Raw genomic sequence first — 72,089 nt, forward strand, 5'->3', positions numbered from 1 at the left:
ATAGATAGTTGATTATCTTACATATTCCTGTTGATATATGCGTTGTTGCACAACTTGTTGATTTTGAAAACTTGGGGATGTCGTTGTTTGACTATGGCTAGGACGTGGTTCTAATACGGGGGATAGTCCCTCTATATGGTCTAGTGCGCACATAGGGAGGTTACCCATGGGCTAGTAACCCTAAAGTAACTATGTTGTCGGTCTGATCCGGCGTGACATCCGAGTATCCACTTTGTTTGATTTCGCATTTCATTTTCAAGTTGATAACTAGATGATGTTGTAACTTGTTGTTTCTTATTTGTTGTTCCATTTTAAGTTACAGGATGTTAACTGTGCGAAATTGTGCTTTATGCTTTGTATTGGAAGTTCCAATGTTGGTTAAATTGCATCGATATTGAAAATCGTGTTTTGACGTTCTAATAAAGCTTAGGATTGATCCTATTGATTCATTTATAACATAGACGTTAGGTGGCATGAACCACTACTGTTATTTTGTGCTTTAGATTCTAAGTTGATGGCTTTGAGAACTTAAACCTTGTTGCATTGTATAACATGCTCTTTTGTTGTTGAATTGCATGGATAATGTGATTCTTGTTAACTTATATTCAAATATGCTTTTGTCATGTTGTATGGATTACTCTAGACCTAGTTTAATTGTATTGAAAATGTAATTCTTGTTAATCTATGCTCAAGCATTGTTCTTGTCGTGTTCTTTGGATTATCCCAACCATGATTCGTTTCATACACGTATGTATATCATGATTCTTGTTGCTTAGACTCTAAGGTAGCTTAGGATGCTCCCCGAGTCTCACTTGGATATAGACGTTAGGTGGCATGAGCCCCTTTAACATGTTTCACCTTAAGGTGATAAATTTGTAAAATACTAGGTCGATGCATGCTCATCTCCTACGAGTAGCTTTATGTTACTCACCCCTACGATACTGGGGCATATTTCAGGTACGAAGACTTGGTTCGTGAAGCCTAGCATTCCTTGGATGTCGTGTAACTTTCAAGTTTCCATTTCATGCAAATGTTAGCATGAAATGTCATTTTGTAGACTTATATGTCAAAATATGTATATTTGATTCCATGTATGTAATGTGTACTTAAGTACACTCCTTTCAATGTATTTGATATGTATGAGATGAGGCCGGAGGCCAATGACATGTATATTGTATTTTATGCAACTTTTTAACTTCATGAAATGTTATGAAAAATTTGAAAAATCGCAAGTCATTCCTTCACCACGGTTGCATCGGGTGTGGGAATTCCATTTTCATTCTTTTATAGGGTCTTATTAATCTTGTATGAAGTGTGGCCAAGGGCCAAACGGTCATTTGATCCCGTTTTGCATTTTTGGATTCCATGTTTTTCATTCCAAGTCCATTTTTGCCTTTTTGCCCGTTGGGGGGTCGGATTTTGCATCGGCTATATTTTTAAGCCATGGACCATTGTAGCGCGTCTAAATAGGTAAGTTACATTTGCATGCATCGTCATTTCCAGGCAAAACCTCATCGTTTGTGTTTTGAGCCTTTTGTGAATTCATTTCGCATTTTTTTTGCATATTCTGATCTAGGGGCATTATGGACCTTTCACCTCAGTTTTATTTTCTTCTTTCGACATAGTCTCTTAGAAAATGTGATTTTAGGGGGGGTTTCTTTTTTGTGTTTTTCCAGAAAAGGTCGTCTTGGTACCGGAAATCCCTCGTCAAGTTTCAGCTTCCAGTTTTCATTTAGCAGCTTTATGACCCTCTTGTTTAGTTCTGATCTAGGGGTATTTTGGGGATTTCACAGTGAGTTTTTTTCGATTCCGTCTGCGTTGCCGGGTAAAAAACTCGATTTTAGGGGGGGTTTCTTCTTCGTGTTTTTCCAGGAAAACTCGTCTTGACCTCCATTTCAAGCCTCAGTTCTAGGCAGATCAAAAAAAATGTAGCAGCAGCCAAGGGCTACCACCAGCCACGTCTTTGGGCGCCGGCATGCACGCAGGTGGGCTCGCGCATGGGCGCCATGTGCGCCATGGCCCCTCGTCGGGCTACCGCGACGTCAATTCTTCTTTTGGGCTTTTCTCCTTCGTCCAAACTCCGATTCAAGTGAATTTTTTTTTGAACTTGACTAATTTTTCGCTGTCTTTCCAACGGTGTGCTCGGTTGCACCCGGTTCTTCCTGGATAATTACCAGTTTACCCTTTTTGCTTTAAGTGCTCGTTTTTCTTCATCATGCCGTTTCTCCTTTGTTCGGACTCCGAATCATGCGATTCTTGAGTCCATCTTGATTAGCTTTTCGTTATCCTTCCAGCGGTGTGCTCGGTGGCACCCGAATCTATAGTTTTCAGAAATGACTATTTTGCCCCTAGGGGCTTAATTGTCATATTTTCGATCTTTTGCTTCCGCATCAGTTCTTGTTGAGTTCCACGACCTCATGGAAGGTCACTTTGACTTCTTAGAGTCTTGTTTTCTATTTTAGCTTTCGCATTCGGATCCATTATCGGATCATCCTTACGGTTCATCACAGGACACGCTGGCCTAAAAACCAGGGTCGTCACAGATTAGACCTATAAATAGGCCAATTTCATGTCTCTTAAAGAATCTGAGAAGAATAGTGAAGTCAGATCTCTGATATGACGGACGAATTTTTAATTATGCAAATTTGCGATTTTGCCACTAAACCCAATTTTGATCCCCGGTGAGGAAGGATTCATGCCTGAATTTTGAGGCTCTCGGACCTTCTGAGTTCATTGGTAAAGTTAATTTTTTTTTTATCAGACAGTTAGATTTTGAGACAATGCAATGTTATAATTTTGCCATTGTGCCCAACTTCAGTGTCCTAAGGTGGATTTGTTGGGGTTTTAACCTCTCGAGTGTAATGTTGAAGTGGGATTGAAGATACGGTGGTCAAATTATAGATCCAACGGTCAGGTTTTGAGAAATGGCAAAATTAAGGGTTTTTGCTATTTTCTTGTGGTTTGTCAATATGTTGCTTTATGGGTTCGTCTCTTGGTGAATATTGGGGTTTTGGGATATTCCGGACATCGAGGTGAAGTTATCGCCGATCTAACGCCTAGAATTTCCTAGGTGGTATTTGAAGGTGTAGGTCCCCTATTGATTTAACACGGAATAGAGGAAGGGCAAAATGGGATATCTATAGCAGTGGAGTTCAAAGAGAACTTAATTGGAACCGTATGGAAAGAGAGATGACTATGAGGACAATATCATATGGAAAATGCTATTTTTGATGACTAATTTTCACCCGACTAAAAACTGACAATACATGTCAATATTAGATTGGTCCATCTGGTGTACAATCCCCTTCTAGCTTTACTCTCTCATCCATCTCTTTCACCGGTGACTGCGCAATACCTCTTTGGTCTTACTGGTTGCACCCATTGGCCGTAGCCACCATTACCAAGCGACCACCCTTCGAGTCACTCACCACCGTCACCACCCCTTACCCCATCGGCAGGAAGAAGTGACACGGATAGAGAGACAACTCTGTAGCAGAGCTTTACTTATAAAAAAAAAACTCTGTAGCAGAGCTTTAGTTGAGTTATTTGCTAGGTTCTTGGAGGAAGGAGAGCATCTCGATACCCATCAATTGAGCAAGATGAACAGTCGGACCGGTTCCGAGAGCATGTAGTTTTGGTGAAACACCAGTTCCCTTCACATCTTAGAGTACTGATCCCTCACAGCACACTTGTTATATTTGGATTTCCTCTTTACTTTTGAGCTTAAATTTCAACCACTCTGACTTTTAAGGCCTATGTCCTCACCTTCGGTTTCCGCCTTTGGCTAAGTAGCCTCCTCTTTTATGTCCTACTCCACCACCATCAATGTTTTCTCTGTATCATGAATGTGACCTTGAAAACCAAATCAGAACCCAAAAGACCCATCAACAATGTTACCAAAACCCCTCTCTCTACTCACTATCTATCTACATGATAATATACACACATAACAAATCTCTATATTTTTTTTGGTAATTACAAATCCCTATATTGATATATATATATGCTTGCCTCAATGGGTTTGTTTTTGGTTGGTTTATTGAGGTGAGATTGAAGTGGAGGCCATGGAGGGTGATGGATTGAGCTCTTTGGATTTGTAGATGGAGATCGATTGCCCCCAATTTCATTAAGGATTTGAGAAACTAAATGGGTCTGAATATATATATATATATATATATATATATATATATATATATATATTCTGACAATGGAAATGGGTCTCACTGGCTTTTAGAGAGAGAGAGTTTACTAGAGAGAGAAAGATAGTTTTGACGGAGAAGATGGTTCACCGGTGGCCACGGAATGTTTGCCAGAAAGGTTCATCGCCGATTGTTAGAGAGAGAAAGAGAGGAGGGAGAGAGAAGGGTCATCCAGTTCAACCCAAAAAAAAAAAAAAAAAAAAAAACACGTGGACGGCCACATAGGACAGTCGGTGGGAGTCGTGTAAACAATGGTCGGGCAGTATAGCACTGCTCATATCATATTTAAAAGCCCAAATTGATATGAGAAATGTGGATAGGAACTTAAAGGTGGAGTCTTTGCCTATTGATGAGATTATCAATTGTGGGTATAGAACTTATACCAAGTAGCAGGACTAGGAACCATATAATTTCTAATTTGGAAGTTTTCATGTTAGGATTTATATTTTGTGCTATTGTGATGGTATTTGTGTGGTTACTTGATCGAATGTATTGGTAATGGAATAAAAATAGAACTACTTTTTTTTCTTATCTATCATGACACTGTGTAGGTAAGTATACTTCTCTACTATGAAATTGCTAACAATAAGACACTTTAACACACACACACATAGTATATATGCAAACTATTAAGAAAAATAAGTACATGAAACCACACTTTTAACACAGAGTATATTTCAGCATGCATGAAACTGTTAGGGAAATGGAGTTTTCCAAAAATTAGAAGAGGGTTTTTCATCATTGTATCTTTAATCATCTCTAGAAGCTAGTTTAATGCAAGAATAAAAAGATGCTTATCATACAAAGTAATAGGAAACTCACATAAAGGTTTAAGTAAACCTTACAACTCTCCATAAAAGTGAATGTTCTCACTTAAAGAAGCTTGATCTCTACTCCTTAAGACTCCTTATTCCTTATGTAGACTTGCCTTTAGGAATCACCAATATGCCTCCATGAAAGACCTTGGATGCATATCTTGTATGAGCTCCTTGAAGATGAGTACACTCAAACCCAAATTGTAGAGGGAATTATTTGATTTCACACTTTAATGGTGCCTAATGGCTTACTAATGATACATGTCATACATGTATACATGGACACGAGTGTAAATAATAATTCTCAATCTCTACAAATAAAAGTGATAACTCCAATCCTCATGGACTTCCAACATCAAGTTGGACTATTGGTGAGAATCATTTGGATTTATTATTCTCTTGGTTCTAATTAATAATTGTTAACCCGATCCAACAACCATGAACCCAATTCAATTAATTTCTACTCCACTAAAAGAAATTAATTGACTTTTAATCAAATAGTAAATAACTACTAAGTCAATGTTGAATTTTGACCCCTTTATGCATAATTGGTTCCTTGATTATTTCCTAACTTGATCACAATAAAATATTTATTTAACAAAAATAATAATTTAGTAAATAAATACATAAAAAAATATTTTGTTTAAAACACACGAAGTTATTCAAATTTATGTTGTGATCAACCATAATCAACACAAAATAAATACAAGTAGCAAATATTGAGAATATGACCATCTAACTATTAATTATATAAGCATCCAAAGTGCCGGTTAAATGATTTGGGAGGTTTCGCTGAACAAATCAAATTAATTATTTATTAATAAAAAGGTCTATACTTCTCTCGTGCTTGAAAGTCAAATGCCATGACGATGATAGGAAGTAATTACATATGATGGCTCTCGCAATATATCTCAACCCATCGCAAATCTGGTTCAAGTCTTCGTTAATTAAGAGTCATCCTTAATTACCGACTATTACCTATTTATGATCGTTATTAATATTCTTGGATTGATTACTATCGCATACATATAAATATCTCTTGTAATCAAGTGGACACATTTAATTCCATTATGAATTAAAACATAATACATTCGCATTCACCAACAGTATAAAGCTTAAATATCATTTCAGATTAACAAAAGGACCATATATATGTCTCTACTATCCAAGTAAGAATTCGTTATGCCAAGACACACAAATCTCAACAAAAGCATCCAATTGCAGCAAGCAGCAACCCAACTGCACCACTAAGATAATAGTAATTATATATAAAAAAAAAGTGCATGAAATCCCACTTTGGCTATTTTGATTTTGCAACAGCTACACCAACCTATCAACTTAACCAAACAAATGCAACAATATTAACACAAATTGAATAACAAACAAGGAAACATACAAATTATGAGGTTATATTGAACAATAACACATTGTCAAAACTGATATCACTTTAACAAAACAAAAAATGCGCTATCTATTAAAAAAAGACTAGTTCTTGTCATTGCACCATAAACAAGTTAAAAAAAAAATCATTGTACCATAAGAAGCTAAAAAGACCATTGCACTTACACTAGTTTTATAAAACAACATAATAAAAAGTAGTGCCAAAAAGTGTATGTTGCCATCTAATACCAAAAAAAAAAAAAAAAAAGGTGTTTCCTGCCAAAAAAAAAAAAATGCCATCTGCTGCATATTATATTCCTAGCGTTATTTACAGTTTTGGGTCCATTGTAGTGGGCATGCCATCAAAAGAATTAACAACATTAATTATGCAAGTCATTCAAATCAATTAAACATACCAACATTTTCATGAACAAATGTGACTTACTTTTTAAGAATTTTCATATATATTGATAATGATGATGCTTGACTAGTCCACAAGACATTCAAATCAATTAATGAAAACTGTGATAAACTATTCAACTGTAATCACCTATACAAGAAAAAGATAAATATTGCTAAGTTGATTATATTGTCATGAACTATGGAAATAAAATGTCATTTAAGTAGAGTTTACCTCCTGCAGTTGCCTTTCACTGTAAGCTACAACCCTTCCATTTCCTCTTCCTCTTGTAACCCTTCCATCTTCTATTCCTCTTGCAGCACTTTCATCACCTCTCCAAGCCCCAACTACACCTCTTCCTCTTGTAACCCCAAATTATCCTCTTCCTCGTGCAGTCCCACCAATGTTTAGTCCACCAGGTAGACCAGAAACAACAAGCAGGTGAGGTCTACCTCATTGACCTCTTACTTGACCTCTAGCCGTAAGTGTTGCCTCAGTTGCTTTGTAAGTTTGAGGGTTGTGGCCCATTTCTTCACACATGCTACATATAAGATGTTGCATTTTTTTGCTAGCTACACTAGATTTAGTGACCTCATCTGGTGCCTTTCTCCTTATCTTTTTAGGTCTGCCAGCTATAGATTTAATAATGGGGTATATGGAATCAATGCCAACTTCAAGTTGCAAGTGCCTAAGGGGGGCATAGGAAATATAATAGGGCTATATGTCCTCAAATATGTCTCCCCGTGAAAACAAATGTCAACATAATTCTCAGGATGCCCCCTTTCCGAAATTATACATGCAATGCATGGATGCATAGTATATTTCTTACATTTCATTCCCAACAACTACATGCTCTATTTTTCAAATTAACTCCCTCATTAACACCTTTGTAGTCAGGGGCGGAGCTACTAAAGGGCTAACCTGGGCTACAGCCCAGGTCCAAAAAAATAAATAAATTTAGTACTACTACCTGTGTTACCTGAACGTTGAGTTGATGCTTGTGAAGGATTAGAAGTTTTTTCACGTTTTATTTGTTAAATCAATTGCTATTCAAACTAATACAAAGCTCTCTAGCTAAAAAAATGGAGGTCAGGTTAGAAACCATCGTCCTTGAAAAAAAGGTTGAAGACGATTATGTGACACACTATTTTTGCACAATTATTTATTATTTATTATTTATTATTTATTCTTTATATCTGGTGTAGCGTGATTTCACGCAATTGATTAGTAAGGGCCCAGATGATGCCACCTTGCTGTGATGTGAATGGATGCAGACTTTTTGTGATACCCCTCGGATCCGAGACATAGGTTGATCAGGCCCAAGCCCAAGCCCAAACCCGAGGGAATATCAAACAATTAATATTTTAAAACAAACACAGAATATAAAAAGAATTAAGAATTTAAATAACCAAGCTGAAAGAATTATGAAATATAAAATCTTCCAAATAATACTGAATAATAAAACTCCAAATCTCCAAAACTGCCAAGAGTACAACTTGGGAATCCATTTAGTGGACCCCTAAACAAAAATCCCATCTGAACTAAATACTGAAAATAAAACAAACTAGAACATCGAGAGAAGCCCTACGTAAGCAGATGAATGAGAAACTGTCCTTAACAAGCACGATTAAGCACTAAGGCTGGAACCGTCCTGTACCTAAAAAGAATCAAAGAGTGGGTCAGGCCCACGAACAAGTTCTAATCTAACTGCAATTCATACAGTGACCCGATACGCAGATACACCCTAGATACCTCACAATATCTATTTAGTCCATAAGTATATATATATCCACACTAAGGGACATTCACTGGACTATAATAGGGGTCTAAACCTGAATAAAAGGTAATATGCGAAAACACACCCATAGGTGGGCATGAGTACCTAGACCTAACAGGGTATACCTTAACTTACCATAGCCAGCTACGCATCCACTGCATATACGCACCCTAACCAACGAGCCTGAGACTCAAGCTTATCTCGTGGTACCATAACCATATATCTAAAGTCCGTCCAAAACCAAAGTATGTCATTCAATTATTCACTGAGGTGACATACAAAACACAATTCAGTTAGTCACTCAACTTATTCAGTTGATATGACTTAACTACAACCAACCAATCCCGTAAGTCGTTCAACTTAGTCAGTTGATCTGACTTAAACACAATTTAGGATCCAATATTTTACAATCCATTCCTTTAATCCGGTAGGTTAGGTCTTAGCGTTTTGAGTTAAACTGTCCCTAGTATGCCACCGTCCCATACCGGTGCATACAATCCTCCATATCTATGTAAATTACAACACATAAATAATAGTTTAGCAATTTACAATCCAAAACCATTATCCAAATATTTGCAGAAGAATGTATAATATTTCAGCAATTAAAATCTAGACGGCAATCCATGTAATTATAGAAAAGAATTTAATATTTCAACAATTAACATTCAGAGCATGCATAGATCAAAACCAACAAATAGATGACCCCACCATCATGCACTTAAAATATGTTTTATAATCATACTATATCCCATTAAATTGCTAAAATTTAGTTAAGAAATCAATTTGTCTTCCATACGTTAATAGCGTAAAAAGTTGTATACTTTTCTATTGTTCCATCCATTAGCCTGTGGGTATAATTTATGACATATGAGGTTTTAGTAATTCATGAAATTATATTTAAAACCCTCGGTACATTTCCAAAATTATTTCAGAATACCAAACTAGTCCCAAACAATGCCCAAAAGTCCAGATTTTACGAAAATAAGGGAGCCTGCTCTTAAACTTGTAGAGCAGGCTCCAGAAATTGGTGGAGCAGGCTCCAATATTTATTGGAGCCGCCTCTAGATGGTTAAAGCCGGCTCTACACCTCCTAGATGGGTAGAGCCGGCTATACACTTGGGGGGAGCCGGCTCCCTTCTTCATGGAGTCGGCTCTCTCCCTCTCTGAGAGCCGTCTACTACTTTCGACTGTCGTCTTCGACTCCGGCCACTTCCAGCCTTTCTGTTTGGTTTTAAAACTGTTCCTAAGAGTCTTATTAATACCCAGTAGCATCCCAATGGTGTGCTTATAGCAGTTGGAATCAATTACAGAGATTAAAATTTCTACAGACTTAACATGCTTTAAGAAACAAAACTGAAACTAGACATGCACGAACTGTAACAGAATAGATTTCAACACATACAGATCATCAATATAGCATATAATATACATGTAAATCTCAGTTAATGATCAATTAGAGACTATCTAGGTGCACAGAACACGAGCTAACGGGAAAGAGGAAGAAAAGAACTTGCCTGTGATTTCAATTATGAAATCCCGGCGTCGTGTCCACGTTTCCGGCAACACTACAATACTGTCTAGCCTCCTATTACTTCTGCTCCTCCCTTCTCCTAGGTCTAACCTTTAAGCCGCAGTCGAAACCCTCACCGAACGTATTCTGTTTGCTCAAAACCCCTCTATGTTTCTCTTTGTAACTTTGAAACATGAATAAAGGTTGTGTATTCTAAAACCCTAAGTCGACAAACTGTTCTATATATATAGAGACTTAAATAAAACCCTATTCCCTGTATGATAGAGACAGAGCCCTAATGTCGATCTTAGTCGGCCCATAGAGCAACCTAAGATAATCCATGTGGGCTACACATACTGACTTCCTAAAGGACTCTAGTTAATTAACGTAATTTAAAAAAACTCATTTAACATATTTACATTTTAATTAATAATTACTAAATTAATCCAATTAAAGAACATACAAAAGACAATTAAATAAAACAATTCAATTACTGAAAACAAGAAATCTATTAATGCAATTTAAACACATGAATAAACAATTAAACCAATTAAATGCAATTTAAACACATAACACATAAATCAAATAACAAATTAAAACAATTAAACAATTAACAAATAAGCCAAATAATCACACAAAATACAATAAAACAATAATTAAAATGCTAAAACTATTCTTTTAAAATTAGGGTATTACACTTTTGGACTTTTAAAAACTTCAATGCTTACAGCCATATCCCATTGTTCACAGTTGTACCTTTATATTTTCCTTCCGTAAGTACCATAGAGACTCTTTGACCAAGACAAAAATATTCTTTGGCTACCAATGGACTGTAACTGATATAATTATTTTGGGCTTGTTGGGCCTTGGATGGCTTTATGTTTCAAGGAGTCTCTTTCCGTTTATATATATATATAAAACTTTTAATATCAAAACTATAGGAGACATATTTAATTGATTAGAAAACAGATGTATATCCTACATGAAAACACTTAAAATTCTTTTTTCTTAGAAGTGTCCAAGTACCCGGGTCCAAATATTAGACACTTTATAGCCGAGTTCCCGAGTCCTTCAAATCGTTAAATTGACAAATCTTACCATTAGACACGTATCCGTGTTCGACACCCATTCTCGAGCCCAGGTAACATAGACTACTATTGTGCTTCAGTTCACAGCCCGGTTCATATGCAATATTCCTCTTAGCCCAGTCTACTTTGTAATCTTGGCTCCCTGTTTGTAGTAAACCTCAAATATATCTTGACATGCGTTTTTGGTATTGTAATGTTTGTAGTCATCTATTAGATTCTTCAACTAATATGTTATGATAAGGCACAACAACCCACTCCCTTTTTTTATGAAAACCGATACATCAAATAATTCGAATCCATCCAACATGGTAATGAGTGGTTTATCCCTAGCCAGGAACTAAGTTGCTCACTTTTGAAAGTAACCGTACTGACTTGCTCACTTGTTTATTCTAAAAGTTCAATTTTAACTACAGAAATTTTAGGTGCTAAATTTGTAAAGAGAGAACTTGTTCCACTTACAAAAAAAAAAAATGGCTTACGTTTTTTTCTTTTTGATAGTTTAACTTTAAATGTTTAACGTCCACATAAAATTTATCGAACTCTAAACTAATTAATCACTTAAGCAGCTAATGCATGCACATGCCCACGTTGAAGAACTGAAACAACATTTCTTCATTTTTTTTTTTTTTTTTTAAAATTAACCTGTGCTGTGATATCCAAGGCTTTGCCCCCATGAAAGGAGCCTCTCCACCCGGACGGGTAAGTAGCACAACTAACATTTCTCATCAACATCATTCAATTTGCATCCATTCACAATCATGCTCGATTCCTTCCTATTCTATCAAAGCTAACACACACACATGAACTGTGAACGGAAAATTTATCAAAGAGATGCTGATCACACTCAAAACAACACTCGAAACATACAGGAGACCGAAAAATATTAAAAAATTGCAGCGTTTTCCAAACATGTACATAAACGTTCACACATATACAATGAACATCTACAAAGTGCAAAACATTCTACCTATAAATCATCAGTACGAAATGATTTTGATTTAAAGAGGAGAGAATGGCAGTAGGAAAGTTCAGCACCATAGAACTCCACGCAGAGTCGCAATTGCAAAAACGTCCAATCAATGAAAGAGCAAGCTCAATAACCTGCAAATCAGTACATAAAATCAGATCAACTTTCTTAACATCAATCCAAAACTCCGTTTGGTCATTGAGAAAACATGAAGAAATAGAAGAAACCAAAAGTTTCCCTCTTCAATGGCCAAATCAAAGATTTAAATTTTAGAGAACCTCGGTGGTAGGTAATTTTATCAAACAGTCGTTAATACGAGTTCCTAATTTCTTATCAAACTCGACAAAAACCAATCTTATCCGCGCCAGACCCTGCATTTTAGAGGATTAATATCAGACTCGACAAGCTGAAATGCTTTTAATACCTCTTTTTAGCTCTTCACAATGCTGTCGACAAAGTAAACCCATTCAAGACAATTATAACAATCATTCCTTAAACTAATCAGATTCTACAAACATGTAGCAAGCTTATTGTTTAAAAGGTATAATTGTAACACTATTCCTGTACTAAATGACACTACGCTCTTGCACATCAATCTCAATAAATATTGAACCGTATGTATTGGGAATCCATGGAAATTTGGAACTCAAAAATACACCAGAGGATCACATTTTGGGCCTAGAAACCTAAAGCTTGGAGGTAAAATGAGTTAAAAAAGAAGATTTCTCCAAGTATGGAGGGCATAATGAGTTACACAACCAGGATTTACTAAAAATTGAATAAATAAATAAATAAAATAAAAAGAAGCATTTCAAATTGAAGATTATGCAAATATACCTCCAGGAATTTTGCCAAAACCGTACCACTTGGTTGCACTTACAGCTGCATCATAATCAAATGGGCGCCGGAGCTTTATCAAAGAAAACCTTATACAGCTAGGCTACTGGTCCACAGAGTGCTTATACAACTGCAAATAATCAGGGAAAAGAGTCGCATAGAATCTATATTACAATTGGAGATTGTAAGAATGTGTAGCGCCTGCCTTAACCTATACCCCATACAGCCGCCAGAAAATCTCATATATAGCCTATCTCTTTCTATATACTAGCAACGGGGGGAAAAGGGATGTTCATTCCGCTGTCAAAGCAGCTAGGGCTACGCCATTGAAGGCAGCGACAACTGGCTTTTCTCTTGAGTACGTCTCAGAATACTAGCTTGCACCTTGTTTAACTTGCAATTAGCAGCAGGGAGTTATCGATGAAGTTGTGACGAACTTCTGGGTCAACCAGTCACCCGATAGTATAACAGATACTTAGAATAAACATGTCTGTACCAGTTGCTGCTTGGGCACCGGCACATTCAGATACTTCTTGACATGTGTTCAACACAATATGAAATGCAATCATATTATGCGAGTACGAGCTGGAACCTGAACCATATTTAAAACGGCAACAATAACTCTTGGGACATATTGGAGTTTGCAGGATGCAAATATCTAAGCAGGTTAATGCTAGCATTAAAGTGAAAAGGTCAAGGTGGGCGGAACTTTGATGAAAAAGTAAACAGTTCAAGGGAACTTTCAAAGCTTTACTGGCAACATTTTTCAGATCTTCTCAAGCATAGTGTCTCCATTAGCAAAAAGTAAAAAAACTGGAAACAAATCAAGTTGACAATATACACACACACACACATATATAGCAAATGCCAAACTGTATACAGCTGGGACCAACGAGTTTCTAATCAATAAAGGGCTAACACCAAGGCTTAGCATTAAAACTCATCCTTCTTTAACACAAGCATCATGAAGCAAAATTCTTTTCTCATCACAGAGCTTACCCCGAAGGTCCAGCTGCAGATAAATGAATATTATATTTTCAGACCTTAAATTAGAAATACAAATGGCACCATAGGATATATATCACGACAATGGCAAAATTAATTACTTACTGATTTTGATATACTTGCTAGGCCAGGCAATTGAATCTCCATTAGCATGTCCAAGCAAAAAGTAAGAAGGATGAGGCCTATACAATGGCACTTCGGGTTCAAATATGTAATTGACCAACACTTTCCAACATTCGGAGCTGAGAGCAGCACCATTTACAAGTAAAGTAGGATCCAAGGAAACAACTTCACCGGTAGCAACAACTAATCCCGTCCCGTCATAATACAATAATTCACAATTTACCCCTTCAAAATTTTCAGTAGATGGGACACTTGGTGAACCATTGGGACAGGATTGGTTGTTAGCATTCTGTGCCTATCATGGAAAAAAGAAAGAAAACAGTAAAATAGGATAATTAAAAGTAATTGAAAACAATAAGCATCAGTTGACATGCATTGGCTTCGATTTCAGCATTGGGTTTTGAGAAGTTGTGGCTGACTAGTTAAATGCTATGAAGTGTTTATCAGTCACACCAAATAAATTGTGTATATGAAGCATCTATTACCTTTACTATTCTATGAGTTGCATCAACTTCAGCTTTTGCCAATCTACGTGAGTAATTAACAGACTAGACATTAAATGGAATGTTTAGACATTTGTTTCATCCTTTCCAAAGCTAATTCTAATTCAATTTGATAGGCAGTGAAATTTTACAGAGGAATCAAAGCATTCTCTTTAAAAAGTATGACAAAGCATTCTTATTATCACTTACCCACGACGATTGGATCTGTTGCATTTGTTCCCTAATTTGTTCCCTGATTTGCTCCATTTCAAGCCCCATTTTTTCACTCATTTGCTCCATTTGCTCAATCTCCCTTTCATATCTTTGGTAATGTTCCTGCACAATAGATTTTTGAAATTTGCAATAAAAAATACATAGGATTTCACATGATGTTGCTAAAATGAGAGTGTTGAAATTCAATTTTCTGTGAATATGAAATAAAGGATTAAAAGGCGGCTTGAAATTCACTTTTTCAGCAGCCTACTCCACAATGTGAACATGGGCATTTCATTTTATATAGGTCATGCAACAAGCATTCAGGAATGTAAAATTGATTCCTAACATGCAAATGAATGGACTAGTCCACATAAACGAGCTTCTCGTGCAACACGAATGTAACGTGTGCCATAATGCCAAAGAAAGACGGTTGAAAGAACCTTTCAAACATGCACAAAGATCCGACAATTTCATTTTCAAATCTTTTCCAACTGAGTCCTATTAATCACCCTTTGGCATATTTCATAAAAATACGCGCATAGGAGAAATATAGCAATCCTCAGACCCCTTGGTAGTATCCCAAGTAAAGCTACAAGCAGGGACAGAGCGGGGAGTTCATTTAAGGGGAGTAGAAAAAGGAGCTTGGTCAACATTGTTCTCTACGTACCCTCTCGCTATTCCGATGATTCCCCGTTGCACCTATTCTCTGCAACCGTCGGTTTAGATCCATATCAGGTCACCTTGCTTAAATTCCCAGATTGTAGCATAGGCCTAGGAGATGCCACTCACGGTGTAGGTTCCGTAGCACGTCATGAGCACCAGACTAAGGGGCAGTTGAGCGAACCACTCTGCTTTACTACAACATAAGGAGAAAAGGGAGAAGTTTGTGAAGGTGGCTTCGTTATCCACACTTCCGGTCGGATGAATGGAGAAATACTTTAATGCTCCTGTTATATTGATGACATGGTATCACCAACTAATTAAATGTTGACATGTAGTGATAGGACCTACTAAATAAATGCATTTTTCCTTATGTGACAAGACTAATTAGTTGATAACACCAATGAAATGGTATCATGGGTGCGGGAAAGTCTTTCTCAAATGAATGGAGGACCAACCGACCGAGGTTTTCACTGGCATTGGTGGGTTTTGGAATGCATGTAACGATGCATCTTCGGTAATAGTTCACGAGCCTGAAAAATGACCTTAGCTCACTCACCTTGGTAAGTGTTTGCCACTCCTCGATGCCTCTGATGCCCACCCAATGCCCTAAGAATAGGATCTTCGTCTGTCCAAAGGAGCATTCTCTTTATTTACATAGAGGTGATTCTTCCATAATACCTTAAAAACGGTCTGGAGGTGGCTAACGTGGTCGTTTAACGAATGGCTTTGCCAGGTTCTAGGGGGCTACTCTTTGTTTTGTTGATCGAGCCTCTCTCCGTCATTCCACTCTTCCAGCCCCCCCAATAGTTTGATCAGAGGCATCCGTTTCTACCTTGAACGATTTATCAAATAAGGAAATTTTAGCACTAGTTCACTCGCTATTGCTCTCTTTAGCTTCTCAAATGGCGAGAACTATGAAAGATGGCCCTCACATACTCGTGAATGGGGCCTGCTTTAGGCTCATCAACATGGCAGACCGCAGACCACAACCGAGCAGGCTGCGGGAACCCTCCATTCCGCCTTAAACTCTAGCTCTTGGGATATATGACATTCTTGATCCTGAATACCTTTTTTAGCACCGATGAGGTGAGATACGGGACATTCCAAGTACCATACTGCTTTGTCATAGGCTCTTCTATGTCATTTTTCTTGCTTTAATCCGTCCCACCATTCCTGACTCTCACTTCAAAGCCCTTTCCCATTCCCTTGTACAGACATTACAAGGCAGTTTTCATTATGTTGTTCTTTGCAGTGTGTCTACGGAGGTTTGGAGTGAGTTAAGCCAATGCGTACAAATAGTCAGACTAGGCTCATCCTTTTATGATGAGGTCAGTGCACCATCGACTTAGTCAAGCCTTTCATTTAAGGCCATGGTGTTCCATTTTCAAGGATAGTCGGACACCACAACCGGGCATTATCCCTTACCAACCAACTCCCGTCTGAACTAGCTTAGGCTTGACTAGCCAAGCAGATGAACGACCAACATTCCTTCACATCCCACATTTTGATTTGTATGAGTATTTCACATTTACAATGAAATATAGGAGGATTGACCCGCTTTTTATTATTCCACTCAAAATGATGCTGCCTGATCCACTAATTCATGGGAAGAGACTGAACTCTGGTATTTCAAAAATGCTTCAGAAGGTATCTTTGAAGTAGATGGCAATGGAGGACGACCCCAACACTCGTATCAGTATTTTGAACGAAACACTCAGTTTCCATTTCGGTTGTTCCCATCCACTCTGGGCATAGCATTACTAGCTGTACCTCTTGAGCAGCTTTCGGCCTTAGGTCCTTGGCTGGTAAACGACGCTTAAGCGGGATCTCGGTGCTTTCTCTTGAAAGAATAGAAGGTGAATTCAAGTTGTTATTCACTCACTTCTTTATAAAAATCTTCCACCCAAGCCCAACCATTTTATTAAATAAAATGTAAGCACTGTGATTTTGCTATTTTGTTTTGGTCTACCAACAGCTAGAACTCTTTCAAAGTCGATATAAAGGCGGCCTCTGACACTATTAACTGGAACTATAACATAGCTTGCCTCCATGCCCTAAATTTTCCTCAAAACTTGATTGGATCCATATGCACATTTTCCTCAAAACTTGATTGGATCTATATGTGCATATCTACTCCTGCATTTTCTGTTGCTACTAATGGTGAGCTGTGTGGCTTCTTTCAGGGTAAAAGAGGGATGAGACAAGGGGATCCCCTTTTTCCCTACTACTTATGTGTCCTTTGTATGGAAGGTCTTTATAATAATAATAAAAAGATATAAATAATAGAAAGATATAAATCAAAAGATTCGCTGACTTTTAACCAGTTGCTCTACTTTGTCAACGTTACTAAGGATATAGGTTCGCCTACCCTAATGAGTTGAAGGCCATATCAACAGTGTTGGGCTAAGGCTCTCTAACCAATCTTAACTTTGTGATTTGAATAATTAAAATATATTAATTTACTATTTAACTATTTACTTGAGTGTAGTGTATTTCAGATAAACACATAAGACTCGGGTACAAAAGAAGGATCAATTTGCTCTTCCCATCAATCAAGGAACTCAACCTACAATCAGGGTTCAAGACTTGCACAGTTGAGTTGATCCATGGAATCGAAGCTAGCTCAGACTCTCTCCTTAAAATCCAAGGTCTTGGATATCCAAAGAATGAAGCCAGAGCTGCTCATATCCAGAGAGTGAAGCCAGAGCTACTCAAGTAGGGGCCTTGGTACCGCTAGGCCACAGGCCTGTTGGTTTGTGCTAATTTTGACTTAGTTAAAGTTCTTAAGTTAGCATCTTCCCATTTTACCTTAGGATTAAATATTGGAAGTAGTCTTGTACATTCCAGTAAATAGGCTCACTTGGGTATAGGACGCCTTATGAGATTAACACATCTCTGCACATCATCTGATGCTTGCATAATGACGTGTCTTGATGAGTATATATTTGTCCTCACTAATCCTCATCACCGTACCATATACCCACGCCTAGAGAATAGCTTCCTAAGTAAATCTCATCAGATTTAGCTTCTGAGAGAAGATTTGATCTTAATTCTCCCGAATCAGATCTCAATGGTAGTTCTGTAAATCCATTACCACCTCACCAAGATAGCCTTAGCTGTCAACCCACTTGTCCGCTCCTGCATTAAATGCCGCCGAAAGGACTGACACCCACTTGAGCTGAAATGATTGCTCAAACAGTTCTTTTATTTGAATTGGTTTGAACTAGTTCGAATTATTTTTAATCTGCTTGACATCATCAGTGAATTTGAAAAAGAGTCAGACGCTGTGACTAACACTTGTCCTCAAGACGCACTCCAAAGACATCTTGCACTTGTGTCCCTTTTTAAAAACTGATTTTTATATCCAAACACACCTCAACCTGTTCAAACGGCAACAATTCAAAGGGGCTATAAATACCCTTCTTCCTCAACATAATAGCTTGAGAATTACTATACTGATCTATATTTTTACACATTGTGAATTTCAAGTGAATCTTGAGTACATAAACCAGGACTCAAGTGAGTTGAGTGTTTTAAGTGTTTTTTAATACGGCATCTTTAATACTTATGAGTTGTGAGTCATTTCAAGCACGCCTTTTTAAGTGTTCTTGTGAGTTGAGTGTGAGTGAAATTGGGTACAATAACCAGTACTGATGTGATACAGAGTGTGAGTGAAATCTATTGACTATAAGATATAATAAATTCAAGAGTAATTGATAAAAAAAGAAGTCATCATCCTTCCACCACATGCATAAACTGACTAATCACACTAACAGCGTAGGCAATATGCGGGCACGTGAGAGATAAGTAAATCAGTCTCCCAACCAATCACTGAAATCTTCCCACATCATCTAATGGGTCTCCATCTACATCATTAAGCCTATGGTTCTACTTAATGGGAACATCAATAGGTTTGGCTCCAAGCCTGCCTGTTTCAGCCAACAAATCTAACACATACTTCCATTGAGAAATGAACACTCCTTTCTTCGATCTGCACACCTCGATGCCAAGAAAGTATCTCAATGATCCGAGGTCTTTAACCTTGAACTCTATCCCCAAGAATGATTTCATTCGACGAATCTCTTCTGGATCATTTTTAGTGATAACAATATCATCAACATATACAATAAGGGCAATGGTGCAGCCCTGGTGCTTCTTGATGAAGAGAGTATGATATGCCTGACTCTGTGTGTACCCTACTCTTTTCACAGCAGTGTTGAACCTCTCAAACCAAACACATGGCGACTGCTTTAACCCATACAAGGCTTTTTTAGCTTGCACACTAAATTATGACCATTGGCAAGCTTAAACCCTGGTGGCATAGTCATATACTCCTCTTCCTCCAAGTCACCATGAAGGAAAGCATTCTTTACATCTAGCTGATATAAGGGCCAATCCAAATTAGCTGCCAAAGAAAGAAGAACACATATAGAGTTCATCTTGGCAACTGGAGCAAATGTTTCCAGATAATCAATTCCATAGGTCTGAGTGAAGCCCTTTGCAACTAACCGAGCTTTATATCTCTCAATTGTTCCGAATGCATGATACTTTATTGTGTAGACCCATTTACAGCCTACTGGTTTCTTATCCCTAGGTAATGGAACAATATCCCAAGTACCATTCTTCTCAAGGGCCTTCATTTCTTCAAGCATGGCCTTCTTCAATGGAGTTTGACTGAGAGCATCTAAAACACTTGAAGGAACAGATATAGAGAGAGGAGATACACGAAGTGAAAGCACGATATGTTGGAGATAAGGCATCATAGGATACAAACTGAGATATAGGATGTTTTGTAAAACTACGAACACCCTTACGATAGGCAATAGGGACATCAAGATCAACATGAATGCTATTGGGAAAAGAATCAGAAGTATCAGTGTCAACTAAGGAATTACCTGGATCGAGGGAGACTTCTTGGTCCTAGGGTGAGTCAATGACTTGTTTTGCCCTTCTAGTGTAGACAATTGGTTGCTTTCCCTGTTGTAAATCATTAGTTTTAGGACGACTAGACATAGGCACCTTAGTAAGAAGCTCCCCTGAAAGGGAACAGGCAAAGGAAGGGGGCATTCCCTCTGAATGGACAATGGATTCTTTACCTATATAGTAGTCTCCCCCTGTAGAGAACCCCGAGCAGTGGAAAAAAAAGGAACAGACTCAAAGAAACAAAGCGACAACGAATGGTAGGGTTATAACACCGATACCCTTTCTGAGTGGTGGAGTATCCAAGGAAGACACATCGGATTGGCTTAGGGTCATTTTGTCCTTGCAATGATGAATGTGAACATAACAAACACAACCAAACACTTTCGGAGGGACAGTAAACAAGGCAGTGTGATGGTGTAAGACAAAGAAGGGGGATTGATAGCCAAGAACCTTAGAAGGCATCTGATTGATAAGGTACTCCCATCATCACAATAACTTTTAGGCACTCCCATCCCAATTAGAAGAGAATGGGTCACCTCCGTAATATGGCGGTGTTTTCTTTCAGCTACATCGTTCTGTTGTGGTGTATCGACACGAGAGGTTTGATGGACAATCCCGTTATCAGCAAAAAAGGAGGCAAGCTCACCATACATAAACTCTTTTCCATTATCAGATCGAAGGATTTTGAGGGGACAACCAAACTGAGTACATACCATCCTATGAAAGGTTTTAAAAATGGAAAGAACTTCATCTTTGGTTTTCAAAAGATAAAGCCAAGTATATTGACTAAAGTCATCAACAAACACAACAAAGTAATGAAAACCAAGTAACGTAGTAGATTCAGGACCCCACACATCAGAATGAACAAGCTGCAAAGGAACTGTACTTTTATTAATACTAGTAGGATAAGAAACATGACATTGTTTTGCAAGAACGCATGTTTCACAATTTAACTCAAAAGATTCAACAGAAGCAAACTAAGGAAGCATATGCTTCAAAACAGGATGCTTAAGGTCACCCATTATATCAGCCAAGTTGTTTGCATCATCACTTATATCAGCAAAACCCATTTTGTTGATCTAAGTGATAATGTAAACAACTTGGCTGATGTAATGGGTTACCTCAATTAAGCCATAATATTCAACAAATCTCCACCTTGGCGAAAACTATGTACATCACCCCCAAGTGAAGTATTTCCAACATGATCTTGCACTGCCTCCAAATACGCCCAAAGGCGCTCAAACTCGCAGGATGTTAATCAAGTCTAAGCAATGCTCAAACTTGACCTTCGTTACAACCTTTGTCAACATATCTGCGGGATTATCCTCAGTTCCAATCTTCTGAAGAAGAATATCGCCTTCATCAAAAATCTCACGAACAAAATGGAAACAAACATCGATGTGTTTCGTACGTGAATGATGAATATGGTTCTTTGCCAAATAGATAGCACTTTGACTGTCGCAATAGACATCAATATGCTCCTGAATAATCCCCAAGTCCTCAATCAACCCATGTAGCCATAAAGCTTCCTTAATGGCCTCTGTCACTGCTATGTACTCTGCCTCTGTAGTAGACAAAGCAACTGTAGGCTGTAATGTCAACCTCCAACTCACCGGTCCTCTAGCAAGTGTGAACACATAACCTGTAGTTAACCGACGTTTATCCAAATCACCAACGTAGTTCGAATCCACATATCTAACCAAATGCTGACCAAGTCTATCATCCCGCTCAAACTTCAAACCAACATCCACAGTACCTTGGATATACCGTAGAATCCACTTCACTGCTTGCCAATGACCTTTTCCTAGGTCATGCATATACCTGCTCACCATACTAATGGCTTGTGAAATGTCGGGTCTTGTACACACCATTGCATACATCAAACTTCCAACTGCGCTTGCATACGGAACATGAGCCATATGCGCATGCTCTTCATCTATGCTTGGAGATAATGAAGCATTAAGTATTCGAGTCCATGCCAAACCGATGTAGCACCTTCTTCAAATATTGCTTCTGAGACAAACAAACAGTGCCCTTCATTCTATCTCTGCTAATTAACATTCCAAGTATCTTCTTAGCTTCACCAAGATCCTTTATCTCAAACTCAGTACTCAACTAAATCTCCAACTTATCAATTTCAACTTGCCCTTAGATGCAATCAGCATATCATCAATATATAAGAGCAAATATACAAAGGATCCATCACGAAGCTTACGAAAATACACACAGTGATCAAAATGGCTTCTTGTGTACTGATGCCCTTTCATGAACTGATCAAATCACTTATACCACTGCCTTGGACTTTGGTTCAACTCATACAGCGACTTCCTCAGTTTGCAAACCCAATTTTCCTTACCAGCAACCTTGAATATGTCTGGCTTAGATATATAGATCTCCTCCACCAAATCTCCGTGTAAGAAAGCAGTTTTGACGTCAAGTTAAGCTAACTCGAGATCAAGCTGTACAACCAAAGCTAGCAAAATACGAATGGAAGAGTGCTTCACAACAAGTGAAAATACCTCATTATAGTCAATCCCTTCCTTTTGCGCGTAGCCTTTTGCCACCAATCTAGCCTTGAATCTCACACTGTCTTGCCCTGAATAGCTTTCCTTTTTGGTGTATACCCACTTGCACCCAATCACCTTCTTCTCCTTTTGGAAGCTGGACCAACTCCCAAGTCTGATTCATATAAAGAGATTGCATCTCCTTGTCCATTGCTTTCTTACAATCTACACTTTCTGAACTTTTGACAGCTTCTCTATAGGTAGATGGAATGTCATCATCAACTATGGGTAGTGCGTATGCCACCACATCAATAAACCGTGCAGGTTTCTTTATTTCTCTTCTTGATCTATCAAATACAATAGAATATGGTTGCTGTGGAGACTCTTGGGTAGGAGCCTCCTCCTCACCTGTACCTGTTTCCTCATCAACTGAGCTACTGACAGGTCTAGCTGGAACAATTGGAGCCTCAAGCTCCACCTGCTGCGAAACTTCTTCGGTTTTATTCTCTGTAAGAGAACTTTTCAGCATAGAAGACACATCGAATGTAACATCCCTGCTATTAATGATTTTCTTCAACTCGGGGCACCAAAGTCTATACCCCTTTACACCTTCACTATAGCCCAAGAATATAGCTTTCTTGGCTCTAGGATCCAACTTACTCTCTAACATGAAAGTAAGTAGTACAACTAAATATTCGCAGAAAATCATAATCTGTAGTAGGTTTCTAGGCCATACCTCCATGGGCGTTTTGCCCTCATTCGCAGCTGTAGGCAACCTGTTAATGAGATGGCATACGAATGTCACAGCCTCAGCCCAAAACACTTTGCCCAATCCAGCATTGGACAACATACATCTAACCTTTTCTAACAAGGTTCGATTCATGCGTTTTGCCACCCGATTCTGTTGCGGCGTGTCTTTGACTATAAAGTGTCGAATAATACCCTCGTCCTGGCATACTTGCAAGAATGGGTCCGATGTGTATTCACCACCATTATCAGATTTAAGTCTTTTGATTTTTTTGCCAATCTGGATCTCCATAATCTTCTTCCATTTCAAGAACACTTTTAAGAGTTCATTTTTATGTTTCATGGTGTACACTCATACTAGTCTAGAGAAGTCATCAACAAATGAGACAAACCAATGCTTACCTCCCAAAGATGCAACTTTGGTAGGTCCCCAAACATCTTTGTGAACATAGTCAAGTATTCCCTTCGTGCGGTGTACTGTTGTGCCAAACTTGACTCTTGTCTGCTTGCTTAGAACACAATGTTTACAAAATCCAAGCTTGTAGGTTTTGACACCTTTCAATAAACCCTACTTCACTAGTCCCTGCAAAGCCTTCTTACCTGCATATCCCAAGCGTGCATACCACAATATGGTAGCATCTGATACATCTACCTCTGAACTGTCTACAACAACTGTTGTGCCTGTAACTGTATTTCCAAGGAGAACATACAAGTTACTCTTCTTCATACCCTTCATCACAACTAGACCTCCATAGGTAACCTTTAGACCATCGCCTTTCAGCGTGATCTCATAGCCTTTTGCTGCCAATGATCCAAGTGAGACGAGATTTTTCTTCAAATCCGGTACATACCGGACATCTTCGAGAACTCTGACTGTTCCATTGTGCAACTTCAAACGGACCTTTCCTATCCTCCTTGTTTGACAGACATAATCATTGCCCATGAAAATAGCTCCACCGTCCAGCTCTTGAAAACTGGAGAACCACTCCCGGTTGGGACACATGTGATAGGAACAACCCGAATCCAAGATCCATTCATGAGAACTAGATCCAATTGATACAGTCAAAGCAAACTCTGCAGCTTCATTGTCACCGGTAACAATGTTGGCGGCAATCTTCTTGTCATCCCTGTTTTTCAACTTAGGACAATCCTTCTTCCAATGCCCTTTATTGTGACAAAAGGCACATTCATCTTTGGCAAGATTTTTCCTGCCCGAAGTTGATGCTCCACTTGATCTGGATTGAGATCTTCCACGGCTACCAGACTTTTTCTGATCTATTCTACCACATATTGTTAGAGCTTCAGCTGTTGAGTCTCTATTAACCTCCTTATCCTTCTTGCGAAGCTCATTATTCATGAGGGTATTAAAGACAGTAACATATTTAATTTCTTCTTTTCCATACAGTAGTGTGGTAATCAAATGTTCATACGAATCAGGCAGAGAGTTCAACAATAATAATGCTTTATCTTCATCATCAATTTTAACATCCAAATTTTGCAAATCAGCAAGAATTTTGTTAAAATTATCCAGATGCTTGGACATAGACAAACCGGAAGAGCTTCTTCTTCAAATAGAGTCGATTTTCAATGCTCTTTGTCATATACTTCTCTTCCAGTTGCGTCTAAAGCTTGTTGGCTGAAATTTTGTGCATGAAAAGATATTTCTGATCCTTCCCGAGATAAAGCCGAATTTGACCACAAGCCTTGCAATTAATCTTTTTCCAATCTTCTTCCTTCATTTCTTCTAGTTTCTCCTTCCCCAAAGCAGTGTCTAACTCTTGTTGAATCTAAACATCCAAAACTTCGCAGTACCACACATTGAAGTTGTTGCGCCCGTCAAATTTTTCAATATCAAATTTTGCGGTTGCCATCTTCTTTTTCAACGATCACGATCACCCAAAAGAACTTTTGATGAGAGAAAAAAAATCTCCCAAAAGGAACCCCGGTGAATAGTACTGTACATGAATAGTACTATACACGAATAGTACCGTATGTGAACAGTACCCGAACAGAATACGAACCGTGGTGCTCTGATAACAATTTGTTATGCGGAAGCGTGGGCCTAACAAATAACTAATGGTGGTTGTGATCACACACACAAGAAAAATGCACTCACAAAATAATAAATAGGAGAAAACACACACACAAAAGGAAAATAAGGATTTACATGGTTCGGCAATGTGCCTGCGTCCACGGGAGCTCACGGAAGCGTGGGCCCAACAAATAACTAATGGTGGTTGTGACAACACGCACAAGAAAAATGTACTCACAAAATAATAAATAGGAGAAAACACACACATAAAAGGAAAACAAAGATTGACGTGATCCGGCAATGTGCCTACGTCCACGGGAGCTTAAGATCAATGTACTAATATCAAAACCCAAAGGGTTACAAAAGGCTCACAAAAGAGAAAATTATACAATATTTTCTCTCCTCTCTGATTTCTCACTCAAGCTAAAGCTCTTGGCTTTGCTTTCTTTCTGATGCTTGGATGATTGAGCTTATGAGATACAAGGGTTATTTATAGCCAACATTCTGCCCTTTGCAAACATATGCAATGACATATGATACCAATTTGTTATGCGGAAGCGTGGGCCTAACAAATAACTAATGGTGGTTGTGATCACACACACAAGAATTCACTCACAAAATAATAAATAGGAGAGAGCACACACACAAAAGGAAGACAAGGATTTAGATGGTTCGGCAATGTGTCTACGTCCACGGGAGCTCAAGATCAATATACTATATCAAAACCAAAACGGTTACAAAAAGCTCACAAAAGAGAAAATTATACAATATTTTCTCCTCTCTTTGATTTCTCACTCAAGCTAAAGCTCTTGGCTTTGCTCTCTTTCTGATGCTTTAAACCCATAGAATGAAGGACTATTTATAACCAAAAAATTTAGCACAAAACGTATGCAATGACATAATTTTGAGCCAAAATGTCAAAAATAACAACCATGTGGGGCCCACCCACATAACCATTCTAATTTTGCCACTCCAATTTGTCAACAATCTCCACCTTGGCAAAAAATTCTATACATCTTTCCAAAATGAAGTCTTCCAAACAAACATGATCTTGAACTGCCTCCAAATGCACCCAAAGGCACTTAAACTCGCAAGATGTTAATCAAGTCTAAGCAATGCTCAAACTTGACCTTCGTTACAACCTTTGTCAGCATATCTGCGGGATTATCCGCAGTTCTAATCTTCTGAAGGAGAATATCGCCTTCATCCAAAATCTCACGAACAAAATGGAAATGGACATCGATGTGTTTCGTACGTGAATGATGAACCTGGTTTTTTGCCAAATAGATAGCACTTTGACTGTCGCAATAGACATCAATATGCTCCTAAATAATCCCCAAGTCCTCAATCAACCCATGTAGCCATATGGCTTCCTTAATGGCCTGTGTCACTGCCATGTACTCTACCTCTGTAGTAGACAAAGCAGCTGTAGGCTGTAATGTCGACCTTCAACTCACCGGCCCTCTAGCAAGTGTGAACACATAACCTGTAGTTGACCAACGTTTAATAAAATCACCAGCGTAGTCCGAATCCACATATCCAACCAAATGCTGACCAAGTCTATCATCCCGCTCAAACTTCAAACCAACATCCACAGTACCATGGATGTACTGTAGAATCCATTTCACTGCCTGCCAATGACCTTTTCCTCGGTCATGCATATACCTGCTCACTATACTAACGGCCTGTGAAATGTCAGGTCTCGCACACACCATTGCATACATCAAGCTTCCAACTGCACTTGCATACGGAACATGAGCCATGTGCGCACGCTATTCATCTGTGTTAGAGATAATGAAGCATTAATCTTGAAATGAGGGGCCAAAGGGGTACTTACAGGTTTAGTATTCGAGTCCATACCAAACCAATGTAGCACCTTCTTCAAATATTACTTCTGAGACAAACAAACAGTGCCCTTCATTCTATCTCTGCTAATCTCCATCCCAAGTATCTTCTTAGCTTCACCAAGATCCTTCATTTCAAACTCAGTACTCAACTGAATCTTCAACTTATCAATTTCAACTTTGCTCTTAGATGCAATCAACATATCATCAACATATAAGAGCAAATATACAAATGATCAATCACGAAGATTACGAAAATACACACAATGATCAAAATGGCTTCTTGTGTACTGCCCTTTCATGAACTGATCAAATCGCTTATAACACTGCCTTGGACTTTGTTTCAACCCATACAGCGACTTATTCAATTTGCAAACCTAATTTTCCTTTTCAACAACCTTGAATCCAATTGGTTGAGACATATAAATTTTCCTCCTCCAAATCACCATGTAAGAAAGCAGTTTTGAAATCGAGTTGAGCTAACTCGAGATCAAACTATGCAACCAAAGCTAGCAAAATACGAATGGAAGAGTGCTTCACAACAGGTGAAAATACCTCATTATAGTTAATCCCTTCCTTTTGCTTGTAGCCTTTCGCCACCAATCTAGCTTTGAATCACACACTGTCTTGCTCTAAAGAGCCTTCCTTCTTGGTGTATACCCACTTGCACCATATAACCTTCTTTTCCTTTGAAAGCTGGACCAACTCCCAAGTCTGATTCGTAAGAAGAGATTGCATCTCCTCGTCCATTACTTTCTTCCAACTACACTTTCTGAACTTTTGACAGCTTCTCTATAGGATGATGGAATGTCATCATCAACTATGGGTAGTGCGTATGCCACCACATCAATAAACCGTGCAGGTTTCTTTATTTCTCTTCTTGATCTATCAAATACAATAGAATATGGTTGCTGTGGAGACTCTTGGGTAGGAGCCTCCTCCTCACCTGTACCTGTTTCCTCATCAACTGAGCTACTGATAGGTCTAGCTGGAACAATTGGAGCCTCAAGCTCCACCTGCTGCGAAACTTCTTTGGTTTTATTCTCTGTAAGAGAACTTTTCAGCATATAAGACACATCGAATGTAACATCCCTGCTATTAATGATTTTCTTCAACTCGGGGCACCAAAGTTTATACCCCTTTACACCTTCACTATAGCCCAAGAATATAGCTTTCTTGGCTCTAGGATCCAACTTACTCTCTTTAACATGAAAGTAGGCAGTACAACCAAATATTCGCAGAAAATCATAATATGTAGCAAGTTTCCCAGACCATACCTCCATAGGCTTTTTGCCCTCATTCGCAGCTGCAGGCAACCTGTTGATGAGATGACGTGCGTATGTCACAGCCTCAGCCCAAAATGCTTTGCCCAATCCAGCTTTGGACAACATACATCTAACCTTTTCTAATAAGGTTCGATTTATGCGTTCTGCCACCCCATTCTATTGCGGCGTGTCTCTGACTGTAAAGTGTCGAACAATACCCTCGTCCTGGCATACTTGTAAGAATGGGTCCGATGTGTATTCACCGCCATTATCGGATCTAAGTCTTTTGATTTTTCTGCCAGTCTGGGTCTCCATCATCTTCTTCCATTTCAAGAACACTTTTAAGACTTCATTTTTACGTTTCATGGTGTACACTCATACTCGTCTAGAGAAGTCATCAACAAATGAGACAAACCAATGCTTACCTCCCAAAGATGCAACTCTGGTAGATCCCTAAACATCTCTGTGAACTTAGTCAAGTATTCCCTTCGTGCGGTGTACTGCTGTGCCAAACTTGACTTTTGTGTGCTTGCCCAGAACACAATGTTCACAAAATCTAAGCTTACAGGTCTTGGCACCTTTCAATAGACCCTGCTTCACTAGTCCCCGCAAAGCTTTCTCACCTGCATGTCCCAAGCGTGCATGCCACAATCTGGTAGCATCTAACGCATCTACCTCTGAACTGTCTGCAACAGCTGCTGTGCTTGTAACTGTATTTCTAAGGAGAAAATACAAGTTACTCTTCTTCATACCCTTCATCACAACTAGACCTCCATAGGTCACCTTTAGACCATTACCTTTCAGAGTGATCTCATAGCCTTTTGCTGCCAATGATCCAAGTGAGATGAGATTTTTCTTCAAATCCGGTACATACCGGACATCTTGGAGAACTCTAACTCTTCCAGTGTGCAACTTCAAACGGACCTTTCCTATCCCCCTTGTTTGACAGGCATGATCATTGCCCATGAAAACAGCTCCACCGTCCAGCTCCTGAAAACTGGAGAACCACTCCGAGTTGGGACACATGTGATACGAACCCCCCGAATCCAAGATCCATTCATGAAAACTGGATCCAACTGATATAGTCAAAGCAAACTCTGCAGCTTCATCGTCACTGCTAACAATGTTGGCAGCAATCTTCTTATCATCCCTATTTTTCAAATTAGGACAATCCTTCTTCCAATGCCCTTTATTATGATAAAAGGCACATTCATCTTTGGCAAGATTTTTCCTGCCCGAAGTTGATGCTCCTCTTGATCTGGATTGAGATCTTCCACAACTACCAGACTTTTTTTTATTTGTTGTACCACGTACTGTTAGAGCTTCAGCTGTTGAGTTTCTATTTACCTCCTTATCCTTCTTGCGAAGCTCATTATTCATGAGGGTATTAGAGATATCAACATATTTAATTTCTTCTTTTCCATTCAGTAGTGTGGTAATCAAATGTTCATACGAATCAGGCAAAGAGTTCAACAATAGCAATGTTTTATCTTCATCATCAATTTTAACTTCCAAATTTTGCAAATCAACAAGAATTTTGTGAAAATAATCCAGAGGCTTGGACATAGACATACCTTCTTTATAATCAAATCGGAAGAGCTTCTTCTTCAAATAGAGCCGATTTTCAATGCTCTTTGTCGTATACTTCTCTTCCAGTTGCATCCAAAGCTTGTTGGCTGAAATTTTGTGCATGAAAGGATATTTCCGATCCTTCCCGAGATAAAGCCGAATTTGACCACAAGCCTTGCGATTGATCTTTTTCCAATCTTCTTCCTTCATTTCTTCTGGTTTCTCCTTCCCCAGAGCAGTGTCTAACTCTTGTTGAATCAGAACATCCAAAACTTCGCATTGCCATATGCTGAAGTTGTTGTGCCCATCAAATTTTTCAATATCAAATTTTGTGGTTGCCATCTTCTTTTTCAACGATCACAATCACCCAAAAGAACTTCTAATGAGAGGAAAAAAAATCTCCCAAAAGGAACCCCAGTGAATAGTTCTGTACGTGAATGCTTCGAGCATGGTTATGAAGGTCTTTGGGGTTCATTGAGTTGTGTCAAGGACAACAAAAGGTATGCTAGAGGCCTGGCAAGGTGACCCGTTGGTAACCGTATTAGGAAAGCTTGGAGGGTAGCACCTCTTTGTATTTGGTGGGGGTTGTGGCTTGAGCGCAATAGAAGATGTTTTGAAGGCAACGAGTCGTCGGCTTGGGCTATTAAATCGTTTATCCCACATTCTCTCTATTTTTGGGCCCTTGGGATTAATTGTTCCTCAGTGAACAGTTTGTTAGACTTTGTTGACAACTTATTGTTGTAATGGCGTCTATGGCGCCTTTGTTTTTTCTTTGTTAAGGGTTGTTCTCCCTTAGAGCTTATTTGATATATATGCTTTACTTATACAAAAAAAAAAAAATGCAAGCAGGAATAGGTAAATGACTTAGTTTGTTATGCCATCGCATTAACATATCTTTATTGACATTACTATTCCTAACACTAGATTGATTTGCAACATAATAAGAAGTTGGCCTCGCATCCAGCAAATACAAGCCATTGTCCTCACGTCCACTTCGAATCGTCTTCCCTGTGTCCAAGTCCTAAAACACACAGTAAGATGGAAAAAAGGTTTCACTACAATTCAAGCTTTTGTAATGTGGCAGACAGAAAGGAGGTAATTGGTAAACTTTGGGACATGAACAATAGAGGATAAGGTAAGATTAAGAGAAGCAAAAACAGTGCCCTTCCCCGCAATGGAGGTGAAGGTGCCATCAGCCATTCTAACCTTATCCTTACCAGAACATAAACTATAAGAATAAAAATCATATGTCATACCAGTCATGTGATCAGTGGCTCCTGAATCAATAATCCAAGGTGGCCAACCAGATAATGTGGAAACTTGATGTGCCAAATGAGAGGTACCTGTTTGAGCGAAGTTAGAGGTGGAAATAGAAGAATGTTGTGCTAGTCGATGTTGGAGAGCATCAAGTTCAGTCCCGGACAAAGAACTCGATGGTACTGAGGAGGCATGACCAATGGAAGCAGTCTCACGCTCTGCAGTATGTGTCGCAGATAACCCCTTAAATGGACCAGGCCTTGCCTAGCATTCGCATGAGCAGGAGCTGGAGTAAGGCGACTGTGTAGATTCTGGCATGTTTCCCTAGTTTGGCACGTACGCCCATAGTGATCACACCTCAACTTGCTCTTGTCATCCTGCTTCCCTCCTTTTGGAGGATTGGGCTTGTTCCATTGTTGTGTGAGAGCAGACCTCTCAGACAATGGTACTTCTGCCTCAGGATTAGTGTATGCAGGTGCAAACATAGCCTTCATTCTACTCTCCTCGGCCTGGATATACGAAAACACATCTCTAACAGAAGTAGGGGTTGGATACCTGCCTAATACTTGTACCCTCGCATGCTCGTATCTCGGATGCAGAACACCCAAGAACTCATAGATTCAATTCCTTTCTACCATAGCACGAAATGCTTTAACATCAGCTACACACACAGGTATGTAGTCTTAGTAGTGATCTAACTCTTCCCATTTACCACGTACAGTGTGGTAATATGTAGCAAGAGTTTGGTCTTCCTGCTTGAATCTTGAAATCTGTTATTGGAGTTCATACAGTTTTGCAAAATTACCAACCGAGGAATACGTCTCTTCCACAGTCGTCCATAGCTCTTCAGCTGTTTTCACAAATGGAAACCCTTTGTTGATCTGTGGCTACATTGACTGCAACAACCAGACATTTTATCAAATAGTTTCTGGGTATACAATCCTCAGAAACAAAAGCAGCAACAAAATACATAGAGAACCACCTCTCTAACACACAAACTTCAACTAGAAAGATTACCGTCTTCTGAGATGCATAAAAAAACGACCACACAGTCACCACACAAACCCTAGAAAGCAACAAAGTAGACCATACCAAAATCGCGAACGACGAAAAAAAAGTCATTGTTGCACAACCTCGCGAACACAAAAAAAAAAAAAACACTAATCGAGACTACAATAGATAAAAAAAAAAAAAAAACAAGTCGCGGTACGCGTGGATGTGATTAACATTACTTCCTTGCAAACAAATCCCATCTTGGAATCTCTTCAAAACCCTTCAAACCCACTAGTTACACAAACTTGCCCTAGGGTTTCAACTACACACCTAGAGCTTTACAAACCATGCTCTGACATCATGTTGACTTTAAGATATAATCGAATCAAGAGTAAGTGATAAAGAAAAGGAAGAAAAAGAGAAGAAAACGGATGAGAGAAAAAGAGACAGAGATGGGGAAAGAGAGAAAGAATGAAACAATACTTTCATCCTTCCACCACATTCTATTTATAATAACAAGTTTCAGAAATTACATATAAGCCCCAACATTATATAAGTAATAACGAATAAGCCCTTGACAACAAAATCAAGTGCAGAAACCAGCCTAGTGTAGTTGAGTGTGATTGAAACAGAGTACTTAGACCAGTACTCTTCTGTGTGAGAGAATGAGAAATTGGGTAGAGACGAAGGAACTCCAATAGGTGAGCAAGTGATTCACAGAATGCCGATGATTGAGATACGCCACAGTTAGGAACACTTATGATAGTTATTTTTATCCAATCCAGTTTATGGACAAATTCTCTCATCAGATGAATCATGAACCACATATAAACACCCACATGCTTCACTTCATATGGTTCATCGTGCATTTCTAGAGTCGAGCTTTTACTATGATTTACTTCTTCCACGACTCTAGGTTGTGAGCAAATCATGTAAATGTCCATTAAGGGACAATCCTATTGTTACTTCCTCAAACCTTTTGAGAGTTGAAGTCCAGGTGGTTCGCTTGGCAATGGGTTGCTTGTGGAGCATTGAAATGTGTTACTTCTGAACTAGAAAAAAAAAAATGGGTTACTTCTGAGACTTGAAAGAGTAGATGACCCTTGGCAACTTAAAAACAAGGAGGGTTGTGCTCTTGTACCTTGGAAGACCCAAAAAGGAGTGACTTACTCTTCAACTTGCAAAAAGGGGCGTTTTCTTGTCACCCAAAGAGAAGCAGTTAGTGAATCCTCAAGAGGTCCTCTTAAGTCACGAATGTAGGTGACGATGATGGTAACGAACAATGTAAAAACCCAAGGTGTTAGTTGGTTTGCATTTCTTTAACTTTTAACCTCATATGGTATATTAATTGTTTATTAAAGTCATTAAAGTCGTAATGATATTGTCTTTTGAATGTATTGTATATTTTAATTAACATACTTTTTTATGTCATTGTTAGATGATTAATTAATTATGTTTAGGGTTGATCTACTTAATGTTGTAAAGATATATGTTAGCTAATTTATTTATATCTATAATCTCTCATTTATTCTTTAAAAGCAAAACAGAAATAAACATAGTTCTTTAAAATGTTTAATTTAAATCATACACTTACTCAATTAATCATTAAACTCTTTCTAAGATAAGTTAAAAGATAAGTCTTCTATTAAACAAATTAAGAAAGTTATACAAGACGTCTTTACACTGTATACACAAGAATCATAAGTTGATAAGATGTATATTACCTTAAGCAAGATAACCAGGGTCATGAGTTTGTCTAACTCATAACATCCATCCCCTAGAAAGGTCTAGTCATTGTTCTCTTCTAATGATCAGAATAATTGGACTTTAGAGTTATACTAGGATGGTATTAGATGGACCTTCCTAAGGAACATCTTAAATCATTTTATGAAGTGATTAAGTTATATAGGATCCATGGTTGGATCAATCTGAAAAATTTACCATAGTTTGTTCAATGACCCAATTCACCATCACCACAACCTCATACCCCCGCCCCCCTTCCCTCCCCCCCTCTAGGGTCCTTGTTTGGGGAACAAATAGGTCTTCCATCTTGCAAATAAGGCATATCTTGTCTCAAAAAGGATCTTAGAGTGTCTAGGCCTGAGCCGGGGGGGTTTCTTAACACCTTCTTTATTCTTCTCATCGGAACAAGAAAGACATGGATCTATATTCAATATGAAATCAAAGAAGACAAGCCAATAATTCGAACGCGTTTGCCCTGTTTTTTGAGCAAGAATCACAGTTTCTCATATATATGTACATAGAAAGAAAAAGTGTATATATATGTTTCTGGGTGGGGGCCGAGCTAGGGAGCACATGCCCCCCCTGAGCCTACACTGGCTCTGTCTTTGGCTACAGGAAGTAATTGGTGCATTAAAACATGACAATCATGGGATTTTAGGCCACTAATCTTGCATTCATATACTGATACATGTTGCCCAATATTTGAACCATCCATCAGGTAATTTCAACTGTTGTAACCTGCTACACAAAAAATAAAAAATAAAAAAAAAAGGTTGCTTCTCTTTCTTTGATAATGTATGTGGTGTTGGTGGAGAGTAACGTTTCTATCCTGAATCCGTTGTGTGCAAATCTCCCTAATGCAAAGCAACGGGGGAAGAATGTATACAACTTAAATCCCTAGCCAACATCTATACATACTGAGAGCTAAGGTCACCAAATGGATTAAACCCACCAGCCTCAAGGCCAAGCTTTAATTTTCGAGGATCTAATGTAAAACACGGCCACTTTATATATATTGTATCCCATGCAACATAGTCAACTGGATGTTGCATCTTTTTGTCTCACTTTTATGAGTCGAATGCCACAATACTTGTTCAGCCTTTTCAGTTGATCGAAATAATCTCCTAAATCTTGGTATTATTGAAAAGTACCACAACACCTTAGCCAGAATCCCATTTAAAAGCTTCTTAGTATGTGCGGTCATTTTCCACTGTGAAGCACCAAATTTTGAGCATGCAATCATATCCTCATTTTCTTTTCTAAGCAATCTTCAATAACTTCTTTTGTTGCATAGATACCCTCAGAATATTTGTTATTTGGCGAAAGAATATCACGAATAATCTTAAGAAGCTCATCAAATCCAGTGTCTAGCAACTTTGTGCTTACATAAAAGCAACCGTTGCTGACATAATTGTCTACTTCGCGCAATCAGGATATACTTCCATAAGTAGGCTTTGTAGCATCGTTGTCTTCACCATCAAAATATGCATCTCTAAACACCCATACATTTCAGGCATTTCCACACCATCTTAATCGCCTTCATTTTATACATGTGCACTTTGACTCTCTCCATGAAAGACCCATATAGAGTATGCAAATCCATTATGTTTAGCATTCAGTGCTCGTACACTATATTGAAGTGTTGAATATTGTTAATTTAAAAATGTTTACAAGGACGTATAATCTTATCTGGATTCCCTGCATTATCTTGAGCCCAATTGGCAAATCTTCATGCTCCATTTAAATACTCATTTAAATTCTACAATTGAGAACTCAAATTTTCATTATGACAAGTACAATGTCTAAACTTTTGTGCATAAGGTTATTTAGGTTATAATAACATATTAAGAATGTGTATTCAGCCTTTATCCATGGCTCCTTGTTGAGTTATTCAACAATAAGTGACTACTTCCAGTAAAGTGATACACAAACCTAAACTAAGTTCATTGTAAATAAAAATAACGAGTCTGATTATATATCTAGACCGTGACCACTCTACTAATTAAAATTTGGTAGTGATAAAAAGAATCCAATTGAAGAAGTTAGCATTAAATTCAAGTCTATCTTAGAAGTTTATGTAGCACTGCACATTAGCATTTAGAAAAGAACATGCTATGCCACCTCAAAAAGGCAAATTACATGTTAACTATGTAAAAAAAAAAAAAAATTCAAAAATTGCTTGCTTATTTACATAAATATACGAACTACTTCTAACAAAAAATAAAATAAAATAACGCATTAGATGCTTTGAACTAGCATGCACAAAATAGCTTGAAAGGCAAATCATCTATATAACAAGCATTCACAATTTTCATATGTATATACATATATGAACTACTCCTAACAGGAATAGAATAAAAAAGCACATAATAACATCAACAAAATAAAGCTATAAATAAAGTATGTGTGGGTATGTTATTTCAAATATGGAATTTACCTCAAAATGAGAATTGCCTAGATGACTTTCACCGTCTTGAGTGTCACTGATCCAAGAACAAAAGTTGCATTCATAAGGTATTTTAAATAGCGAGAGAAAATGTTATGGCCATATAAAAAATTAAAAAATAAATAAATAACCAAAAAGAAAAAAGAAAAAAAAAAAAGTCTAAAGTCCCACTTTCACTTACCAGTCTTTCTTGATATAATCTTTTGATAGAAAAGAATAATTTATTATGGTTGTGGTCTTAAAATGAAAATTTCTTTTTACTAAGTTGCAACAATTCAAGCAACTCTAAATAGAAGAGAAAAAACAAACCACCATTACCTCCAACATCACCATATGCATCATGAATCCTAACGCCTTCAATCATTGATATCACCATTTGAACAAACATGTTAAATAGACTGGTGTTGTAGTTGATTAGATTTTTTGGATGGTTTCTCTTGGACTGTTCTGATTGACACAGAGCACATCAACTTTATAGGACTCACCAAGAACAGAAATATCCACACATTCTTTTTTTTTTCCTAAATGAAATATCCACACATTCATGCAATTCTTTATATATATTCACTCCGACCATAACTCAAACATATGATCCTCGTTCTCCGTTTGCCGATGGTTTATCCAAAAATTGGTTCAGGGAATGAAGAGCATATTTTGGATGTGACTTTAGGACAACTCATGCATATTTACTCTCTCCGACAACTCATGCATATTCTTATTCTTAATCGTTCTTTGTTTTTTTTTCTCATAAATACAAGTCAGTCAACAACTCATGACTTCAATGAATTCTTTCACCTAGTACTACATCAGCCAGAAAGCCCACTTCTTCTTATGGTTTAATTTGCATGCAAGCAAGCATTGAAGAAGCTACTTTCGAAGGACCATCAGGCATGGAATTCCAAATGATGGGGCTATAATGGAATGAAAAAAATTAGTAATGCATAAATCATATCTTCAATTATTTCAGAATTAAGTAGACGGCATACACAATTCAACCAGAAATGGGCCAAAATGAAACCTGAAGACCAAACTACTGTTTCAATTGAACTTTACTTTTCTCTTTGGAAATGCATCAAAGAACAGTAGCACTCTTACAATGTATGGACCCTCACTACTTACAGAAGAAATCTAAGTTCAACGACATAGAACCCCACTATAGACCTATAAAAATATAATTCAATTTCAAACTAGAAATTGAATCACTCAAGAATAAAGAATGAATACATTGTTTTACGGTTTTTCCGATACTCAAAATTCCATATTATGTTGGCATATATAATACGAGTATATGAAAATTAAACAGAAGAAGATAGAATAGAATCATATTTACCTATCTAGTTGATAACTCTTCAAGTATTCAATCCCATCACAGCGATAGGGTGAGACAAGGCTCTCCACAAAGGTCATCCCTGCTTTAAACATATCTGGAATGCCACACACCACTACATCTCTTAGTGCTTTTTCTTTAGCATTGAATGCAACCAATTTTTCTTCATATATTTCAAACAAAACCTCCCCATCCGCTAATAAACATAAGGGTTCAATCATAAACGTATTATGTCCACAGACACTGGAAATTTTGGTCCAAGACTCGGTCACCCCATACTCCTTCATCACCCAAATATCCGTATGAGATACAAGTATACAGAGACACCCTCTCAAAACCCCCAATTTGCAGTACATCAAATCATAATTAGAATGATTGTTGTCAAGTGAGCTAGGTATCTGCACATCCCGGAATTTCTCATCTGCTAAATCAAAAGCAGCAATCACATAACTGGAAGACCTGAAACTGAACCAATGTAAACACCCATTTACAAGAACCAATGTAGGCGGCGGCGCATCACGAGAATGATAGTGGGGGACATCTTGAATCCTCCTCCAAGAATCAGTTTTCAGTGAATACACACTAAAAATTATACGATTACACCAGGACTCCTCGTCGTCGTCGTCGTCCTCACCATCATCATCACCATCCTCATCATCATCATCATTACCAATATCTTCTCTAAAATCAATTGCCACAACCTTATAATCATTTGCAGATGAATCGTACCCAAGTCCGTACATATGGTAAATTTCCATTGAGTCGAAAAAAAAGGGGGAGTTGGGTATCTTCTCTACCTCTCTAGTTAATGGATTCAACAAAAACTTGATGGTGTATTCGGTGCTAACTAAAACCAAACCGTTGCAAGAACCCAAGATTTGGAACATGTAATGGTCTACAATGGGTCGGAAACCTAAATCAAGCTCCGTTGCCTGTACAGAATCGTTAATGGAGGCTTCAGTGCAGTCGACCGAGTAAAGATGGTCAGAAACGAGAATGAGATTCTCGGGTGTGTTGTTGCTGTTTTGATTGAGGTGTCTTTTGGCGAACTCAGGGTGTGAGATTAGAGAATACCATGCCTTGGATACGCATTTGAATCGACAGAGAGACTTTGCGGGGAGTAGATAGAGTATGGCAACCAGTAGCTCTACGGGGAGGTCGTCGCCGCACGACATTGCACCGCCACGATGCTTTCCGGCCTCTAGACCTTCGTAGGGTACGTTTTTGTAACCTGTTCTTTTGAACACAGACAGGTGCCAACTGAGAAATGATGCTGTTTTTTTGAAAAGAAAAAGCACGTTTGTTAAATTTTTTTTTTTTATTATTATTATTATTTTTTTTTTCTTATGATAAGTGTTCTGGGGTGTCTTACGGGATTGGAACTTGACAAGCCCCTCACAGCTATGCGATACTGTTAGCGTGCACTGGGGGTGCTCAATGATATTTTCATAAATATGGTGAAAAAGTGAAACTTGGAGTTTTGGCTTAGGATTTTTATAAGGGGTATCTTGAGTTCATAAAAGATGGTTGGCGCAGACGGCACTCGTTTTGGATGTCGTGCACTTTGAGACATTTATATGTGGGTACAGATTAGTAAGCTTGGCATGGGTTAGGTTCACAAGATTGGCTCAAATGTTGCTTAAAGCATGAACCACACAAGTCATGACTTATGGTTACAGAAGATGGCTAAGTGGGCTCAGTTGGTTGGGAGAAGTTACTAACACTTCCCACAAGTGTGCATATATTATGGGTAGTGGGGGTGTGTTGAGTAACTTCCTAACTTCCCACTCATATGCATATATTATGGGGAGTAGGGGTGTGCTGAGTAACTTCCCATGCATGTGGCACAGATCTGAGAGGACAACACACAGGTGGTTAGAGTCGGTTTTCTTCCACTATGCTGATATATAGAAGGTGGCACATAATGTGTAACTTTCTGTGGACAAGTGGCATGAGCAGAGCGTGCCAACAAGCTAGTAGTTGGGTTTGTTAACTACATATGTAATGTTGGCACACTTAGTGGGTACCAACATGACCCTAGGTGGATGGGGGTGTCATCCACCACTTTAGTGGGTAGTTGTGGGTGGACGAGGGTGTCATCCACCACTTTAGTTGGCAGTTTTGAGAGTTTGCTTATATATTGTTAATGTGGGTTCAGTAGAGAGGGCAGATTGAGAGTGAGGCACAGAGCTGTGTTGTGAAAGACTCTTGTATGCTTCTGCAGGTTGAGGCATTTCCTTATACTGTTTTGTGAATAATAGTAAAAGGTTGGAAGCCTTGTGCTTCTGTAAATTTGTGGATGTTATTGTCTTTACATTCTTGCAGTTATACTTATGTGTGAGAGTGTTTTACTTGCTTTGTGTTTTAGGCAGCAAGTGTGAGTTGGTTGAGCTAAGTTAGAAATTCAGAGAAAAGTTGTTCATATTTCTGGCTTAGTGCCATCACAGGACACTAGATTCGTGTTCAGAATTTACCCCTGTGACAGTGTTCAAGGTGTAAACACGAATGGATTAAAAAGCTTTAAGGTTATGTTCGTACTCATAATCTCTCTGATTAGATATATTTGGTTTGTACTTTAAATTACAATTCTAACAAAAAAAAAAAAAAAAAAATGGAGTTTCTTGGTTTGTAATTCTCAAAAAAATTTCTTAAAAAATTTAGAGAAAAGAAAACAATTTTTAAAAAAGAATAAAAAACAATTATCTATAACAAACATTTTTATAACTGAATTTTCAAAAAACTGAACTATGTAGAGTTTTTTTTATATAATTTTCTATTTTTAGATTTTTTGAGAATAGAAAATTATTGTCAGAGCTACAAACCAAGCACGGCCTAAGGCCCTGCTTGGAATGGAACTCCCAAAACAATTTTCTGTTTTGAGAGTTACAAAAAATAGTTCTTGAAAAAAAATGGTCAACTTGGAACTATGTTTTAGAAACAGTTTTTTCAAAACAAGAGTCCTATGAGTAGCAGTTTTCTAAGAACAACTCAAACTTGTTTTTGCTATTTTGGAGAACATGCGGAGAACACCGTTCTCCACTTAAAAAAGCGGTCCATACCTATATCATTTATAACAGTTTTGCGCCTCCTTCAATCCTTCTCGTCTCCTTCACGAAAAAGCTCTGCATCACCTTAAATGAACCCGACATCTCGCTCCTTTTCTCTATACAAGATCTCTTGCAACACTGCACTTTTCTCCTCTGCATCCAAACTCTTACTCAGAATTTTTCAAGCTCAATCTGTTCAGGTAAGCATAAATCTGTATTTTTCTGAAGCAAGTTTTTGGTTATGGATTTTGTTTTTTGGATGAGTTTGGTTGTAGATTTAATTATGGATTTTGTTGGTTGGGTGAGTTTTGTTATAGATTTGATTTTTAGTTTAGGGATTTGTGGTTTTTAGTTTAGGGATTTGGGTTTTCAATCAGTTTACAGTTTAGGGATTTGTGGTTTTTAGAATACTGAACCTTCTTTTTCTTTGTGGAAAGTGTTGGTACATCTTCTTCTTTAGTGCAATCAAAATTTACAGAATTTAAAAGCCCAATTCAACAAATATTACAAAATAAGTCCAAAATTTCTCCTATTCCTGCTCTATCCTTATATCTAATAGGCTGTATCCAACCAAATGTTGGTGGACTTCTCTTTCTCTATCCAACCAAATGTTAATGGGCTTAAATTAATGGAGATTTTAAATACAGCATTGTGCAAATTTTGTATGAAACGAGGTTCTGCTTTGGCTGGTATCAAAATTTTTAAGCCCTGTAATAAAAAAGAATGTAAGATGGTGTAGTCCAATCCTAATTGTAGACCTCTCCTCTAATTGTAGCGTAGCCTACACACAATTTTTTGTCCACACCGATCTCCCCTCCCCTCCCCTCCTCTTCGAGGATAGAGATGTTATATAATGGGTTTACAGATCATGGAGGACAAATTGCAAAATACTCATCCTGGATTTTCCTCCAAACATAGGGTGTTGCTTTTATTGTGATCACTTATCAATGACTTAACTATGTAAAGGCTTAATCTTGTTTGCAAAACTAGTGTTTTTCTTTTTAATTTATTCTAAAAAGAAAATGGTAGTAATATGTATATCATACAAAGTATTTTTCTTTTTAATTTATACCTATATAGATATATATTTTGTAGTGTACATATCTGTATTAATCCAACACACACACAATTATACACATATATTTCCATGTTCCTTGTTGTAAACTGTATGTGTATCCTATTTTTCAAAAATGAAAAATAAAAATTATCTCACTTTATTTGTAGCTTATCGTGTCCAATCTTGTCTCAGTGATAATGCTTCATCCTTGGATGCTATGAATGAGATGTTTCATATTGAGAGAGTACTACAAATTCCATACATAGTTTCAAATAGAAATAATCACTAGCTATCAATTAAATTGTTACCCAAAATCTTGGATTAAATAAAATTTGGGGTAACACTTAGTTTCTGCAGTATTTTTACATAAGGCAGATTTGTAGAACTGAAAGAATTCAAATCATTTATATGCGTAATGTTAACTGGATTAATAAAACAAATATTACAAAATAATATTGACCAGGTTTGTGTAGTCAACCACTGAGGAAAGAAGTAAAAAAGGAATAATCACGCTTGTCAATGTATATCCATACTCAGGTTCGTGCACCCAACAAGTATAATCACACAACATATTTTAGTTATTTTATATTTGTCTTTTCACCATTTTTATTCATAATAGCATAATCAATTACATGTTTAAGGCATTTATATATACTAGAAACAAGGAATGATGAGTTATTCCTATGTGATTAATGTATGATTAAGGCATTTATATATATTGTTTTGGTATATCTTTTACTATGTTTAATTTATAATGCTTATTGAAATTTTGTTAAGATTCTTGGAAAATTAAGATGGACACAGATTGCAGTGACAAATCGTCTTCATCATCTAGTGATTCAGATAAAGATTTTGATGACCTTATAGATTGTATGTATATAAATTTGATGCAGGAGTATGGAGATTCCTTTAAATCCAAGGTACCAAAGAGAACTTCAGGGTTGACAGGTCATAAGTATGTTCAGGAATTGTTGAATGACCATGCTGGTCGATGTTTTGATTTATTACAAATGAATAGAGAAGTCTTTCTAAAATTATGTCGAATATTAAGAGAACGTAAATTGTTGGAAGACACACATACAATTTCAATCGAGGAGTCAATTGCAATGTTTTTGTTCATTATGGGATATAATATTCGTCATGCGGTGGTAGCTAAACGATTTCAACATTCTGGCGAAACAGTTTCTAGACATTTTAAGCTCGTATTGAGAGCAATATGTCGCCTTAGGAAATTCCTCATATGTCCATCACAAAGCAATAATGTGCCTTCTCATATACTTCATAATCCTAAATACTATCCTTGGTTTAAGAATTGCATTGGAGCAATTGATGGAACACATATAAGTGCTTTTGCACATGCCAGCAAACAAACTTCGTATAAAGGAAGAAAGTCTATGGTGACATAAAATGTTATGTGTGCTTGCTTATTTGATGTTATGGATATGGCAAATGACTCGAGAGTTTTTATTGATGCAATTACTAGAGCTGTTGCACGATTCTCGATACCAGTTAATGGTATTACTATTACTTTTGTCTTTTAATATTAATAATAGCATGCTACTAACCCTAATAAAATTTAAATAATTTTTTGCAGGGAAATACTATGTAGTTGATTCTGGTTACCCATGCACAAAAGGATTTTTGCCTCCATATTGTGGTAAAAGATATCATCTACAAGATTATAGGGGTAACAATCAGTAACCACGTGGTGCAAATGAATTGTTTAACTATTGGCATTCATCACTTCGCAATGTCATTGAACGTTGTTTTAGAGTACTAAAGGCTTGTTTTCCCATTTTAAAGCTTATGCCTTGTTATAAGTTGGTTAGACAACGACTCATAATAACTGCATGTTGCGTCATTCACAATTTCATTCGTCAAAATATATTAGATAATCATTTTTTATGGAGTATGGGAAGAAGATGTTAATGTCACTGATGGGGGGAATGGTAACAGTAGCAATGTTGGTGTACTAAATGCACTTAATTTATCTGATGATGGTTCAGCACAAATGAGAGCCCTTCGAACTCATCTAACGAATCAAATGTGGGCATCATTCAGAGGCAATGCTAGATGAAGTTACTTTTATAATTTTCCAATGTTTTGCTTTGATTAGCTATTTGTGTAATTCTCTAATATTTTGTTTCGGTTATGTATTACTAAAATTAATGTTTGTACAACTAAAAATGCATATGACACTTGAAGTAATTCATGTAACTCTTTTATTGTATTTTAATTTAGTCAAATTTTAATTAAACTTGATATATTATATTTATGCAACATTTATTAAGTTAAGAATACTAGCTAAAATGAATTAATTAAAAGAGAAAGGTACAATAATTTATTTATTTATTTTCTTAGTTCAGAAAACTATTTTCAAAAACTCATACAACAAAGTAGTTCTATAAGTTTTTATTTTCCGGAAACTATTTTGTAAATTCTCTTAACCAAGCAGGTTTGAAATCTGAAAAACTGTTCTCTGTTCTCTGCTCTGAGAACAGTTTTCAGAAATGCAATCTAAGCAAGGCCTAAAATTCTGAGAAAACACTCAAAACAGCTAATAGATTAGATATATTTGGTATCACCGTTTTTCAAGTTTCTTCGTGTTTTCAAAGTTACTCTCAGTTTTCACAAAACTTCCAAAATAGTGTTTTTTTCTTTTCAATTCTCATAAAACCGTAACTCTAAGAACTCAGTCTTTATAAAATTGTTTCTACAAAACACAACCCCAGTTTTTAGTGTTTTTTTTAACTCACAAGGGGCTTCTTTATACTTTTCAAAAAAGAGAATAGGAGGAAAGTTTTTCTAATATCAAATTTACCCTTATTTTAATACAAGAAAATGAGTACAGTAATAAAGACAATAATTTCCTACTCATCGGTGAATAGGTGATCTGATTTGATCCAATAAAAAATGCACAATAATTTCCTACTCATCAGTGAGTAGGTGATCTGATTAGTGGCTTCAAGGGTTGATTTCACCTTGCATATGTGAAATTCGTGAGTTATTGTAAGAGAGTTATATGACGAGGACACCAAGGGGAGTAAAACACTTGTCTTTGTTTTTTTATTCCAGGCATTTTGAATTTTTGGGGCCGAGTTTGGGTTTGAATTCGGAGGCGGTCGTTGGAGACTTTGACTTTCCCCTCGCCTTCCTTGTCAACCCCTCGAAGTTGTAACTCGATTGGAGCACCTTCACTTTTGGAGTTTTGAGATTTTCATCTCAATGAGGTAGGGATGTATTACGTATGTAAGATTACGCTTTCTTTAAGTTTTGTGAGATTAAACGAGTTATACATGCATGTGTATGTGTGTGTATAATTAGATTTGCATATATATTGATTTACAATGCTTATATTGATGATTCTAGGATATTGTTATTGATTTCATGCCTAGAATGTTTTATGGATGTATTGTTTCGATAGATGTTAGACAATGTGTTTAATTGATTTTGCGAGTTGTCGTTATTAATATGTAAGCTATAATTGGTTTGGGGCTAAGTGGATAGCATGAAGTATGTATGATATATTCGAGATTGTGTTATTAGGTTGCATAGTACACTTGTTGTTGATAAAATGCTCATATGCGATAATGTTATTCGTTGTGATTATATCATACCTAAATTGTTGACGTCACATTGATGAGCATGCCATGGACTTTAGGACATGTTTTGTGTCGAAAATATGAGCTTATATGTGCTTATGAAGTACAAATTGTATATATATTGGTACATGGTACTCATGATATTGGATGATGATTTGTGGGGTGGACTTGGGTCTTTTCATTACTTTGAGAATGCTAGGACTTTGCGCTAGTGGGCGAGACATGAGTTTTCACAAATTGTATAATGGCCATTAGGTTTGTTCCCTGCAGTTTAGTACCCCGAGAATAATTATTTTTACCGGTCATGCAATAGGTATGATCGGGGGTCTGTGTGACTTGTTCTGATACATGCAGTGCATATGATCAATGTTTTGTTGTGACCAAGTTATCCCTATTATGTGATTTCGAATCTATTTATAGAAATGGAATAGATTATGTATTTAATTACTAGAAATAGAATAGATGATGTATATGTTTATTGAGGTGTATATTGTGAGTTCATCATGCCTAATTGCAAATGGTAGTTTAGGATAATACCTCTAGGAATTTCTCAAAAATTAGACGTTAGGGAGCATGTCCCTTGCATTGTTGACACGGGATATACTTGTGAAACCAAAGAAATTTAGTACGTGTATGTACCTAGCATTATTCCTATTGAGCATTGATAAGCGCCGAATACTGTATATTCAAGCGTCCTAAATTACATTAACAAAGTCCATTAATTGATTATTTTATGTAGATTATCTCCATTTGCATGTTTTTGTACATTTTCAGGTTAAATTGCAAAAAGGAAGCAAAAATGATACCTTGTGGAATTTTGAACAAAAAGGGTGCCAATTCTGAAATTCTGGCAGCAGTAGAACCTGAATTTTGTCGCCATTTTCGACCTAGCAAACTCAAGAACTGGACTTCCATCATAACATGAAAGATTTAGAGCTCTGAATCAGCTTTCCAAATCTTCAAGCAGTTTGTCATTCGGAGTTCGGAGCAGAGAGTTATGATCTTCTTACCAGATGTGCGCAGAACTGCCTGGCAGCACTGAAGTGCTGCCTTTCTCCCCATTTTCGACTAACCAGACTTGAGAATTGGGTCTTCATCAAAACATGAAGTTTTTAAAGCTCTGAATCAGCTCTCCAAATCTTCAAACAGATTGTCATTCGGAGTTTGGAGCGCAAAGTAATAGCCGTTTTACCAAAGTAGGTCAGTGCTAAGCAAGAAGAGCATGTTGCACATTACACTAATTTCGAGTGCTCGAGGCCACCCTTCGAGTGCTCGAAAATTGACCAGAATGCAGCTCGAGACTCCTCATTTTTAGCCACTTGCTTCATTGGTTTCCTCAATTTGAATCTCCCTCTTTTATGAAGTGGTTGGGAATGTTTTTGGAGGAGAGAGAGGACTTTGTTGAAGGATATTAGGCAACCAAAGGCCACACATATGCTATCCTTCATTCTACAAGATTAGAGGAGAGAGAAGAGAGCAAAAAAGGTGTTCTTAAAGCCTAAAGAAGGGAGCTCGAAAATGGATTGTCCATCCATGCTTCTTCTTTCTTCTAGCTCACTCATGGGTAACTAAACTCCATCTAGGGAGGTGATGAAGCCTCCCCTTTTGTTCATGTTCTAGATTAGGTTCTATTTTGGGGATTATAATGTATAAACTTTGGTCTTTTCATAGTTTAAGAGCTTATTACTTCTTGTAATGAATATTCATGTTTAAATGATTGATGTGAGTTCTTTAGCTTGTCTTGATGATTCTTACATTAGTCTTATTGCTTTTATTTTCATAGTGACAATGAAGATATTAACTATGAATGGTTTTCAAGGCATGTTGATTTTGAAACTTGATATTCCATTACTTAGGTACCTCATTTGATGGACTATGCTTGATTCTTACCTTCATGTGCTTCATCATTTGATTGAATGCTTGATGGTCTTTTGCTTAAGTTAATGTATTTGATACTACACCCTAGTCTAGGTAGTCCAAATGTGTTGTCTTTTGATAGACCATTCTTGTTTTAATCTCATGAACTTTTTATTGGTTATGAAGCAACTATGTGTTGCTACATAATTCTTGATCATTACTTATATAGTGTTTATCCCCAATTTAGTCTTGATTTAGCATGTATTTAGGGCGTAGGTGGATTCACTTCCCTAGTTTCCCCTTTTATTATCTCTAACTCTCATTTACTAGCATTCTTGTTTTATGCACACTTCAATTACTAGCTTAGTGACAAACCAATCAACAACTCCTTATTACACCTTATCATTCTAAAATGACTCTAGATACTTAGGTTGTCTTAAGATTAGCGCAGTCCCAGTGGTTCGACTTACCCGACCAATAGCCCTATTTTACAATGATTCGTGCTATTGCGAAGGTTGATGTATGATTGACCAACCGATCAATTTTTGGCGCCGTTGCCGGGGACTGCAAACGGTTTAGCGACCAAAGTTCTAGGGTTAATTTTAGTTTGATTGTGAATATTGTGTCTTGTGAATACTCCTTGTGTATTTTTGATCATTTTCGTGTTGTAAGATTCTAGGGACTCGAATCTCGCCGTGGGAACGCTAGCAAAGCGTAAGTCTAGAGGACCCTAGGTAAGTTTCTTGACCTTTTAGTTTCATATTGTAAGATATCGTGCATGTGTTAAGCTTAGAAGTAGTTAATTTATTTGCAAGCCCTTGTTGAGGCTATATTATTGTTTTAATTCTGTGTATAAGCATCGGTCCTTGTCGTGGCCATTTATTTTATGTCTTGATAATTGAGGAGAAAGGGAACATCGTATGTGGAGTTGTGGATAATGAATTGCTTTGTTGATTATATGCTGTGCTGTTGATGTTCGGTCGTAGGTCACTCTCTCTACCCACAATCGATTCGCCCATTGATATCAATTCTCTTGAAAGAACTCTTAGAAGAAACCTTAGGGAATCTACTCTTACAAGGGATCTTGAAACTGAATTTAATACAATGGGAGATAACGTAGGAAATCTGGGGAATGAAAAGGCTGAAATTCCTAATGTAGAATCAATAACTCTTAGAGATCATTTCATCCCTACCACCTATGCTTCTCCTTCTTGCATAGTAATGCCAAACATCGATGCAGCTCAATATGAGATCAAATCAAGCACCATCCAAATGCTTCCATCATTTCATGGCTTTAATAATGAAGATCCATATAAGCATCTTGATGAGTTCCTTGAAATCTGTTCGACCATCCGGTTGAGAGGTTTTCCGGACAATGCACTCCATCTCCATCTTTTCCCATTCTCCCTAAAGGATAGGGCAAAATATTGGTTGAACTCCCTCGCTCCCAATTCCATTACTTCTTGGGCTCAATTGCAACAAGAATTCCTTAAGAAGTATTATCCGGTGAGTAAAACCAACCAAATGAGGCGTTCCATTCTAAGCTTTTCTCAAATTGATGGAGAACAACTCCATGAGACTTGGGAAAGGCTACAAGATCTTCTTCGGAAATGTCCTCATCATTTGATCCCAAAATGGCAATTAGTGCAAGCTTTCTATGCCGGCTTGACCGAAACCCATAGATTCATGGTTGATTCTTCTTGTGGTGGGATGTTCATGTCCAAGAATGCGGATGAGGCTTGGACCCTACTTGAGAATTTAAGCGAAAATTCACTTCAACATAATTCTCGTAGGGCTCCGACCTCAACCATTGCAAAGAACACCAACCCTTGTCAACCAAAATCAATAAGGGAGGAATCATCTCAAGTGGATGCCATCGCTCATAAATTCTACCAATTGATGGCACCACATCTTCCTCCTTCATTGTCTCAAAATTCGGCAAGTTCAGTTTGTGCTTCATGTACTAGTCCATTCCATCTCTCGGAAGATTGCCCCCCACCGGAGCAAATTCCCAATCCCAACCAAGAGCAAGCTAATGCCATGTTCTCAAGGCCCGGGCATAACCCGTATTCCAATACATATAATCCGGGTTGGAGGGACCATCCGAATTTTTCGTGGAGGCAACAAACCCCACAAAATTCCCAATTTCAAAATCAACGGCCTCAAAATCAGCCCTCTTCTCAATATCAAGGTAGGCCTTTCCAAGCCTCTTCAAATTACCGTCCTCCTTACAATCCAAATGTTTCCAATCAACCTCCTTTGTGTCCAACTGACGAGATAGTAGCTGCAAACAAGCAAATGATGGAATCATTGAACAAACAAATCATGGATTCCAACAAGCAACTCTTGACGTCCTTGCAGCCTACTCTCCAAATGGTTCACTCTCATACTCAATCCATAGCTAAGCTCGAAAATCAAGTGGGCCAAATAGCTAACTCGGTGAATCAATTGCTTCAAAAGGACAAGGGCAAGCTTCCCTCTCAACCTTTTGAAAATTCTAGAGGAATGCATGTGATTGATGAAACCCCTCCTCCGAGTGGGCCGACTCATGAACAAGTTCACGCTATCACCACCCTTCGGAGTGGTAGAGTGGTTGACAGCAAGGTTGATGGAGACACAAGTGAGAAAAACCCTCCTTTGAAAAATCCAAATCCAAGCTCTTCCAATCCAAATTCTTGTCCAAATACCATTCACGGAAATCCCACACATGTCACCCCAAATGTGGAAACTACTTACGAGCCAAAAGCTCCGTTTCCTCAACGTCTTTAAAAGTCGACACATTTTGGGAACAAGAATTGTAAAATTCAAGACATGTGGGAAGTTTTCAAGCAAGTGAAGATTAACTTGCCCCTCTTGGATGCTATCAAGCAAATCCCTCCCTATGTAAAATTTCTCAAAGATTTGTGCACTCAAAAGCGCACTTCTAAAAATCATTTGCCAAAAAAGGTGAGGTTGACTGAAAATGTTAGTGCTATCATTCAGCACAGCACTCTTTCGAAGTATAAGGATCCGGGTGCCCCCACAATTTCTTGCGTCATTGGTGACAGAAAAATCGAGAGGGCCCTCCTTGACTTAGGAGCTAATGTGAATTTAATTCCATATTCAGTCTACCTACAACTTGGTTTGGGAGATCTTAAGACGATTTCTGTGGTTTTGCAACTTGCCGATAAATCGGTCAATCATCCACGAGGCATTCTTGAGGATGTTATCATCAAAGTGGACAAATTCTACTTCCGAGTAGACTTTGTGGTTCTTGATACGGAACCGGTCCATGACCCAAAAAAGCACATTCCCGTGATCCTTGGTTGGCCATTTTTAGTCACAGCTAATGCATCAATTAATTGCCGAACCGGGGTGATGGACATTGCTTTTGGAAACATGCAAGTCAAACTCCACATCTTTCATGCAACTCAACATCCCTCCAATGAGGATGATTGTTTTCTTGTGGATGTCATTGATGAAGTGGTCGAAGAATCTCTCCCCTTCATTCTAAGCAAAGATCCTCTTGAAACTTGCATGTCCCATTTTGACTTCTCAAACTTTGATGTTGATCAAGCCATTCAAGCAGTCAATTCCTTGCTTGATATTAATGCTATCATGGATGTACCTCCTTGGAAAATTCCAAAAGAACCACTTCCCCAACTTTCCACTACTCCTCCGGTCCCATCATTGCTCTCTCCGCCACAACTTGAGCTTAAGCTGCTCCCGGCCCATCTCAAGTATGTGTTCCTTGGTCCAAAGCAAACCATTCCGGTCATCATTGCCTCGGACCTTCAAAAAGACCAAGAAACCAACCTTTTAGCGGTGCTCCAAGAGCATAAAGAAGCTATTGGTTGGACAGTGGCAGATTGGAAAGGAATTGACCCCTCCATTTGTATGCACCGCATTCATATGGAGGATGACGCAAAGCCTACTAGAGAGGTCCAGCGCCGGTTAAATCCAAATATGAAGGAAGTGGTCATGAAAGAGGTGATCAAATTGCTAGATGCGGGAATCATCTACCCTATCTCTAATAACAAGTGGGTGAGCCCCACACAAGTTGTCCCCAAGAAATCCGGTCTCACCGTTGTTGAAAATTCAGCGGGTGAGCTCGTGCCACAACGAACCACCACCGGGTGGCGTGTGTGCATTGACTACCGGAAACTCAATTCATCAACTAGGAAGGATCATTTCCCACTCCCATTTATTGATCAAATCCTAGAAAGGTTAGCCGGCCAAAGCTTCTATTGTTTTCTTGATGGTTATTCCGGCTATAACCAAGTGGCAATCGCCCCCCAAGATCAAGAGAAAACAACATTCACATGTCCCTTTGGTACTTTTGCCTATCGACGCATGCCTTTTGGTCTATGCAATGCGCCGGCAACGTTCCAAAGGTGTATGATGTCTATATTCTCGGATATGGTTGACAAGTTCTTGGAAGTTTTCATGGACGATTTTTCCGTATTTGGCTCCTCCTTTGACTCGTGTCTCAAAAATTTGTCTCTGGTGCTCCAAAGATGCAAAGAGACGAATCTCATTCTAAGTTGGGAGAAAAGCCACTTCATGGTCCAAGAAGGCATTGTTTTAGGACATGTCATTTCTAAACGGGGAATCGAGGTAGACAAGGCAAAAGTTGAGTTGATCTCTAATCTTCCTCCTCCGAATTCCGTCCGTCAAATCCGTTCTTTTCTTGGCCATGCCGGATTCTATCGTCGTTTCATCAAAGATTTTAGCAAAATCTCACGGCCCTTGTGTAATCTCTTAGCCAAGGATGTTCCGTTCAATTTTGATGACGCTTGCATGGAAGCTTTCATTAAACTTCGCACTCTTCTCTCATCCGCCCCAATCATGAAACCACCTAATTGGTCTCTTCCCTTTGAGATCATGTGTGATGCATCCGACTATGCATTAGGGGCAGTTTTGGGCCAACGTGTGGATAAACTTCCGCATGTCATTTATTATGCCAGCAAGACTCTCTGCGATGCCCAATTGAACTACACCACCACTGAAAAATAATTGCTAGCTGTGGTGTACGCCTTGGATAAATTTCGTTCCTATCTCCTAGGTTCCAAGGTCATCGTCTTCTCGGATCATGCCGCTCTTAGGCACTTGTTAGCGAAAAAAGAGACAAAACCCCGTTTAATTCGATGGATCCTCTTACTTCAAGAGTTTGACATTGAAATCCGGGACAAAAAAGGGACCGACAATGTTGTCACCGATCATCTCTTTCGCTTGCTTATTGAAAAATCTTCCGAATTCGCAGCCATCCGTGATTCCTTTCCGGATGAGCAACTTCTTCAAGTTTCACATTCCAATCTTCCATGGTTTGCGGATATTGTCAACTATCTTGCGGTTGGCAAAATTCCAACTCATTGGTCCAAATAAGAGAAGGACCGATTTTTCTCCCAAGTCAAGCACTTCTTTTGGGATGATCCGGAATTATTCAAGTATTGCCCGGACCAAATCATCCGGTGATGCATTCTTGAAACCGAGACCATAAGCATTCTAAATTTTTGTTATACTCTCGCTTGTGGAGGCCATTTCAGTGCTAGAAAGACCGCTGACAAAATTCTTCAAAGCGGATTCTTTTGGCCTACCTTGTTTCGGGATGCATACAATTTTTGCAAATCGTGTGAACGATGTCAAAAACTTGGATCCATGTCCCGAAGAGACATGATGCCCCTCACCAACATTTTAATTGTTGAAATTTTTCATGTGTGGGGGATTGACTTCATGGGACCATTTCCATCTTCTTATGGCTATGAGTACATCCTTGTAGCGGTGGATTATGTGTCTAAATGGGTTGAAGCCGAGGCTACCAAAACCGATGATCATAAAGTCGTGATCCAATTCATTCAGTCTCACATCTTTAGTCGTTTTGGTACGCCCCAAGCAATCATTAGTGATGGCGGATCTCATTTCCGAAATTGTTATCTCAAATCCATCCTTGTTAAGTATTCCGTCATTCATAAGGTTACTACACCTTACCATCCTCAAACGAGTGGTCAAGTAGAGATTTCTAATAGGAAATTAAGCACATTTTGGAAAAAACGGTTAGACCGGACCGCAAAGATTGGTCATTAAGGCTAAACGATGCGCTTTGGGCTTACCGGACAGCTTATAAGACACCCATTGGCATGTCGCCATATCGACTTGTCTTTGGCAAAACATGTCATCTCCCAGTAGAATTAGAGCACCGTGCTTATTGGGCCATAAAAAGGTTCAATTTTGATCTCAAACAAGCCGGCTCTAATCGTGCGTTGCAATTAAATGAACTTGAGGAATTGCGTAATGACGCGTATGAAAGTGTAAAAATCTACAAGGCAAAGACTAAAACTTTTCATGACAAACACATCGTCAAGAAGTCTTTTGCCCCCGGACAAAAGGTTTGGTTTTTCAATTCCCGCTTGAAACTCTTTCCCGGTAAACTCCGGTCAAGATGGGATGGTCCATACATTGTTATTACTGTCTTTCCTCATGGAGCAATCGAACTTCATGATCCTGCAAAAGGATCACCCTTCAAGGTTAATGGCCAACGGCTTAAGCCTTGCATTGATGGCACAATCCCAACCCGAAAAGTTGAGGAAGTCCTCTTGACGGACCCAATTTATGAGGATTAGTGCCAACTCTAACTTCGTCTAGCTATCGACATTAAATTTAGCAAAGCAAGGGAATAAATTCTTTCGATGTTCCAAAGCTTGAAAATTTCCGCAAAATCATCCATGCATTGTTTGTGGTTGCAAAAGGTTGAAAAATTTCTTAAACTCATCCATGCATTGTGTGAAGTGCAAAGTTTGACAAATTATCCATCCATGCATTGGATTGGAATAATGTGCCAAGTTTCAAATTTTCCATGCATGGCTTGAATTTAGGACTGACATGCAAATTTTCAAAAATTCTCTATGCTTGAAATATTCATTTTTGAAAAATTCCATCCATTTTGCATCATGTTGCAATGTACCAAGCTTGAAAATTTTTCCATTGGCATATATAAAATAAATAAAAAGAAAAAAGGGGGGAATTTCATTCATTGAAAATTTTTATTCCATTTTCATGCATAGGAATTTCATTGCAGCCATGAGCTCATAGTTTTTCATGCATGCATGTAGCCATGATAGTTTATCTTTCATTCCATTATCATGCATGCATAAGAATGACAAATTTTAAAATTTTGCTTCCATGCATGCATGCATTCAGCTCTCAAAGAGGCATTCCAATTTGGTTGAAAAATTCACTTCCATGAGCCTACTACCTTCATTTAGAGCACTCTAGCTCCCATTTGGAGTGTTCTAAATGTGAACCATCAATCCCAAGCTCACTGCCTTCATTTAGAGCACTCTAGCTTCCCATATAGATTGCTCCAAATTTTTAGCCCAACATCTCGCAGCTACTGCCATGATTTCGAGCACTCGAAGACTGGATTTCGAGTGCTCGAAGCTGAAACCCAAAGCTGCTTAGTGCTCGCAACTACCACTCCTCGGCACACCATGAACCTACTCACCTCCAACCTTTTTCTCTCTCCTGTAACCTCAACCTTACACCTTTCTCTCGGCATCTCCTCACCAACACACCCATCTCACAACCTTCCCTCATCTTCTTCATCCCTCCATCAACCCACTCTCAATGCAACCCACAACCTTGCAACCCATAAACCATACACCATGAATTAACCCAACTAACCCATAAACCCATAAACCCATGCACATCCATGCAACCACAACCTCATGCATCTCTCACATCTTGACATCCATCCTAAACCCACCAACTCAACCACAACACCAACCCACTCCCTCTCGGCATCTTGCCTTCACCACCAACAAGCCCCATGCATGCATGCACCTCCATCTTCCCTCATCTCCCATCATCCACCCTCACCATCTCTTGGTTTCTCACATCCCACATCTCCCCATCTATCGGTTTCTCACATCCCAGCACCCACAATGCATGAACCACCCCATGCATGCCCCTCTCGGTTCTCTCTCTTTAACATCAACCACCTCAACCATTTTCTCAACCCACATCATCAACACCCAAACCAACCCACCTCGGCTTCCCCCTCATCCCCACCCTCTCTCTTGACTGTACCAAACCATGCCAACCATGCCGAGCCCTCGGCACCTTCTCTCCATCCACCAACCTTCCTTCTCTTTCTCTCAACTCCTCCACCACCACCCCACTCTCGGTTTCCCTCCACTTCCAAACCCACCAAGCATCACCCACCATTACACACACATAGCCTCTCAGTATCTATCTCTCTCTTCAATATCACAAACCATGCACCATCCTAACAAACAACTTCCTGCATGTATTAACCTCAAATCACCATCACCCCCTCATCCCTGCCAAATTTTTGAGCACTCGAAGCCAAGCTTCGAGTGCTCGCAACTGCTCGAGCTCTTACACACCAAACAGCCAAGTACACTGCCTTCACCTCGAGTGCTCGAAGTGAAGCTTCGAGCACTCGACCACACCCACTTCCTCCCTCTTTAAAACACGATCTTACTCAAAGCTCCCTCCCTCTCTTTCTTTTAAACTCATCAACCACCTTCTCTCTCTCTCAACCACAACAAACCACTTCTTCCATTCCCCACCACCTTCTCTCACCATCAACCACATCACCTTCACTCCCTCTCGGTTTCACCATCCATCAACCTCTTTACCTCACCACTTCCTTCTCGGCACTACACCATCCCCACCTTCTCTCCATCCAAACCAAACAAAACCAATCCAACTCTCACTCACACAACCCAACCTTCCTCTCTCATCCACCACCAGCCAACCAACATTCCACCACCCATGCATGTCTGCATTTCCCCATTTCCCATTTTTTCCCAAGGTATGTGAGCTTCCTATTATTCTCATTTCCTTGTCTTTATTTTCATCATAAGGAGGATGGGATTGCATGTTGGCGATTTTGTTGATGTTTGTGTTGCTTGTTGTTGATGATAGCTCTATGCTAGAACTTGTTTTCTTGCCAAAATTTTTGGGTTTGCTCCTCCATCCCACTCACTTTCACCTTCTCCTTTTTGTGGTGCACGCCAGGTGTTCGCTAAAATTCCTCAACCAAGTCCACCTCTCTAAATGTCTCGTGCCGGTCCTTCTCGCCCTCCTAGACCCTCTGCGGGTGCCCGTGCTGTCAATCGTGAGTGACCACGTGATCCTTGGGATCGCAAACAACTCAACTACGAGCTTTCTTTTCCACTCGCAGATGCCTTTGACATTCTACCCACTACTTCGTGGGCTGTAGCCGAATTGACTAACCAGCGTCTGCAGCACATTTGCGCACCCCTTGCCAGGGTTGCCTACCCCCGTGTAGTGCGCCTCTTCTACCAAAATCTCCAATGCCCTGAAGAGCCACCCATTTCTCTCACTACATCCATTGATGGCACCACCTATGATTTCACTATGACTGACATCATTCAGGTTTCTGGTTGCCCCATTGAGTGCCCCGATGACATTGTCAATCGTGAGAATCTCCCTTTATATGAGGAGCCGGATACATTAACTGTGGAGCAGGTTGTCACTGCCATTGGCAGTGTTGACGATCCTAATAGGCCCCGGTCTTTTATCCGCAAAACCAATCTTCTGGAATGCCTCTGGTTCATTGACACTATTTTCAAGCACAATGTCTGCCCTTTGGTGCATAGCACCGAGCGTAGGGGCCTCCTTTTGCAAGCCTTATATGCTATGGACCAAGGCCAATGGTTCTCCATCCCGGAGCTCATTTGGACCACATTTATGAAGTTTTGGCATGACGCTCATAATGTACGAGCTCCGCGAGTTAAAAATCAGAAATTGCCTTTGCCGTTTTTCATCACTCGGCTCCTAAAGCACAAAGGTTTCATTGTTCCTCCCCATGAACCAAAAGGCGAAAAGATTAAAATTTTTACCAAGCGCTGGTGGATCAATGTTCTTAGCCATTCTAGTACCCCTCAGCCTGCTGCCCCCCTGTTCATCCAAGCTCTACCTCCTCCTCCTTCTGAGGAATCTTCCACAGCAGCAGCCGCTGCAAGGGTAGAGCCTCCGGTCGACTCTCAGCAGGACCAGGCTTTCATCCGAGCTAGCATTGCCGGTATTCATGAGCGGATGGATCGTTTTGAGAATTCTTTGTCCGCGTACACTCGAACTATGTGTGAGACTTCTTAAAGTGCTGAAGAAGATCGTCGTCTTGCTGCTGAAGACCGCCGTGTCGCAGCTGAGGAATGTTGTTTGGCTTCCGCCGAACGGCGTAAGACTCAATCTCTCCTCCATTCCATCCTCGTCCATTTACCCTCTGGCCCGTAGCTTGTTGCGAGTCTGGACCTTATCTTTTTGTTTCATATGTAAATATTTCTCTTGTATCTTTTGTTTTCCTTTTGAACTTTCAGAATTTGCTATGTATAGGTTGCTCTAGTAGACATGATCTATGTACAGCTCTTTTGTAATCATGTAAACTTCCTTTTGAATGCAAATTCTCTCTTTTCTGTTAACTTTTTGTTCATTATTTTTTTTGTATTTATGCTTGTGCTATTAATGTTTTTTGTAGTTGTCTCTCTCTGTTTTTCATGATGCTCTCTAGGTTGCGCAGTCCAATTCAAGTTTGAGGGTTCTTCTCACCATGCCGTTTCCTCCCCCTGGGTATTTTTGTTCCTTTTTATACTCTTTGTCATTTTTGTCTTTAACTTACATCCATGTCCCACATTGAGGACACTGTGTCGTTCAAGTTTGGGGGTGCATTAAAGCATTCTTGGCATAGTTTTGGTATCATATTTTTGTAAAGCAATGATGGTGTAACTTGGAACTTGTCGGAGACAAAGCATATGTTTAATACCTTGTGTATAGAAGCAATTGAGAAATTTTTGAAAATAAAGAAATTTGAATTTGAAGTGATCATGCAAATACAATGTAGTCTGTATAAATGCCTCAATTAGATTCTTGCTGAATTTACACTCTTATAAGCTTCACAATGCACAGATGCACATTGGAAACTTAACTGTGAGGCATGCAACTTGATTGACCTTGACCTTGGCCTAGTTAATCTGATTTGATGAACCTGATAGATGAATATCTTTGGCATGATATAAGTTATTTAGCTAAAAAAAAAAAAAAAAAAAAAAAAAAAAAAATGAGAAAGAAAGAAAATAATGACCAGTTGAAGTTCGTAGCATTTCCAACTCGAGCTATTAAGCCCTATGGAGTGTCTCTACACTTAACACCCTAAAGCCGTCTGGTTTGGGAGTTGTTGGCCTAACGCTTGCTACATGGGTTGGTTAGAAAGCTTAAAGGGCTTAAACATTGCACGGTCATTCAAAAAAATGTGTGTAATAAACATGGTTTGTTGGAATTTGTAGCCTTTCCAACTTGAGCTATTAAGCCCTATGAGTGTCTTTACACTTAGCACCCTAAAGCCGTCTGGTTTGGGAGTTGTTGGCCTAACGCTCGCTACATAGGTTGGTTAGAAAGCTTAAAGGATTTCAACACTGCACAACCATTTTATGTTTCACTTTTGAGTTATAATAAATTCTTAACAGGCAACAAAAGTTGTCTTGAAAATAAAATAATGCCTTAGGGACTTCATGTAAAGGGGAATTCATTGATTTGAAAACTTGTGCCTTGGAATTGGAAAAGAAAGTAAAAACCGCATGTTGAGAATTCAATTCACTTTCACTGGAGTTTGAGTTATTTCCATTTAAGAGATGACAATTGAGTTATTTATATGGACGATGATGTTGATGCGTGCATGTTGAAATGGTTTTTGTCAATTTTTGTATCAATGCTTCATATATGCATGGTAGTTTTCCCAATGACCCCGTCTCCAGCTCTTTGTCTGTTTCAAGTTGTATTTGAGCTATGTATATATTTATTTTTGCCATGGTGGATATTTTTGTAATAGCATTCCCATGTTTTTCATTCCATTGAGCTTTGCATTTTGGTTTTGCTAAGGGACTAGCAAAATGTAAGTTTGGGGGTGTGATAAGCGTCGAATACTGTATATTCAAGCGCCCTAAATTATATTAACAAAGTCCATTAATTGATTATTTTATGTAGATTATCTCCATTTGCATGTTTTTGTACATTTTCAGGTTAAATTGCAAAAAGGAAGCAAAAATGATGCCTTGTGGAATTTTGAACAAAAAGGGTGCCAATTCTGAAATTCTGGCAGCAGTAGAACCTAACTTTTGTCACAATTTTCGACCTAGCAAACTCAAGAACTGGACTTCCATCATAACATGAAAGATTTAGAGCTCTGAATCAGCTTTCCAAATCTTCAAGTGGTTCATCATTCGGAGTTCGGAGCAGAGATTTATGATCTTCTTACCAGAGGTGCGCAGAACTGCCTGGCAGCAGTGAAGTGCTGCCTTTCTCCCCATTTTCGACCTACCATACTTGAGAATTGGGTCTTCATCAAAACATGAAGTTTTTAAAGCTCTGAATCAGCTCTCCAAATCTTCAAACAGATCGTCATTCGGAGTTCGGAGCACAAAGTTATAGCCGTTTTACCAAAGTAGGTCAGTGCTAAGCAAGAAGAGCATGTTGCACATTACACTAATTTCGAGTGCTCGAGGCCACCCTTCGAGTGCTCGAAAATTGACCAGAATGCAGCTCGGGACTCCTCATTTTCAGCCACTTGCTTCATTGGTTTCCTCAATTTGAATCTCCCTCTTTTATGAAGTGGTTGGGAATGTTTTTGGAGGAGAGAGAGGACTTTGTTGAAGGATATTAGGCAACCAAAGGCCACACATATGCTATCCTTCATTCTACAAGATTAGAGGAGAGAGAAGAGAGAAAAAAATGTGTTCTTGAAGCCTAAAGAAGGGAGCTCGAAAATGGATTGTCCATCCATGCTTCTTCTTTCTTCTAGCTCACTCATGGGTAACTAAACTCCATCTAGGGAGGTGATGAAGCCTCCCCTTTTGTTCATGTTCTAGATTAGGTTCTATTTAGGGGATTATAATGTATAAACTTTGGTATTTTCATAGTTTAAGAGCTTATTACTTCTTGTAATGAATATTCATGTTTAAATGATTGATGTGAGTTCTTTAGCTTGTCTTGATGATTCTTACATTAGTCTTATTGCTTTTATTTTCATAGTGATAATGAAGATATTAACTATGAATGGTTTTCAAGGCATGTTGAATTTGAAACTTGATATTCCATTGCTTAGGTACCTCCTTTGATGGACTATGCTTGATTCTTACCTTCATGTGCTTCATCATTTGATTGAATGCTTGATGGTCTTTTGCATAAGTTAATGTATTTGATACTACACCCTAGTCTAGGTAGTCCAAATGTGTTATCTTTTGATAGACCATTCTTGTTTTAATCTCATGAACTTTTTATTGGTTATGAAGCAACTATGTGTTGCTACATAATTCTTGATCATTACTTATATAGTGTTTATCCCCAATTTAGTCTTGATTTAGCATGTATTTAGGGCGTAGGTGGATTCACTTCCCTAGTTTCCCCTTTTATTATCTCTAACTCTCATTTACTAGCATTCTTGTTTTATGCACACTTCAATTACTAGCTTAGTGACAAACCAATCAACAACTCCTTATTGCACCTTATCATTCTAAAATGACTCTAGATACTTAGGTTGTCTTAAGACTAATGCAATCCCAGTGGTTCGACTTACCCGACCAATAGCCCTATTTTACAATGATTCATGCTATTGCGAAGGTTGATGTATGATTGACCAACCGATCAAGCATTATAGCTCACCCCCTTGTTGATTCCCCTTTTAGGTTGAAGCAAGCTTTTGAGGATGACATTCCCTTTTTATTTGTTTTGATAATGTATTAATGTACAGACTTAAATGATGTAATTTGGGGAATATGTAATTTTGTTTCCATTGCATATGGTAGCTCTTTCAGATCCCGTCACTTGAGTTCATGTATATATATTTGGGTTAATGTAATCTCATTCATGATGTATGGCTATATTCGTTACTGGGGCAAAATGATGTATTTGAGGCCATAAGGCCATTTTTGTTTCAATGTGTGCAACACATTTTAATGCACACCTACTGTATGTTGTACACACACTCATTTATCACATATGTCCATAATATGTTTAGACATCTTAGGTTGGACAAATTCTTCCTGCTTAAGCATTTTGGGCATGTTTGGGATTAGTTTGGATCTAGTTTGTAGCTTGGACTCCATGTTTTAACACCATGTGTTGGCTATACTTCGCATTTGTGACCGTTTGGACATTATTGGGACTCATCTATTTGATGTAGGTGGAGTCTATGGACATTGCACCTTGTAAATGGCCCATTTTTCAGCTCCCAGGAAGTTTCAATTAGCTGGCGATATAAGCCGGCCGACTAACAGGCCATTTTTGGCTTGGATAGAGAGTGCTAACTGGGAGCACATTACAACCTGCTGATATGTACTGTCAACCGACTGAAAATGCAGTTTTAGCCGACTAATCCTTCTTGATGCACTCCATTTTTCAATTTTTGGAGACAGTTTTAACATGCTAACTTTAGTCAACCATATCTGTGTTAAGTATTTTATAATTAATTGATTATGGTATTTATTTATTTATTTATTTTTTTAATTTTCAAATTTATGGTCGAGGAGTTTTGGGCCAAATGAGGCGACCTTGGATTTTAGAGGATGGTTTAAATAGGCCAATGATTATTACGAGGATGGATATATGTATATATAGGTATAATTATATATATAGTAAGTATATATAGTTACAGCAAGTATGTACATAAATATATATATTTATGCATATTATGTATATAGAATATTATTGGGTAATCTATTTAGGGTAGAATTTGGATAAGTGTATATATATATATATACACATACATACATACATATTGTGATGAGGAAGGGGTTTAGTTTTACGTGAAAAGAAAAGAGAAAGAGCCAAGAAGATAGAAAAGGCCGAGAGAGAGGAAGAAAGGAAGAGAAGGAAAAGGGTGGGCCGAACTAAGGAAGAGGAAGGAGAGGCCGGACTGGTGGAGAATGATGGCGGCGACTTCAAGGTTGCTGGAGTTGCAATACAAGATCGAAGAAGCTTGCGTCGTGTCGATTTCATTTCGAAACCTTCAGGTGAGTTATTTCTCTAAATCTCCTCTTAGAACCTATAAGTTCTATACATTAGGTATCATAATCTTAAAACTAGATCTGTATGTAAATCACATAGACTTAGGTTAATAGCATGAAATCGGAGTTGCATGTTCGTATATACATATATGTATGGGTATTTATATATGTGTGTGTGTGTGTGTGTATAAGATTGGGTGAATATGAAATTTAAATTGTTGGATTTGCGATTTTGATGGCCTAAAACATGTATAAAAAATTAATCAGAACTTAGACACATGATATAGGACCCGAATAATGGATTTCAGACTCAAAAATGGACCTGCCGATGCTCGAGCGCTGTTAACAGGGCTTGAGCACTATTAAACTAGTGCTCAAGCGTTGTTGGTCGGGGCTCAAGCCCTGGGGCCTATTTTGCCTCAAAAGTATCTCGGAAGGCCCAAGGTGATTTTTGAAAGTCCCGTAAGTATTCTAAAGCATCGGGATCAGTGTTTATGATATAATTGCATAAGATTGGACTCAACTCCTAATCATAATTATGTTTGAAATCTTGGTCTATGATTTAAACATGGGGTATGTAGACACTAAAATTTTAGTGGGCTTTGGTTTTGACAAATGGACCCATTAAATATGGGCCTAATGTTTAATTAGGTTATTTAATTGACCCAAACTTAGTCTACTTAAATTATTTAATTAGCCCAGCCCAGATGGTTAAATAAAAAGAATAATTATTCCTAATAAAATATATTTGGAATAATTTTTTTTAAGAATAATTATCATAATATAACAGGCTCGGCCCAGTTATTTTTTTTTATCCTTATTAGGAGATGACACGTATCATCATCCTATTAGTCCAAGATGCCAATAAATAAAGTCCTGAAGGAAGAAAGAAGACACACAAATTCAAAAATCCAGAAGGTCCAGAAATTCATAGACTCAGAAATCCAGAGGATCCAGAAATTCAGAGACATCAAATTCAGAATTCAGAAATCCAAAATTCCAGAGAGAATCTCATCCCCAATATCCAAATCCAAAAGTGAAGAACACCAAGCATATCAAAAGTCGTGCTGTTCTTCATCAAATCCACAATGATCAACAACAAGCACATCAAATCGTGCCATTCTTCATCAAATTCCACGGTGATTCAAGATCAAGCTCGTACAGCCCTTGGATCCAACCAACCAAAAAGGAGATCGAATCAGAGGACCTTATTATTTATAAAGAATATTACAGAGGATTGTACTCCAAGTTTTATTAATTACTAAAATATTATTTTTTGCTCTATATTTTATTTTTATTTGCAGACTAAAAAATTGTGTGTACAAATTTCTGGCACGCCCGGTGGGACATCCTTTGCCTCTCATCTCTTTTTCCTACCATCAAGTTTCTTTTCTATCAGATTCTATGACTCCCCCTAAGACTCAGACAGATAAGAAAGTCCAAAAGAACATCGCAACTGTAAAGGTTGACGCCAAAGTCACTATGAAAAGTGGCACGAAGGCCAAATCAAGTGATGGAAGTACCTTGGCAGGCCTTGTGACACGTAGCAAGTCCCAGGCAATCGTGTGAAAACTAATCCTGCAAAGCCGGCAAACGTGAAAACTCAACATGTCAAGAACCCTGACGTTGTTCTAGAGGAGATTCCACCACCAGATTTACCTCATTCCGTCTATGATGCTCACTCCAGTGTCAGTTCACCCCCAAAGTCACCACGTCAGACTTCATAGTAATCAATCACTTTAAGGAACGTTGACTCTCAAGGCCTATCATACTCAGATGTGGTCCTGCTATGATGACTGGAGCTGCCACGGTGGAGGAACAACTAGCAACTATGTCTCGTGCCGTTGAGAACCTCACAAAGACTGTTGAAAAAAAGGACTTGCAAATCGCTACACTGATGAACAAATTGGAAGTTCAGACCTTCGGTGAATCACCAATACAGTCTGGGAATCCTACATCTTCCACAGTAGTACCACCTGGGAATCTTGCAACTTCCACACCACCACCATCTGGGAATCCTAATTCTATAACATAAAGTACTCGCACGAAGGACCCCAAACAGACACCGATGACAGAACAGATGACTGGTCAAAACAATCATTCTTCTTCAATCTCTTCATTATCTGTCGAACAATTGTAAGATATGATAACGAATACAATCCGAGCCCAATACGGAGGCATCTCACATAGCACTCTCATGTACTCAAAGCCCTATACAAGGAAAATCGACAATATGAGGATCCATGTAGAATACTAACCTCCGAAAATTCCGTAATTTAACAGAAAAGGCAACCCCAGGCAACACATTGCCCAATTTGTCGAGACTTGCAATAATGCCGGAACTGATGGGGACTTACTAGTTAAACATTTTGTCCGCTCCCTTAAAGGAAACGCATTTGAGTGGTACACTGACCTAAAGTCATAATCAATTGATAGTTGGGACTAAATGGAACGAGAATTCTTGAACATGTTTAATAACACTCGTCGTACTATTAGTATGATAGAATAAACTAACACGAAGCAATGGAAGAATGAGCCTGTAATCGACTACATTAATCGGTGGTGAGCATTCAGTCTTAACTACAAGGACCGATTGTCAGAAATCTTTGTTGTAGAGATGTGTATGCAGGGAATGCATTGGGGCCTTCTTTACATTCACCAAGGCATAAAACCTCGCACATTCGAAGAATTGGCTACGCGTGCCCATGACATAGAGATCAGTATAAAATTCCATGATGACAAAGATTCGGTGACCATAGAACCACGCAAAGACAAGAAGGACTGGAAGAAGGGTGACAAGTCATCAAAAATCGCTGCTAAAGATTCCATGGCTATCTCGACTACCCCGATCAAGATATCTGTTAAAGGTGACAAGAAGGATGATAAAAAATCTCGCCAATTTCAAGAGAGGGAAAAACAACATCCTACGCTAAAGGAGTCAGAGAAGAAGGAATACCCCTTCCCCGATTCTGATGTCCCTGGTATATCAAAATGTTTACTCGAAAGTAAAGTCATAGAACTCCCTGAATGCAAACGCCCTCAAGAGATGGGACGTGTTAATGACCCGAAATACTGCAAATATCATCGTATTGTCAATCATCCAATTGAGAAGTGTTTTATCTTCAAAGAGGTGGTGATGAATCTAGCAAAATAAGGAAAAATCTTGTTAGACACAGATGAAGTTGTAACTTTAAATCATACTACTACTACTTTGATAACCTCTGTCGTGGGGAGTGCTCGTTCTTAACCTTCAAATTCTACGGTATATTACAAAACCATCCAGTTTAGCTAATTCAAACCAATCCCCATCTATCTTGACCAAGAAAGTGTACTTGACGTTTCAACATTTGGAAGAGTTTTTCCTCAGGATGATAAGAAGGATGGACTCTGGTGACAAGAAAGAAACCATGGAAGCAACGAGCTGACATTTTTCAGACTAGTTATTCTGACAGGGGGCAAAGGAAGAAGAAACCTCAATACTGTCATAAACAGTATAGCCATAATAGAAAATGGGTCAAGAAGACACAGTCATCCAAATACGCCTCTATGAGCAAAGGGATCTAGAAGCCCATTACTTTGTGAGAGTTCTTTCCAAAAGGATATTTAGATGACGAAGTTGTGACAGCTTACATGGTTTCAACTGAGAAAACAAGCCCTGATGATGAGAATAGTAAGGATCAAGATGAAGCCCAGACTATAGAGAACCATGTAAAGGATGCAGCCATCATTGAAAAGTCTAATGATGATAAAATAGCCAGAGGTATGCTTGATTCATGTTATACACCAATTGTTTTCACTGACGAGGATCTTCAATTGGGTTCAAAGTCACATAATTATACTTTTTTTGTTTCTGGTTACATAAAAGAACAAAAAGTTACTCGAATTCTTATTGATGGTGGATCAACGGTGAATCTCATGCCAAAATTTACGATGAAAAATCTCGGCATCACAGTCGACGAGTTATCTCGTAGCCATTTTATTATTCAAGGTGTTAACCAAGGAGGATAAAGAGCTATTGGCATGATTCGGGCGAAGCTAACTATTGGTGAGTTCCAAGCTAAAACCTTATTCCATGTTATTGATGCAAAGACGTCCTACAATTGTTGTTGGGAATGCCTTGGCTACATAGTAATGGCGTCATTCCATCGAATCTTCATCAGTGCTTCAAATTCTACAAGAATAGCGTACAAACAATTGTGGCGGACTATAAATCATTTACAGAAGCAGAGTCTCATTTTGCCAATGCCAAGTTCAATATCGATATCGATACACCTTCGAAAGTGCCCATCCCAAGCCATTCGTCTATACAAGAGGTTCAATCTACAAAAACAAAAGAAGCATTAAGTGATCCATTAGATGTTTCAATGATAGACATTGTAAAGGTAGCTAAAACGTGAGGGGTCTCGATAAAAGCACATCGGACGAAACCTATTTTAAAGTATGTTCCAAAATCTCAATGACAAGAAAGGCAGTCACCTATCATCGAGATACTTGAAACCAAGAAATTTAAATTGACGATGTCACAAACCAAAGAAAAAGAAGATATGCAAAAGCTGCAAGGAGAGTTAACTCTTCCTCTCACCAAGATTCAAAAGTCTTCGTCTTCCAAGCCTCTGTTAAAAGGGTTCGTGCGGCCTTCTCAATCTCTGGTCGATTATGGATCACTTCCAAAACAAACGACTGATGAAGGATTTGATCCTAAAGCATACCAACTCATGGCTAAGTCGGGGTATGACTTTACAAATCTTGCAAGCCTTGGAAAACTGAATTTTGAGGTCACCGATGAGAAAGTGCATGTCCTTAATGAGACACAGAAGAAGTTAAAAGAACAAGGGTATAAGATTATTCCACCCAAGTCCAGCCTCGGTTCGTAGTTTCTGAGCCACTTCGAATTCAAATCACAAAAAAGGATAAGAAGTTAAACACTTTTTACATTGGGTTTGAAGAAGTTAAGGATAAACAAGACCAACAGACTATGCATCAAAAATCAGTCTACGACTATTTAGGAGCTCCATATGGTCGAATATCTGTATTTAACAGGTTGTCAAGCCAAAGGTCAAATGTTTCAAATTCTCAAATCAGCAGTTTGCCTCATACCTCTGTTTTTAACAGAATGAGCTTTTATGACCAAGGAAGAAAATCTCCACAACCTCAATCTCGAATGTCAGTATTTTCTCGAATTGGTACTATTAATGATGCACCGGTAAGAAACAGCTAGAGTGGAAAGTTAGAGAAAGCTAACATTGACGTGGTGAATAATAGTGAAGCTTAAAGCCTGGTGCCCTCATGAATGAAATGTAAGACAGAGGTAGATGTCACCAATGATATTATACTAAAAGCTCGAAGGCGAACCATTGTATTCACTAATCAATCAAAAAAAGTGAATAGAACAGAAGACATTGGCGAATCATCTTGTGTTACTTCATACCACATCACTGTTGAAGAAGAACCTAACTCTAAACAACCAGATGACATCGAGAAAGCTCCACCAACACTAGAAGACGGGGGGCAGGCTATTGTTGATCAACTTGAAGAAATCAACTAAGGGACTGATTATTAACCCAAACCAGTTTTCGTTAGTGCATTCCTAAACCCCTCAGAAGAAAATGATTATTTTCAATTATTGTCTGAGTATAAGGATATCTTTGCTTGGACATACAAAGGGATGCCCGGTCTTAACCCTAAAATTACAGTGCACAATTTTGCTGTCAAATATGGGACACATCCGATTAAGCAGTCTCAACGTTTCTTCTATCCAGAGCTAGTTCCGAGGTTAAAGGAAGAACTCAACAAATTAATTGAGGTAAGGTTAATTCGTGAGGTTAAAAATCCAACATGGATTTCAAGCATTGTTCCAGTGAAAAAGAAAAATGGACAGATTCGAATCTGTGTGGACTTTCGTGATTTGAATGAGGCATGCCTAAAAGATGATTTTTCTCTTCCCATCCCTGAGCTCACTGTAGATGCAACCACGAGTTATGAAGCTCTATCTTTCATGGATTGTTACTCCAGGTACAATCAGATAAGGATGACTCCGAAGGACAAGGAATTAACTGCCTTTTGCGACTCCTAAAGGCATATAATGCTACAAAGTTTTGCCTTTCGGACTCAAGAATGCTAGAGCAACTTACCAGCGCACCATGCAAAGGATTTTTGATGATATACTCCACAAGATTGTTGAATGTTATGTTGATGACTTGGTGGTTAAGACGAAAGAGCGAATAAATCATTTACAGGATCTACGTACAGTTTTTAATTGCCTCCAAAAATTTCAACTCAAGATGAATCCTCTTAAATATGCATTTGGTGTGACTTCAGGGAAATTCCTGGGATATGTTGTACATCATCGTGGTATTGAGATTGATCCTAATAAAGTTGAGGCCATTCAAAAGATACCGCCACCAAAGAATTTACGTGAGTTTCGAAGTTTACAAGGTCAATTTGTGTTCATTCGTCGATTCATCTCAAATTTAGCTGGTCGTTGTCAGCCTTTTAACCAACCCATGAAGAAAATTGCCCTATTCAACTGGGACCATTCTTGCCAAAATGCTTTTGATAGCATCAAAAAGTACCTTCTCAATTCTCCAGTATTATGAGCACCTGTACTTGGAAAACCACTCATACTTTACATTGCTGCGCAAGAAGAATCACTGGGTTCCCTACTTGCTCAGAATAATGAAGAACATAAAGAAAAAGCCTTGTATTACTTAAGTCATAAGCTCACCCCGACGGAGCGAAATTATCCTCCAATTGAAAAAATATGCCTCGCGCTTATCTTCGTTTCTAAGAAATTGGGGCATTATTTCTTGGCTCATACAATACATCTTATTACAAGAGCTAATCCTCTTAAATATTTCATGTTTAAACCGGTCCTTTCCGAACGCTTGGCGAGGTGGTTAATTTTATTCAATGAGTTTGAAATTGTTTATGTGCCACGAAAAGCAGTGAAAGGACATGTCTTAGCAGATTTCTTAACTGACCATCCTATTCCAGCCGATTGGGAAATTTCTGAAGATTTTCTTGATGAAGAAGTCTTCCTTGTGGACATCCTCCCTCCATGGATAATGTTTTTTGATGGGGCAGCACGATCAGATAGGGCTGGAGCAGGTGTAGTTTTTGTCTCTCCAAAAAGACATGTCATTCCATACTCTTTTGCACTCGCTGAAAACTGCTCAAATAATGTAGCTGAATATCAAGCCCTGATCATCGACCTTCAAATGGCAAATAAGATGAAGATCATGGATCTCAAAACATATGGAGACTCTAAGTTGGTGATCAACTAACTTCTTAAAGAACATGAGATTAAGAAAGATGATCTAGTGCCGTACCATCGTTATGCCTTTCATTTGTTGGAATGATTTAATAGCGTCATGCTAGAGCACATTCTGAGGAAAGAAAATCGGATAGCTGATGCTTTGGCAAATTTAGCTACAACATTGGCTTTAACTGATAAGGACCTAGTTGATGTTCCTGTATGTCAACGATGGGTCTTGCCATAAGTCTTGGAAGATAAATTTGAAGAAAGTAATTTGGTTCTTGTTGGACATAAGGGGAAGAAGACTGGAGACTCTTATCATTGATTATCTAGAACATGGAAAGCTTCCCGAAGACCTATGCCATAAGACTGAAATACGAAGACGAGCACCTCGTTTCATCTATTACAACGATACGTTATATAGGCATTTATATGAGCTCATTTTCCTTCGCTACCTTGGAAATGACGAAGCAACCCATGCAATGAAGGAGGCACATTCTGGGATTTGTGGAGCCCATCAATCTGGTCCAAAGCTTCACTTTAGCGTCACAAGAATGGGTTATTATTGGCCCACCATGGTCAAGGACTGCTTGGAGTATGCAAAGAGGTGTCAAGCCTGTCAATTCTATGCTAACTTCATACACCAACCACCGGAGCCGTTGCACCATAATGTGACGTCATGGCCATTCGATGCATGGGGATTAGATGTAGTTAGTCCTCTAGGAAAGTCTTCAAAAGGCCACTTGTATATCTTGGCTGCCACTGATTATTTTTCTAAATGGTCGGAAGCTGCACCCTATAAACATGTGAAAAAGGAAATAGTTGTTGATTCATCAAGTCTAACCTTATTTATCGATATGGTGTTCCTTGTAATACCCCTAATTTTTAAAAGGATAAAATCAGAATTTAAATTTGATTCTATGTGCATTTATAAATTGATTTTGTAGCTATGTGATTATGTGTCAACATTGTTTATTTGAGTAGTGGTTTATTTTAATTAATTATTTTATTTAAATGAATTGTTTTCTTTAATTGTGTTTATTTGAATTAACTTGGTTATTGTTTTATGTGAATTATTTGACTTATTTAAATTGTTTCATTATTGGGTGCTATTTTCTTTAATTGTTAATTGTATTGTTTTAATTGTAATTCACTGGTTTTAATGAGATTTAAATTATTATAATTCTTGTAATGTTAAAAATTAGGTTAGTATATTTAAGTTACGGTTATAGCTTTGGATTACAATTCATGTATAGGTAGCCAACGTATACTATAACTTAGGCTGCTCTATGGGCCGACTGAAATTTTCATTAGGGCTTTGGCTCTAATATTTCAAGGATTAGGGTTTTGGTGTTAAGCCTATAAATGCACCATTATGCTTTAGCCTAGGGTTTACGAGCATAACACACATCACAGAAATGTAAAGTAAAGTTCTGTAAAACAGAAGGTTGAGGGAACAAAGCACTGTAAGGGTTGTCAAGGAGGAAACTAGAGAGGACCAAGGAAGGGTTGTGGTGGATTATCCCGGAGCACTAGGAGGCTTTACAATAGTTCGTGTTGCCGGAACAGTGGACATAACGCTGAGATTTCATAACTGAAATCACAGGCAAGTTCTTTTCTTTTTCTTTCCCATTGGCTCGCGTTCTGTGCACCTAGATAGTCTCTAGGGTTTAATTAGTTAGTAACTGGGATTTACATGTTTACAATATGCTATATTTATGATCTATAAGTGTTGAATTAAATTCTGTTACAGTTAGTGCATGCTTAGTTCAGTTCGTTTCTTTAAGCATGCTAAATTGGTATTTTTGTAGTTGCTGTAATTGCTTTTAATCACTGTAAACAAACCATGGGAATGATACAGGGATTAGATAAGACTCCTAAGTTCAGTATAAAAGAGAAACAGAGGGGTTGGAATGGCCGAAGATGGAGCAGACGGGCTGAAATGGAGCGTAATTGAGCAGGAGGCTCTTAGAAAAGGTGAGAGCCGGCTCCATGGAAGTGGGAGCCGGCTCCCACACTCATAGAGCCGGCTCCAAGGTGTTTAGGAGCTGGCTCCAAGCACTTAGAGCCTGCTCCAAAAGTTATGGAGCAGGCTCTCCTCAAATTTGACCTTCTGATATTTTTTTTTTAATGAAC

At 38.4% G+C, this 72,089-nt stretch overlaps 1 protein-coding gene across 3 annotated transcripts; it reads right to left on the minus strand.

Annotated features, from left to right (window-relative positions):
• Positions 1 to 12,033: 12,033 nt before the first annotated feature.
• On the minus strand, positions 12,034 to 39,512 carry LOC132296292 (F-box/kelch-repeat protein At3g06240-like). Of its 3 annotated transcripts, none has more exons than XM_059794516.1 (6): positions 38,116 to 39,512; positions 36,777 to 36,822; positions 14,794 to 14,919; positions 14,084 to 14,396; positions 12,974 to 13,103; positions 12,034 to 12,270 (listed from the first exon to the last, which is right to left on the minus strand). In XM_059794516.1, the coding sequence occupies exons 1-5, from the start codon at positions 39,285 to 39,287 to the stop codon at positions 13,096 to 13,098; spliced, it is 1,665 nt and encodes a 554-aa protein (XP_059650499.1). In that variant the 5' UTR covers positions 39,288 to 39,512; the 3' UTR covers positions 12,034 to 12,270; positions 12,974 to 13,095. The 3 variants fall into 3 exon arrangements, with proteins under 3 accessions (XP_059650499.1, XP_059650488.1, XP_059650493.1); XM_059794505.1 differs by having other exon boundaries at positions 12,974 to 13,565; XM_059794510.1 differs by lacking the exons at positions 12,034 to 12,270; positions 12,974 to 13,103 and adding an exon at positions 13,683 to 13,985.
• Positions 39,513 to 72,089: the final 32,577 nt, after the last annotated feature.

This window comes from Cornus florida, unplaced genomic scaffold, assembly GCF_030987335.1.
Source record: "Cornus florida cultivar Cherokee Brave unplaced genomic scaffold, ASM3098733v1 CherokeeBrave_3.0.0_Hap2_Chr01, whole genome shotgun sequence".
Lineage (NCBI taxonomy): Eukaryota > Viridiplantae > Streptophyta > Magnoliopsida > Cornales > Cornaceae > Cornus > Cornus florida.

What these genes read in the sequence shown, in the direction of transcription:
- LOC132296292 (XM_059794505.1), bottom strand. Translation starts at nt 39,287, where the DNA reads ATGTCGTGCGGCGACGACCTCCCCGTAGAGCTACTGGTTGCCATACTC. An exon ending in AAGAGTTATCAACTAGATAG is followed by an intron (nt 36,823 to 38,115) that starts GTAAATATGATT and finishes TTCTTGGATCAG; the next exon opens with TGACACTCAAGACGGTGAAA. An exon ending in AACAGATCCAATCGTCGTGG is followed by an intron (nt 14,397 to 14,793) that starts GTAAGTGATAAT and finishes TTTCCATGATAG; the next exon opens with GCACAGAATGCTAACAACCA.